General features: G+C 57.9%; 2 protein-coding genes across 2 annotated transcripts in view; both read left to right on the top strand.

The window, feature by feature from the left end:
* The first annotated feature begins 2951 nt into the window (after positions 1-2951).
* Positions 2952-40542, top strand: SLC6A3 (solute carrier family 6 member 3). The gene is made up of 15 exons (XM_077879650.1): positions 2952-3081; positions 4779-5108; positions 6442-6573; positions 11289-11514; positions 19498-19636; positions 20418-20552; positions 24444-24547; positions 25759-25883; positions 28596-28708; positions 29645-29773; positions 30494-30593; positions 33441-33541; positions 34518-34685; positions 35808-35879; positions 39225-40542. The coding sequence occupies exons 2-15, from the start codon at positions 4823-4825 to the stop codon at positions 39246-39248; spliced, it is 1854 nt and encodes a 617-aa protein (XP_077735776.1). The 5' UTR covers positions 2952-3081; positions 4779-4822; the 3' UTR covers positions 39249-40542.
* A 16553-nt stretch (positions 40543-57095) lies between these two features.
* The window catches only part of CLPTM1L (CLPTM1 like), a 14375-nt gene continuing 2281 nt past the window's right edge, over positions 57096-69189 (top strand). The window contains exons 1-13 of the mRNA XM_077879652.1: positions 57096-57302; positions 57542-57642; positions 58740-58929; positions 60261-60409; positions 61410-61488; positions 63610-63727; positions 63962-64056; positions 64837-64921; positions 66033-66136; positions 67046-67111; positions 67985-68035; positions 68595-68677; positions 69182-69189. The exon at positions 69182-69189 is cut by the window's right edge and continues 27 nt beyond it. Coding sequence (XP_077735778.1) covers positions 57141-57302; positions 57542-57642; positions 58740-58929; positions 60261-60409; positions 61410-61488; positions 63610-63727; positions 63962-64056; positions 64837-64921; positions 66033-66136; positions 67046-67111; positions 67985-68035; positions 68595-68677; positions 69182-69189 — 1291 coding nt within the window. The 5' untranslated portion in view covers positions 57096-57140. The remainder of the gene's footprint in view (positions 57303-57541; positions 57643-58739; positions 58930-60260; positions 60410-61409; positions 61489-63609; positions 63728-63961; positions 64057-64836; positions 64922-66032; positions 66137-67045; positions 67112-67984; positions 68036-68594; positions 68678-69181) is intronic.

Consider the following 69189-nt stretch of genomic DNA (forward strand, 5'->3'; position numbering starts at 1 on the left):
CACCTTAGACCTACTGAATCTGAATCTCTGAGGGTGAGACCCAGGGATCTGTGTTTAATGCACAATAAAGTTTATATTGGTGATTTAGATGCATGCTCAAGTTTGAGAATAATCCAGACTCTTTTACAAACTTTTCTTGCTCTGGGCTAAAATTGAACACATTATGGATAATTCGGTAAATGGTTCATAGAAGCATTCCCAATTAGAAGCCCCCAAACCCAAAGATGCTCGCCACATATGGTGATTCTTCCTTAGGAGTAAGACAGCCAGGGCACCTGGGTGGCTCAGTGGGTTAATCGTCTGCCTTCAGCTGGCTCAGGTCATGATCCCAAGGTCCTGGGATCAAGCCCTGCATCAGGCTCTCTGCTCAGCAGGGAGTCTGCTTCTCCCTCTCCCTGCCTTCCTGCTCATGCCCTCCCTCACTATCTCTCTCTCAGATGGATAAATAAAATCTTTAAAAAAAAAAAAAAAAAGTAGAACAGCCAGATGCAACAAGCTATCTTTCACTTTGGATTTGTATCTTGACCAGTCCCAAATCTCTACGAACCCATAGAAAGAAACTTCACCAAGATGGCAAGTTTTGGAATTTATATATATGTTATATATTTATGTATAGATTTATATGTATATTATATATTATTATACATTATATATTATATTTATGTGTAGATTTATATTTTTTTCCCAATCTCTAGCAAGCACATGTCTTACCAATGCATCTTGATATTTTTTATTTCTTGCTCACCAAGTTGATTCAGCATGAAGTCAGTGGTGTAGTATAGACAATGTCATATGCTGTGAAGTGGCAGACAATAAATATCTCTGGACTAGACATGACAGTGACCTGGAGAGTTGATTTAGCTCTGAGATAAGATGGTGGGGGGGCAGGGGGGTGGAGAGTAGGGGGGCGGTGTGCTGCTGCTGTCTCTGCCAGGTGAAAGGAATCTGGTCTTAATAGTCTTTCCCACTAATTGTTGAGGTGGGAGGCATTCGCTGCACCAATAGCTGCATAGACCAAGATTTGAGTTGAGTTACTCCAGTTAAGAGATCAACACCTGAGGTTGGAGCGGAGCCATGACCAGCAACTGCCTCAGGCAAAGCAGGTGGTTCTGAAAAGCTCTCCGGGAAGCTGCTAAGAATTTCTCACCTCCCATCAGAGCTGACAGGATGCCTGTGGGGAATAATGGCTTCTACTTCTCTTCCAACTACCTTATCAGGTATGATTGTCTCTTGTCGGCAAATTCTAACCTGGTACTATATGGGGCAGGGATTTTAGAAGATAGAATTCCTAGCTTGTCCTTCGTGGTGCGGAGGAGATCTGAGACGCTGGTGGTGGTGAGGGCAAGATGATAAAATACAATGCAGCACACATGCATCCTAGAAACCAGGATACGGTTCAGGAAAGCATTTGCAGGAGTTCCCAGAGTCACGGTCATGGGAAATGCCAGGACACAGGCTGGGCGGTGAGACTGGAGGGCCAGCTGTCCATAAGGGAGCAGAGGCAGAGGCTCTAAATCACCACTGCCTCCCCTGTTTTAACAAATCTAAAGGAGATCTGTACATTTGTTGGAGAGTTTGGAGTTGAATTAATGATAGGAACGTGGAAAATTAATGAGAAAAAAAACAGGCAATAATTAACTCAAGGGACAAACAACAACAACAACAAAATCCCAAGAAAGGAAATGAAATCCTAGAACTACAGCTCAATTTAAAGAACACAAACACCTCAGTCTGGAACTATTACATACACTGAATGTCTGAGCTCCTCTGAAATTCTGCGTGGAAACCTTGACCCCTGAGACATGCATTAGAAGGTGGGAGGCAATTAGGTTGAGAGGAAGTCTTGTGGGTGGGGCCCCAAGATGGGATTCGTGCCCTTAAAAGGAAAGCCCAGGCAGTGCGCTCTACCTCCCACCCCCGCCCCAGTGATCTCCTCCCCAGCAGCCCTGCCCCTTGGTGTGAGGACCAGCCGGGAGGGGAGCCGGGGCGCTCAGCAGACCCAGCCGGCTCCAGCACCAGATCTCAGACTTCCAGCCTCCGGAACTGAGGGAAATAAATGTGTGAAAGTGTATTTAATACACATGTCTGACCCCTCGGTTCTACCTTGCCTCCTTTATTTAGAAGAACATCTTTGGTGGCCCTCTGTTTCCTTGGCCCCGTGCTGGGGGCAGGTGTGGACCGCCGGCCACAGCACATGCAGTGGGAAAAGGAAAGGGTGCACCGGAGGGGGGAACCGCCCGAGACTGGGCCCCCCGGCGCGAGGCCCCGCGCCACTCACTCACCTCGAGGCCGCTGCACATCTCGGGCGGGGCCCTGGCCTCGCGTGGGGGCCGAGGACTCGGGACGTGGTCCTGCCTGTCCGGCCCGCCGCGGCTTCCCGGGCTGGTCCCGAAACCCTTTCCCCGCAGCGCCCCCGCGCCCCGGTTCAGCGGCGGCTGGCGCGGGGCGGGGCGGGGCGGGGCGGGCGGGCAGGGCGGCCGGGGTGGCCTCGCCGCCGAGACTCCACGCGCACGCGGGGGCTGCGCACGGGCCACAGGAGGCGCGGCGGCCCGCGGGCGGGGCAGGGGCAGCGGTCGCCGCAGCGCGGCCGCGCGAAGCCCCCGAGGGCGCCCCAAAGGGCTCGGGAGGGCGGTAGGCGGCGGGGGTCGGTGCCGCTGCGGGCGGGGAACCCGCGGCCCCGCGCGCCCCAGCGCTGTGCCCCGCGGCCCGGCCCGCTCCCCCGGCGATGCTCCGGGCGCCCCAAGGCCGAGGGCGGAGAGGAGGGCAGCCCCGGGGACGCCTGGACAGGTTCCCCCGGGACGCGCGGCTCCCCCCGGCCGGCGAAGACTCGCGGGGCGCCGGGCGGGGGCGGGGCGGGGCGGGGGCGGGGGCGCGGCCGGGGGCGTCCTCCGCCCACCCGGGGCGGGGCCGGGGCGGGGCCGGGGCGGGAGGGCGCCCCCGACGGCGGCAGGGGCGGGGCGGCCAGGCACCGCTTAAGAGCCCGGAGGCCGCGGCCGCCCGGCGCAGCGGGAAGAAGGCAGCCTGAGCCCTTGCGCACGCGGGGCGGCGGGACCCCAGCGCCAGGCGAGGCCGGGCGGGCAGGTAGGTCGGGGCACGGCGCGCCGCTCCTCCGCGGCCCGAGGCGGTGCCGGTGCCGGTGCCGGTGGCCACAGGTGTGTGCGCGAGGACAGGGTGCACGCCGGGCCCTGCTGAGCCAGATGCTGCAGGGTGTGGGACCCACGGGGGGTCAGGGCCAACGCTGCCTCTGGCAGGGGTCTGTCTGACTGCTGAGAAGCGGAGGGCTGGTGGAGATGCTGGTCTGCGCGCCCAGGGTGATTGCACGGACGACCAGAGTGCACAGGTGTCTCAGCCAGCTCTGTTTCTCCTTCTGGGCGCAGGACGAAGCTTTCTGACAGGCCCCGTTCTGCTTTCTGTACCCAAACCCGGCCTTTGAGGGTGTGGCTTCAGGAGTTGGGTTGGCTCCCCTAAAGGCTGAGTGCCGGCTCCCCTGGCAGGGGATTGGGATGCACCTGCAAGGGCCATTGTCAGAGCGACAGGCTTGCCACCCCTACAGCTGCAGCGGTCTCTGCTGGACCCCGTGGCAGGACAGTCCCCCCCCCCCCAACAGCCCCTTCGAGGCCAGGCCATCTTCCCTACATCTCAGGAATGTTGGGTTTGTCACTGCAAGTGAAGGGGCCACAGAGAAGCAGTGGGTAAAATAGCTTATATGGTGAGTTTTCAAATTTGGCTGCAGAGGAGCAGGAGCATAGCAGTTAGAGCTGCCACGCGGTTATTCTTTGTGTGTGTGTGTATGTGTGTATGCATGTGTCCAGTTAAAACAATACTGATGGAACCCAATACCAGAAGTCCTGTTTGAAGCCACCATCACCTGGGTAGGCCACCTTGCTCTTGGCTGTGTCCGTGTGTAACCTTGTTCTCCTTGGTTCTGTTACATGGGGTTTTGCTAAAGCATCTTGGAAGCAATTCCTTGGTAAAGTTACTAAGCACGGGAAGTCATCTGCTCCCAGGTAAATCCTGCGGTGCTCTGGTCCGCCGGACCCTTCCAGGTGGGGCACGTGAGTCCCAGGGCCACAGGCAGAGTGCACCGCAAAGGCATTCCTGGGAGAAGCTGTTGGAATCGCTGTCTTTAAACTTGCATTACTGTGGTTCATTTATGGTTATAAAAATTGCTCTCTGCTTTTACTGCTGTGTGTAAAGAATACATATGCACTGGTGTAAGGACTTACTCTTAAGGATTTTATTTATTTATTTGAGACACAGGGAGAGAATGAGTAGGGTGGAGGGGCAGAGGGAGAGGGAGAAGCAGACTCCGCTGAGCAGGAGCCCCACTCAGGGCTCGGGCCTGGGACCCTGGGTCATGACCTGAATGGAAGGCAGATGCTTCACCAACTGAGCCACCCAGGCATCCCAAAGGACTTACTTTTGGATGCTATTTGAAGATTGTGACATTAGTCCCTGGCAATGAGGTGAGGGCAGAGGTGACTTTTTGCATTATTATTCAAAGAAAAATTGGAGATTATACAGCATTGCACTTTGGCACAGAGAGGGGTGTCGGGGAAAGAGGGAGTGAGGCGGGGATCTGTCCTGAGGTGTCCAGGGCCCGTCTCTTGCTGCCCTCAACCTTGGCTGTGTCAGCCTAAATGCTTGGAATGTATTCGTCTGCCCCCAAAGACATGAACGTAAGTGCCCCGGTTCTGCTCTTGCCACCAGGTGGCTCCGCGGTTCAGGCTGCTAAAATCATTGCATTCCTGTGTGTTTATTTTTCATGCTGCCTGAAGACCCAGAGTGAAGAGGCACAGAAATCTGAGGCTCCAGTCTGCCCATGAGTAAAAGCAAATGCCCGGTGGCACTGATGTCTTCGGCTGTGGCGCCGGCTAAGGAGCCCAACGCCATGGGCCCAAAGGCAGTGGAACTCGTCCTGGTCAAGGAGCAAAATGGGGTGCAGCTCACAAATTCTACCCTCATCAACCCCACGCAGACCCCCCTGGAGACTCAAGAACGAGAGACCTGGAGCAAGAAAATCGACTTCCTCCTGTCGGTGATTGGCTTCGCGGTGGACCTGGCCAACGTCTGGCGATTTCCTTACCTGTGCTACAAAAACGGCGGCGGTGAGTCCCGGTCCCGCCTGCACGGCCCCACTGCGCGGGCGGCTGTGAGGGGTCGCCGGCTGCCCGGCTCCTCGCGTGGAGACGGAGCTCCTAACGCAGCCCTAGCAGGGCACACGTTCCCCGGGTGGGGGTCCCAGACCCTGGAAGCAGAGGTCAGGGCAGCCTCGTTGTGAATCCGCACCTCACAGCTGAGGACCTGAGGCCAGGACTTGGTGGTCCGAGGCACCTCGGCTCTACCTTCTGTTTCCAAAGACGCCTTTCACTTTGGAAAGAAAATTCTCAAACGCCCACAGGATGATGTCTTTGGCCAACTTAAAACCGTCTTTACAAAAGTGCGTGGAGGTCCTTGAATCTGGGGTGGCCAGAGGCCCTGGAAGTGTCCCCATCTCCCCTCGCCCTGCGCCCCAAACTCGGCCAGCCCTAGAACCACATGCACCTGTCTCTGGACTCGAGGCAGAAAACTAAAATAAGGGGCAGGGTCTCCCAAAAATTGAAGGTGAGCAGCCAGTTGGGCTGGTGCTCACCTAGGTGAGTCCGGGTGCCTGCTCTCCACGGCCTCCGTGGCTGTCAGTCCCTCAGGGCTGCACATGGGAAGGGCTTGGAAGAATGTCTGGGGGGACTTCCAGCGCCCCCGTCCTGCGGGGGGAGCATGAGGCCTAAGCAAGGTGCTGTGAGCGGCACAAAGACAGAACTGAGGGGTCTCCCTGCCGCCCCCTCCCTGTCCCAGGAAGAGAACTGTGGCGAAGGCCTCTCATCTGAGGCAGAGCCACGGGGCCCCAGATTTCAGACTCGGGACAAGGTGCAGCCCCAAGAGGACCAGGCCCGAAGCCCAGGCCGCCCCCAGTGGTGGCTGCCCCTGACCGAGGCGAGCTCTGCAGATGGGCAGCTGGGGAAGGGGGACAGAGCCCACGCAGGGTCGGAAGTGGACCTCAGATTCTAGAGGATTTACGACTGGGGGGGGGGCAGACGTTTCCAGAGATGAGCAAGAGGGGCGGGGGCCAAGGACTGCAGGGCAGGCGGGGGAGGGCAGCACCGGGAGCCGGGCCTCTATGTGGCAGGACTCTTGGGGTCCTGTCACAATGTGGCACCAGGGCTGGTTGGGGTTTTGGGAGGGATACGTCAGGGTGCTGAGGACAGTGGGGGGCCAGGCATGAACGTAGGTGGCTCCCAGCCCAGCCTGGGACTTCCTTTTGGAGGGAGGCCTGGGCAGGGAGCTTCAGGGAGAAGCAGATGGAGGCGAGTGAGGACAGTCCTGCCTGCGATGCGGCCGCGTTCGGGGCCCACAAGTGGCCCTATCGCACCCCCAGGCTGAGTGTGCTGTCCTGGCCCACAGGTGCCTTCCTGGTCCCCTACCTGCTCTTCATGATCATCGCTGGGATGCCCCTTTTCTACATGGAGCTGGCCCTCGGGCAGTTCAACAGGGAAGGGGCTGCTGGGGTCTGGAAGATCTGCCCCATTCTGAAAGGTAAGGCCCAGACGCACCCCCACACCCCATGTGGCCCAGACCCTGGTGGCTCCAGGGAGTGTCAGAGCGAGCTGCCGGCTTGTGTGCACTCGGTCCTGCCGTGGTAGGTGTCTGTGCCCTGCACATCTGCGCTCCTGCCTCTCTCTCTCCTGGTCTTGGTCTCTCTCTGTCTTTGTCCCTCTCTCTCTCCTTGTCTCTCCCTATCTCTCCATCTCCCTGTTTACCTGTCTCTGTCTCTCCCTGTCTCTCTGTCTCCATGTCTCTCCCTCTCTGTCTTTCCGTCTCTCTCTGTCTCTCCATCTCCCTGTCTCTGTCTTTCCCTGTCTCTGTCCCTCCCTATCTCCATCTCTCCCTGTCTCTCTATCACCCTCCTCTCTATCTCCCTGTCTCCTCCTTTTGTTCCCTGTCTCCCTGTGTCTCTCTCTCCCTGTCTGTCCCTATCTCTCTATCTCCCTGTCTCCCTCTGTCTCTCTGTCTCCCTATCTCTCCCTGTCTCCCTATCTTTGTCTCTCCCTGTCTATCTCCCTCTCTCCATGTTTCTGTCTCTCCCTGCCTCTCTGTCTCTCCCTGTCTCTCCATCTCTCCCTGTCTCTCCCTATCTCTCTGTCTCTCTGTCTATCCCTATCTCCCTGTCTATCTCCCTGTCTCTCCCTGTCTCTCTTTCTATCTCACTGTCTCCCTGTCTCTCCATCTCCCTGTCTCTGCCCCACCCCCCACCCCCGGACCTGCGCACACACACTGACCTGTTTCCCTCTCGGTGCTGCTGTGAAGTCCGTGCTGAGGCCTCAGGACCGTGTGCCCTATCAGGGGGCCGGGCTGCGCTCCTGAGCGGAGGTGTCAGTGTTAAGACACCTGTCGTCCCCCTTCACCTGTGCGCCCATCTGCCTGTCATCTGTCCATCCATCCGGGTTTGCTCCACCTGCCACACCCTGTGCCCCAGGCCCCGAGGCCTGATGAGGAGAGAAATCCATACTTGAGGTGCGGTGGCGAAGCTGACTCCTCCTGAGGGCTGTGACAGAGTCTGTGCCAGAACTTTCCTCCACGTGCATCCCTATACCTAGACGTCCGGGTTCTCCAAGGACATCAGTCACCTGGACGGGGGCATGTCCTGATGGCCTCACTTAACTAGACCACGTCTGTGAAGACCCCGACTCCAAACGAGGTCACACGCTGAGTAGGGCTAGAACATCCACAAGTGAATTTTGGAGGGACGCCATCGCCCCTTAATGCCATCTGTCACCTGATGGTTGTCTCTGTATCCATCCGACTACCTGTCAACCACCGACCGTCCACCGTCTGTTACCTGTCCACCTGCCATCGACCATCACACGTCTACCCATGGAGTTCAACCCTCTGCCATCTGCCTGACTGTCCACCTGTCCGTCCATCACCTGTCTATACCTCTCCAACTCACCTTTCTGTCATACAGATCTACTCTATGCTCCCGAGCTAGTGGCCAGCCATTGCTCCAGCTACCCTACTCCGCACGGGCCCTCCCACCTGTCGCTGCAGAGCCACAGTGCCATCATGTTGAGCTGAGGGGCCTGCCAGGGGGCCAGCCCCTCCATGTCACCTTGCTGCACACTCCATGGGTCCTCCTGGAGATTCAAGCACCCAGAACTAGAGGCCCTGAGGAATGCACCCCGGCCTCATCAGGGACACGGTGGCACTGGTTCTAGACCCACATCCTACCCCACATCCAGCCTCCAGCACACAGCTGACCCCCAGCCCACCTGCGTCTTAGGAGCCCGGGCTCAGGGAGGACTCATGGGGATCACCTGGGGGCGCCACCTGGTCACACCCTAGTTTCAGTAGGAAAGTGGTCCCTAGAAGGTCAGTCCACAGGGTTCTTTCAAGTCCTTGAGAAGTCAGCCTGTTTGGAGGATAGAATCCTCGTCGTCTCTGGGGACAAGCGAGGATGGGTCAGTGTTTGTGGTCAGAGGTGGCAGCTGATCCGGCTGAGGAGCAAGGACAGTCACAGCTGCTTCGGCTGGAGCTCTGGTGGGGGGAGGGCAGTGGCATCACAGTAGCAGGTGCTCTGGGGGGCAGAGGTGCCCCAGCAGCAGAAATGCTGAGACTGGCCAGGCGTGAGGCTGCTGCAGTGCCAGCGCCATGCGCTTTCCCCTCTAAACGGACTGCCTGCTGAATCCTAGGATGTCAGCAGCTCGTCCCAACGTCCGTGATTCATGCCCCCCCCCAAAATGGAACCACGGAGAGATGTCTCCCCCCCCCCGGCCAGATGCATCTTCGGAGTGAGGCCCGACTGTGTCCCCGTGCCAGGCCTGGGTGTCCCCTTCGCGGGGTCACTCAAAGAAGTCAAAGCTTAAGTGAGTTGTCTGACGCTCACCTCTTTCTCCACAACCCCCCGATGGAGGGATGCAGCGGGGAGCAGCTGGCCTCGGGCACCGAGACACGGGCTGCCTTGGCGGCGGCCCCACCACCACAGGGCTCCACGTGAAGCATGCTCTGCAGGCCCTGCCATCCCCAGGCCACCCCTGCCCTGAGCTTGCAGGGTGGCCAGTGCCTTCCCCACAGAGGCGAGACTGCGCCACACTTGGAGATGGAGTGTGGAGTCCCCAGGTGACCCCTGAGGGGAGCTTCCGTGCTGCTGGGAGTGAACTGGCTCTCGCAGGTGGGGGACCCTGCCTCCCTGGATGACCTGTTTCAGGGGTTCCAGCCACAGGCAAATGCAGACCGTGCTCACCTGTATGCGGAAATGCTGGTTTATTTTGTAGTCAACGATGATTTTAGTGTGATGTATCAAACTCCTCCTCTTCCTAAAACCAATTTAAAGGGGTTTAATAAGACAACATACAGTTTAATGTCAAGGTTAAAAGTTATAAAGTTAGTATGAAGAAATATTAAAGAAAACGGAAACATAAGGAAATGGACGTTCAGACGTGGGGCTGGCTGGAGCTGGCACGTGGCTGCAGGCTTCCCGGAGTCCGACAGGAGTGTGCCGAGTTCCCCGTGTTTTTTTGGGGGGCGGGGTGCAGGACAGGGCTAAGCCTGCAGCCCGCCACCCAGGGATCCACAGTCAGCCCACTGCTGGAGACAGCCTTCCACAATGCTCTCCCAGTCACACAGCTCCCCGGCCACACAGCTCCCCAGGCCAGGTCACTGCGAATCACAACCCAGCCCCCGTCCTGAGGAGCTCAGCGAGCAGAATTGCAGTATAACATTATTTCACGTTGACCAAGTCCACCCCGGGAAGGCCTTCCGAAGAAAACCGTCACGTTTTTGTCATCATAGACCCTGCCACGTTTTCCAAGACGGTTTGCACGCCAGGGCCTATTTTATTTTCAGGGCTCTCCTGCTACTGGTCTGTTCAGTAGACTTGCACAAATAAATTCTGGTGCCTCTCTGTGCTGTCAGGGCAGGAAGAGAGTTTTAGTGAGGTGCCCTGAGCATGAAAATTGCTTCTCCTCAGGGTTACGTCCATAAAGGACACCACAAGCCACTTCCTGGAAACATCACCTGAAGGCCTGCTCCACCTGCAGCCAGGCCCAGCTGCGAGCGGGCACACGAGATGCAGCACCAACCAGGTTTAACTGAGAGAATCAAAGCTTGAGTCCAAACAAATCCCATTTGCAAAGCTCAGAAGGAAAGTTGAAGTGAAGAGTTCTGTGTGGAGCCTGATGGAGGAGCCATGTGGCAGGAACGGGACACTTACCTGAAGGCCCCTTGGCCAACGGGAGGAGGCCGGATGCACCTGCCACCATCAGGATGGCACAGCTCCAAAGACTGCTCGCCACTCTGTCCTAGTTTGCTGAGAGCCCCTCAGTGACTGATCCCACATTTTGTGACCCTGGAAAGGTCACCACAAAAGGCCTTGGTTTGCTTTAGGAGACCCTGGACGGTCAGGGATGGCCCTGGCTGACCGTGGATGGTCAGGGATGGTCCCGGGTAACTCTGGACTGTCATGTGTGGCCCCAGGTGACCCTGGACAGTCAGAGATGGCCCCAGATGGCCCTGGACGGTCATGCATGGTTCTAGCTGACCTTGAATGCTCAGGGATGGTGGGGAACCCTGAACAGTCATGCACAGCCTTGACTGATGCTGAATGGTCCTACGTGGCCCTGAGTGACTTCAAGTGGCTCTAGGAAGCTGTGAATGACCCAGACGACTCTGTTTACCCTGGGTAGTCTTGAGGGGTACGAGCAGCGCTGAGTGGCCATAAATGGCTCTGAACGGCTCTGGGTAGCTGTGGGTGGCCATGGAGGACCCTAGCTTCTAAGCACCATTGGTGTCTCTGGATGTCCCTGAGTGACCCTAGATGACTGAGGGTGATGCTGCGTATCTCTGGGTATCCCTAGATGGCCCTGAGCTGTGACGGGTGCTAGTAGATGATTCTGATAGTTATGCCTAGTGGCACAATGGCCTGGTGGCCCTTGAGGTTGATGCTGAGTGGCCACCAGTGGTAGTGGATAGCCACAGATAGGCCTCGGTCACCCCGTATGTGTGTGGGTGACCTGGTTCTACCAGGGTGGCCCTAGGTGACCATGCATGTCTCTGAGGGCACACGGCCCTGGATGCTTGGGGGGTTGGGTGCAGCCGCCAGTGATCATGGCATGAATTTTGCCACCTGAGCCTTCACTAGTTGGCTCTGGGTGTGCAGCATCGTGGCCAGGTGTCCATGTCAGTGGTCAGCCAGTCGACGTAAGGGAAGGAGGGTGGGTGCCTTGCAGACGGCGCTCTGTGCTCTCCCGCCCTAGGCGTGGGCTTCACGGTCATCCTCATCTCGCTGTACGTCGGCTTCTTCTACAACGTCATCATCGCCTGGGCGCTGCACTACTTCTTCTCCTCCTTCACCGTGGAGCTGCCATGGGTCCACTGCAACAACACGTGGAACAGCCCCAACTGCTCAGACGCCCACTCCAGCAACTCCAGCTCCAGTCCCAACGACACCTTCAGGACCACACCCGCCACCGAGTACTTTGAGTAAGTGGGGGTGTGGTGGCACGTCACGGGCCGTGTCGGCCTCGGGGCGGGAAGGACACAGTGTCCAGTGCCCTGCGGCAGCCCCGGGGGTCGGCTACCCTGCCCATGCTACCCTGCGAGGGTGGGGTGAGGTCCCTTGTCTGGTGCCTGCGTGCCATTCCTCTGGGTTCCCCATAGGGTGCGTCTCCAAATCCCACGTCTAGTGGCTCAGCGACGCTCCTGTGGAGTGAGTCCTGGGTGGGAGGCAGAGCAGGCCCACGGCCGCGCTGTCCCACGGCGAGCACGACATGGCCAAGGGCAGCCTGCAGAAGGACGTGTGGGCCCTGGGCGGGGGCTGCAGGGCCACCCCCAGAGCGGACCTGGCTCTGCCTTCTCCGTAACCACCCCCCCCCACCCTTCCCTGCATGCAGAATCGACGCCCCTCCGGCCTCCTAAGCAGGCCAGGCGTGCCAGGTGCAGCCACTGTTGCTTCTCCTGAGATGTTCTCTTCCTCCTACAAACACAACGTTAGTTCTTGCCCAAGTCACTCCTGGGTCCCCACATCTAGGGGGCTGCCCAGTACCCTCCCCTCCCCTGCACCTGCACCACCTGGCATCCACCACATCCCCGAATCAATTCTTCTCTGGGTCTTCTGGGCCCAGCTCCTGCCCCCTTTGCCCTCGTCTACATGGCCTGACTCCACCTAGAAGAGCCACCCATTGAGTCATCAGACCTGTCCTCCTGGGAAGAGCCAGGACTCGGGCAGGTGGACAGAGATGCCCACTGCCTCCCCTAGGATTCCTCAAGAACTCAGGAAAGGAGGGATTTCCTGGGAGGAGGGGACTGTCCAAGTCCTGGGGCCCCAGAGACGCGTCCTGTGGCCGCGAGCTAGGTGCTGCTAGCAGGGTGGTAGGTGTGGGGCAGGTGTTCCTAGGGGCTGAGACCCATAGTCACACCATGTCTCAGACACCAAGAACCTGAAATGCTTTGGTCTGGGGTTCTGTGCCCCATGTGGGCACCATATCTCTATGGGGGGAAGCGGCATTGAGGGGCAGGTTTGGAATGTCTGGGGGCACAGCCAGGATGATGCGTGGTTTTCTTGAGTCATGGTCAGGAGGAGTGTGGCTGGGGCGCGAAACAGTCGTACACCATGGGACGTGCTTGTCTTTAGGAGGATGCTGTTGGTGTGGGACTAGAAGAGAGTAGCATGGTGAGGAGGACGGGGAAGGAAGGACAGGGCTCATGGTCCGCAGCTGGACACATGGGTGGGAGATGGAGATGCGGGGGGTGGGGGTCCAAGCATGTGGATGCAAATCCTAACGTGATGAGAGCAAGCGAGAATCGTCTAGATAAAGAGAAGTTGAGCTTGCTGTTCTCAGGGGTGATAATCACCCACACCACTTGCTGCTGAGCTGTTCCCCCACTGCATTTCCTGAATTTAAGTGTCGCAGTGACAGGTCGTGCCCAGGCTGCATGGACACTCATCCCTGTGGCCCCACGCCCAGCTTGGCCATGAGCAGAGGGAAGGGGTCTGTGGGGATGCTCTGCAGCAGGCAGTGGGGATGCAGATGTGCTGGGAGGGGATGCAGATGTGCTGGGGGATGAGCACCTGGGGGCCAAGGTCAGGGCCCTGCACGGAGGGGCGCTCAGGTGCTCAGTGCTGCCTTGGGTTGGGTCTGTCAGCACGCCAACCACATGAGTACTCAGGTTTCAAGCTGGGGTGGCTCTTACAGTTCCAAAGTGGATTTTCTGTACAATGTGGAAAGCCAGCAGAGAGGTTGGAAGGTGCCAGGTGACACCGGGGCGGGGGGGGGACCGCCTGTCTTGTGCGTGGGGCCGCAGAAGGATTCACGGTGGGAAGGACTCCACCAGGCGCATGGCTGCACCTGAGACAGCAGAGGGGAACATGATGTGGCTGTAACTTCCGTTAGGTCTTACCAGGGAGCGTGGAGGCTTGGGTGCTTGCCCTAGGAGCGCTGTCCTCGTCAACCCAGGCCCCCACCCAGACTCCCACGTTGGGTCCCTGGGGGGTGTGCAAGAGGAGACACTGCGGGCTCAGAGCAGGGACCAGAGGCTCGGGGCTGTCACTCCCAGGGCTGAGACGCGGTGCCAAGAACTCACTTCTGGACGTGGAGCTGAGCTGGGGCAGCGCCCGTGGGCTTGGAAACCCCCGCACAGGCTGTGTGTCACATGTCCCACGGCCCACAGACATCACCACCACCGTCACCTGCTTTCCACTATCAACTAGAAAGCTATGCATTTGCCTCTGAGAGGAAGCTTTAGCTGCTTCCATGCGGCTCCACACCTGTGTTTTCACTTTTGTTCAGTTCGATGTGCTCCCTGGTTGGCCTTGTGATTTCCTCTTTGGCTCATGGAAATTCGGGGTGGGGGAGGTTCCCATTTCGTTCTGAAATATTTGGAGGTCTGCTAGATAGGCTTCTACTGCTGATTTACTTCTGATTTAGTGACGTACTATACTTACAAAGCTTCATTATTTCAGAACATCCTGAGGCCCCTACATCCGGTATTCAGCTTGTCCTGGTGCGCACGGCGGGTGTGTTGTGCTCGCACCGGGAAAGGAGTTGCGTCCATGTCCGCGGGCTCTGGGAGCTCCAGTGCGCCTTGCTGTCCTTCACATCCTTACTGTCCACTGTCCTCCCAGCTGCGGAGAATCTCAGCCATGACTGTGCGTCTGCCTCTTTGTCATCATGACTCTGTCAGTGTTGGCCTCGCTTGCACATCTGGGGACCATGTTATAAAGCGTGTGTGCGTTTACAACTATTGGGTCTTTGAATGGACCGCTTCCCAGGACCAAATGTCCCTCTTGGTCGCATTCCCCATCCTGAAGTAGCTGCGTCCAGCAGCACGGTGACCAGCCTCACCTTGCGGTGGGCAGTCTTTGCGTTGGTACCTTTTCCATCCTGGTATCTATGACCCTTACGTGTCACATTGAGAGTGTGTTTCTTGTAGGCAGCATAGATCTGGTCCTCGCTTTTTTATTCAGTGTAACAATCTCCATCTTGTCATTGGGGTTTCCGTTCAATGATTATCCCTGTGGTTGGGCTTAAGTCTTTCTTCTTGATCTTTTCCATGGTCTTGTCTCTTTCTTGTTCCCTCTATTAATCCCATCTTTTGAGCTGACTGATCTTCAGGCTCCCATTTTAGCTATGCTGTTGGCTTATTGCTCTGTTTTCATTTTTGTGGATATTTATAGAGTTTCCATCATTAATTCCTCATCGTCTACCATCAGATGACATTGTAGACTTCGCACATGGCTTAGGAGCCTGTCAGCCACACACTCCCATCTCCCCTCCTGTCCCCTGTTGTCCTGGGTTTTGCTTCTCCCGTGTGTTAGAAACTCCACGGTATGTTGTTCCCATCCTTGCTTGAAACAGGCAATTACATTTTAAATAAATGTGAAATGGAAAACCTAACTTCTGTATTTACCTGCGTATTTGCTGTTTCTGGTGCCCTCCTATCCTTCTGTAGATCCAGATTTCCATTTTGGCTTCATTTCCTTCCATCTGGAGAATTTCCTTTAACATGTCTTACAGTGTAGACTTGCTGGCAATGAGTTTTCTCTGCTTTAGCTTTCCTGAAACATATTTTCCCTCCTTTTAGGGGGATTTCTTTAAATGGTGGTAAACTATACATAAAATACATCATTTCGACCATTTTTAAGTCTGTGTTCAGTGGCATTAAGCATATGTGCCGCGCTGTGCAGCCATCACCATCCTCCATCTCCAGGACTTTCCTATCCTCCCAAACTGAAACTCTGTCCCCATGAAACACTGACTCCCTCTCTGCCTCCCCCAGCCCCTGGTGCTCACTGTCCTACTCCCATCTCTGTGACTTTGACAACTCTGGGGATCGTATATAAGAGGAACCATCCAGCATGGCTCATCTCACTCTGCACGACATCCTCAAGGTCCAACTGCTCCGGAGAGGGGTCAGTCTCCTTCCTCGTAAGGCTGAACAATATCCCACCATATGCAGGGCCCATATTTGGTTCATCCATCAGTGGACACTTGGGTTGTTTTGGGTTTTTTTGTTTTTTGTTTTTTGGGTTTTTTTTTACTTGGGTTGTTTTGATGTCTTGGCTATTGTAAATAATGCTGTGATGAACATAGAGGTGCAGATGTATTTTTGCGTTAGTGTTTTCATTCTCTTCAAATAAATACCTAGAAGTGAGATTGGTGGGTCGTAGGGTAGCTCTATTTTTTAATTTTTTAAGGAGCTCCCACACTGTTTCCCATGGAGGCTGCACCAGCTTGCATTCCCCCCCAGCAATACATGAAGGCTCTTGTCTCTGCCTTGTTGCCAGCACCTGATATTTCTTGACTTATTTATAACAGCCGTCCTGACCACCGTTCATCATGGTTTCAATGGGTGATGGTGAACATCCTCCCGTGTCTGTTGGCATCTGTGTGTCTTCATTGGAGACATGTCTGTTCAGACCTACCTTTTTTTTTTTTTTTAACATATGGTTTGTGTTTTGCTCTTCAGTTGTATGTGTTCTGTATACATTTTGGGTATTAACCTCTTGTAAAATATATGATTTGCAAATATTTCGTCCCACCAGCAGGTTGACTTTTCAGTTTGTGGGTGGCTTCCTTCACCGTGAGAGACTCCTAGTTTGATCTACCTCCACTTTGACCGCCTTTAAATTGAGTTGTTTGGATTTTTTTTCTTGTGGGGTTTTAAATCTTTATATATTCTGGATAGTAATCTCGTACCTGACACATGATTTGCGAATGTTTTCTCTCATTCTGTGAGTTACCCGTTTACTCTGTTGTCGTGTCCTTTGATGCACGAAAGGTTTTTTATTTTGATGAAGTGAGTTTACCTGTGTGGCTTGTCATATTGGAAAACCCATTGCCAAACCCAGGGTCACAAGGCTCAACCCCTACTGTTTCTTCCGAGAATCTATAACTTTGGCTCTATGGTTAAGTCCTTGACCCACTTTGAGTTAATGTTTGTATGGCGTGGGAGGGAGCCATTGGCAGGATCTCTCCTGGTTGTACGCCACGGTTTCTTGTTGTTGTGTCTAGTAATTTTCTTATTACACACGAGGCTTCATGAGTTTCACATTCATGCGTATTAGATTTTGTTGTCTTCCTTTAAGGAATGTGACCTTTGTCCTGGTGGGGAGTTGAAGCGCGTTATTAAGCTGTGTTGATGTGATCCCGGGGGCTCTTTGCTTCAGGAATGGTTCACCCCTCTTCCAGACCCCCCGAGCTCCCCATGTGGCCTGCATGTCCCCTGCTCTGGCCAGCAGGAGCCCAGCGACCCCAGCCCCAGCTGAGCTCTGGGCACCTCTCAGCCACTAACCCCTAGGGGCTGCCCTGCACGTCAGTGGGCACCTGGGCAGGTCCTTCCCCATACCCCAGCTGGCCTGAGCACCCCCACCAGTACGTTCACTTGAGCCTGCCCTCAGGGGTGCCGCCGGGCAGGGTGCTGGGGCATTGATGGGCACATCTCACCCCTTCCCTTCTCTCAGGGGGGTCAGGCCCGCATCAGCTCCATCCTGTCTGGAAACAGCCATGTGGGGTCCTTTGTCCCCCTGGCTGTGACGTTGTTCCCTCTGGGCCAGCGCGCAGGCCCCTCAGCTCCTTTCTCTAGACACCAGCGCCCCAGACAGAGGATGGGTTGAGCGGGGCTGTCTGGGTCCCACGTCACGGGACCCGGTAAGGGGCTGCCGTGGGGGTGGGGGAGGCAGGGTTCGTGGCGCCTGCGCGTGCCTGGCACACCTCAGTGCTCTGCTGGTGTCCACATCCGTGACCTACCACAAACTCAACCTGAGGAAGGAATCCAGCTGAACGTGGACACGTTGTACCTTCCCCACAGCTGCTGGCTGCGCAGGCCTTCACGGCCTGGTCCTCCTGGCTGCTTCTGGCTCCAGACCTTTCTGCGTGTCAGCCCCACACGGCCTACCCAGGCGCCCTTCATCGCCCCCGCAGGCCGCGCACCCACCCCTGGGCCGTGTCCTTCCCGCCCTGACCCTGAGGCTGCCTGTGCTGCTGGCTCCTGGCCCCAGGCCCATGGCACCCTGCAGGTCTGGTCCCCTAATTGTCTGAGGGATTTCAAATGACTTCAGAACAAGAAGAGTTTTTAATCTCGGGGAAGGGAATTGAACCAGTACCGATGTGCTAATTCCACAAGCGATTTACAAGTGGAAACAGTGTGTGGTGTGGAGGAGCCATGTGCTCTCTTCTAAGCCGCCCCCTCCGTGTGGGAGGCTCCACAGGCCTGTGGGCCCCGGGGCTCCTTCCGGGCAAGGGAGTGAGTGGTTACAGGGCCATCAGCCAGCAGGCCGAGGTGTGCAGCCCTGCACATGTAGGAGGACTTGCAAGGAGGCAAAGGTGTGACTGGACCTCTGGCTGTGTGGTCGCACTCACGCGTCACCCCACATATCCTGTTAGTGCACAGAAGTTCTGGGTTTAAGACTTAGGGACTAGGACATGGGGGGGTGAGGGGCAGCCAACACAGAGCCAGGCTGGGAGGTGCTGGGAAATTGTACTTCCAGAGGAGGTGCAAGGGATGACAGGCCCCAGGGAGGACAGGCCCCAGGGTGGACAGGCCCGGGAGGACAGACCCAGTGAGAACATGCTATGGGGGGACAGGCCTGGGGGAGGACTGGCCCCATGGAGAACAGATCCAGTGAGAACACGCCATGGGAGGACAGGTCCAGGGGTGGACAAGCCCAGGGAGGGCAGGCAGGGCACAGCCACTTGAGCACTGTCCCAGCAGTGGCCTCCTCCTTTCCTGCCACAGGGGCTCCATCTCCCATACCTCACACTATGGGTGCAGCAGACCACGTGTGTGTGTTGAGTGTGGGGGGCTCCCATCACTTTAGGGGGTGGCCCGTGCTCCAGAAAGGAGAGAAGTTGATGTGAGTTTGGACGGTGCTGAGCGAGCTGGCAGTGCTGAGCTGGGCTCTGGTGGTGCCCATCACCACCTCCCCTGCCACGAGACTGTGATTCTGGGGTCTGACAACCTGAATCCCTCCAACATGGTCCTGTGATGCCTGGAGCTGGTGGGAAGCCCCAGAGTCTGCAGCTTTCTGCTGTGGGTGTCAGGATTATTTTCTTGGGACCTCAGCAGATCTGGGCAGTGATGGCTCCTTTCACAATGGGCCCCTCCACCTCGTGAAGCAGCAGCATAACATGGTGTCAGCTGTGATTCCAAATCCCAACCATGAAGGTGAGGTAGCAGGTGTACAGCAAACATGATGGTGCTGCCACCTTTCCTGTAGGAGGTCAGGGGATCTAGGGGGTACCATGCAGGGAGGCACCCGGGACCCCGCAGGAGGTCAGAGGATCTAGGTGGTAAGGTGCAGGGAGGTGCCCAAGACCCTGCAGGAGGTCAAGGGATCTAGGGGGTACCATGCAGGGAGGTGCCCGGGACTCCACAGGAGGTCAGGGGATCTAGGGAATGTGGTGCCCAGGGAGAGCTCCAGGGGCCATAAGTCCCGTCCTCTCTTCACGGCGTCGTGTTCCGCCCTTCTGACAGATTCCCTCCACAAGACTGGGTCTGGCAGGAGCGCAGAGCAGAGTCTTCCTGTGTCTGTTACCTGCGGATCCTCTTCGAGGCTCTGGAGCCGCGTGAGCAAATGCCATGGGCCTCTCCCCTCGGAGAACAGCGCAGCCGTCTGCCTGTCCTGTTCTAGTGCTCTGAGTCTGCTCAGCTTCACCCCTGCAGAGGGCCCCGGCCCACCCCTTGGGGGTACCATGTCACTAGTGCCTTCCTCCTGGTTTCCAAAGTGCCTGTTACTCTCCCCGGCTCCAGAAATCAGAGGTGCCAAGGGACAGAGGTCAGGGCCGGGCTGCCCTGCGTCTTAGCTAGGCTGCGGGGCCTGACCCTTCTCACCGGGGCTCTCTGGTCCCACCAGGCCAAGTGCTTTCGGCCAGGCCGAGGTGGGGGACGGAGGGTCTCTTTCTGGTTGCAGTTCTGGGGGGAGGGGGGCAGCACCGCTGAAGGACGTACCTCTCCCGCCCTCTCCAGGCGCGGCGTGCTGCACCTCCATGAGAGCCGCGGCATCGATGACTTGGGTCCCCCCCGGTGGCAGCTCACCTCCTGCCTGGTGCTGGTCATCATCCTGCTCTACTTTAGCTTGTGGAAGGGAGTGAAGACTTCTGGGAAGGTGAGGCTACAGCCACTGCCAGCTGGGGAGTGGACACATGGTCATGCTTGGGGAGCAGACGGGCACTGCGGTGGGTAGGGGTGCGGACGGAGGCCTGCGGTGGGTAGGGGAGTGGACGGGGGCTGCGGGGGGTGTCGGGGAGCAGACGGAGGCCTGCGGTGGGTAGGGGAGTGGATGGGGGCTGCAGGGGGTGTCGGGGAGCAGACGGGCTGCGGCATGTCGGGGAGCAGACGGGGGTGCTGTGGTTAGCAAATAGTGCCAAGGGGAGAACACTCATAGCAGGGTATTTCCAGCATGAACACAAGCACAACATAAATTGTTTTTTCCTTATGAAAATACTCAGTTATTATCTGGGCGCCCAAAGCAATTTGACCAAAACGTGCCTGTCACGTACTGTGTGTGTAGTGAAGTGCCACCACCCCAGAGCCTCTCAGGAAGGATAGGTTCCCGCCCCCCACCTCCCAGCCCAGAATCCACCTTTTACACACCCCCTAGGTGTGCCTCTGCACAACCAGTGCAAATTCACTGCATCTCATGCATCAGAAACTCAGCCACCCCTGCCCACTGCAGAACATCCCTTCTTTGCCAAGTTGTCTGTCCATTTTAATCCCTGGGAAAGTCACAGGGTAGATGGCGTTAACCGCCCACTGCAGGGAGCCTTGGCTGAGCTGGCATCCCATGAATGTTTGGGATTACGGGCTTCCCAGCCACAGCCACCAACCAGGGTGACCCCGCGGCCACCCCGCCAGTGGTGATACCTGGTGACGCCGTCCTCTCCCAGGTTGTATGGATCACAGCCACCATGCCGTACGTGGTCCTCTTTGCCCTGCTTCTGCGAGGAATCACTCTCCCTGGGGCCGTCGACGGCATCAGAGCGTACCTGAGCGTAGACTTCCATCGGCTCTGCGAGTCTTCTGTGAGTATGCCCTTCACTCGCAGCCCTGCCGCCCACCTGCACTGGCAGGCTGCGTGCTGTGGGCCTCCTGTGTTCTGGGGCTGGAGATCCCAAAGGCAGCAGCTGGGCTGGAATTTCTTACCTTACCCTCTAAACCCAGCAGGTATGGGTTGCTCTGCTGCATGCAGGGCTCCGCAAGGCCAGCGGCACACCTGACCACACCCAGCAGCATGCACCCCCTGATTGACCAGGGAGATATGTGCACACAGCGGGCAGCTGAGTGGACCAAATAAGAAAGTCAGGGGAGCAGACCACGGGCTCAACCTCTGCAGAAATAGAATAGAAGGCTGCTTCCAGTTGGCATCTTCCCCCCCGGCCCATTCCATTTCCTGAAGGAATGCTCTCAGGTTCCTCAGATAAGCACCAACGGGCTGCCCAGTCTGTGCCAGGAAGTGTGGCCACTCACTTGGAATGCAGCCCTGGGCTCTGGCTCCGTGTTCATCATGGTTGCGTGAACCAAGGCCCGCTCCTCAGGAAGCCGAACCTTGTTGGGAAAACACTCACAGTGCCCACGGCACAAGGGACAGATCTAATTCACATCACATTGAAACGAAGTCTGCAGCTGGGCTGCACATTTCTTCAACAAAGAGAGCAATCATTCTGAAGAGAGGGAGCCTGGCAAGGCCATGGGACAGACAGGCCTCCCAAGAGAGGGAAAGAGAAGGGGCAGCAGCATTTTAGGGAAATGAGCCCAGAAATGGGAGTGGCCATTGGCCAGATGAGCCCAGAAATGGGAGTGGCCATTGGCCTGGCTGGCCATTGGCCAGGTGGTGAGGATGAAGGAAAAGGGAGCATTCTCAGGAGATAATTGAGAATTCATGTGCACTAGATTTTGGCAGATGGTGGGGACCCCAGTGGCCACCCAGGGGACTCACTGTGGCAGAGCCAAGAGGCATACCGGGAGGGACAGCTGGGGTGTAGGAGCATGAAGAGGAGGACAGGGGGCTGTTTGGAGGATTGCTGCCCAATGCTGCTAGGTATTAGTAGTGAGAGTCAGGTGTGGTGCTCACCAGGGATGCAGAAAGGCACAGCCCTGAGGTGGGAATGGAAGGAACAGGTAGGAGGGGAGGCAGGTGTGGCTCCTAGCCCCCAGGAAGCCCCCAGGGAGTGGAGGAGCAGCAGAGCGAGGGTGTGAAGCTGCAGCAGCAGTGGGAGGCACCGGCCAGAGAGGGCAGGGAGCATGGCGCGGGGCAGGCTGCTGGGGAGCCCACACAAGCACAGGCAGTAAGGCCATGAGAGCAGCAGACGCATGCTCTGCACAAGTGAGGGAAGATGAAGAGTGTCCACATGGTGGAAAGCCAATAGGGAGCCACGGGTGTGCTTCCAGGAGCAGATGGTGTGGGTGTCTGAGGCCAGGAAGCCACGATGAAGAAATCGAAGAAAATAACATGAGGACAACGGAAGGAAGCTAGTGCGTTGGGCAGGAAAACCAGGTAGTGCACAGGAGGAAGCCAGACATGTGCTGGTATGTGTAGAAAGATGCTCATGTGTGAAGCAGAGAATAAATGACAGAAACGAGAGGCTGTCAGAAATTAGATGATAGAAGGTGGAAGATGATAGGTACATAGAGATAGATAGTAAGTGGATGGGTAGATGCTAGATGGATGGATAGATAGAAAATGGATGGATGATGGATGGATGCATAGATGGATGGGTGGGTGGGTGGGTGGGTGGATGGATAGATGATGGATAGATAGGTAGGTGATTGATGGACACATAGTCAATGGGTGACAGATAGATGGTGAATATCTTGGACAAATCAGTGTGTTCTGGCCTCTCCAACTACCCTGTCCACTCAGGACTAAGAGGGGACATAGACCAGGACAGAGTAGGCCTATAACCCCCGAGCTCTGGTGTACCTGAGGTCCTGAAGGGACAGGTCCATGTGGTCCCCAGTCCAGAGGGTGAAGCCATTCCTGGTTCTGCTGTGGGGTCCTGGCTGACCTTTGCATCAGCTCCTCCAGGCCTCCTCTGGATAGGGCAGGGACAGAGCCTCCCTGGCTTGGTGATCATCCTGGGATGTCCACCCAGGGCTCCTCCTGGCCCAAGTGCTGCCCATACTCCTGCCCCCCCCCCAAGCTCTTGGTGGCCACACTCAGAGATCAAATGACCCTGGGCCTCCTTCTCTGGGGCTTGGCAATCGGGGCTGGTCCCCCAGATCCCCCCAGGACCTGGCCCTGATCAAGTCACAGGCTCCCTAGCACTAGCCCAGGCTTGACCCTGACCCATCCCCTGGGGCTTAATCCAGAGCCACCTGGCAGGAGGCCTGGCCAGAATCCTCATGGGTCCAGGGCAGGTCAGGATCAGAGGTTCTACACAGGGGCCTGCTCAGCAAGCAGACCGAAAAAAGGGGATCATCCCTTCCTGTGTCCCTGATACTCTGAACCCAGCACGGCTCAGACACAAAGCCGGCCCTGCATCCTGGAGATCCATTTCCGGATCCCCCTCTGCACAAAGGGCTCCTCCTTAGGGATCAGCATCCTTAGATGGCATCCAGACCCTTGTTCTTTCATCTGCAGCTCTTGGGGTGGCTCAACGGGGTAGCCAGCTGCAGGCCGGGGCAGACAGAGTCCCATCCTGGGGGAGCCTGGATGAGGAGAGGAGAGGAGAGGAGAGGAGAGGAGAGGAGGAGAGGAGGAGAGAGGAGAGGTCAGGTGGTGAAGGAAAGGCAGGCAGTTCCACGTTAGCCCACCTGGGTCCCTGGCCCACCCCTGAGCCGCTGCCTCACCCTCCAGGATGGACTGAGCAGGAGGCAAGAACTCTCCCTGTGGCAAGGGCTCCTGCCTGCAGCGGCCTGGCCAAGCACACTAACTGATGACCAGCACTAGGGGACAGGAGACAGCAGAGTGGGGCCCCTTGGCCCACGGGCCTCTCAGCTACTCCAGGCCTCATGCCACGCCCTGGCAGCAGCCTGCACACACCACCGCTAACACCAGGGTGATCCCCAGGCTCTGGGCCTGTTGCCCCACCAACAGAGGCCCTGCAGGTCCTAGAGCGCGTCCTGGAGCAGGTCCTGGAGCGTGGGCGGGTGGCTGAGGCTCCAGCCTTCTCTGCTTATCCTGTCCAGCTCCCTTGGGGGCCACCCTGTGTTCCCAGCTGAGCTCTATATCACTGCCTGAGGGTCCTCACCCACAGGCCCACACTAGGGGCCGCCTGGACACTCAGGGACAGCCCCCATACCCCTCAGATAGCAGACAAGGGCCTCCTGGGTGACTCCCCCAGGGTGAGGTCAGCTGCCTTTCACCTGCCCGCACCCAAGGCCGTGGAGGGCAATGTGGTGCCCACATCCCCACATGTTCTCCACGCCGCCCTGACGTGAACAGTTGTGTTGGACTTTCAGATACCTTATTGGTCCAATTGCCAGCCACAGGCTTTCGCTTGGCCCTTGTGTGTGCCACCCAGCGCCACCTGTGCTGCGTCAGGTGAGCACACTCCACGTCCAGGCTCCACGGGCTTGTCCACCTGGGTGGGTGGCGGTGTGTGCACCCTGTGCCCCTGGCTTTAAATGCCACGGGCAAGACGTAAAGCAAACATCAGTGGGCATGTCTGACTGTGGTGTCCACGTCACAGCATCTTAATACATTACATGTCTGGCTGTGTGGAGAGCGGTACGGACATTCCAAGGGAAATTCCAAATAAAGCAGCTCTTCCGAGTGGCGAGCTCTCAGGCCGGTGACACGGTGGGTTTATCCCCCAAGACAGCCTTTGCCACTGATCACATTGTCGATGCCACTGGCTCGTTGATGACGATGTTGATGACTGGTTCCGTGGAGCCTCCGTGGCCCTGGGCCGCCAGCTCTCCTGGGCTCAGTGCACATCCCACAACCACCTCTCTTCTCTGGCTCCACGCAGGTGTGGATAGATGCTGCCACCCAGGTGTGCTTCTCGCTGGGCGTTGGGTTTGGGGTGCTAATTGCCTTCTCCAGCTACAATAAATTCACCAACAACTGCTACAGGTAAGTCCCGTGCGCCTGTCCCCATCACGGGGCTGCTCAATCACTGACTTCTGAAAATAACGTGTTCCCAGACACCGGGTAGGGGAATACGCTGTGCTCGCAGGGCCTCGGGGCCAGAGAAGCTACAGGCCATGTTGGTTCTTGCTTTAGGAAAAGTGCTGGAACACGTGAAGGTGTTTGGTACCCCCAGAGTCCCCTTGGAGACCTGGCCTCTGCCCCTCCTCCATCCCCTGCCAGGTTCCAACTGGCTCCTCACCCCCGTGCCCAGGGCCTGGCCTCCCCCACCTTCCCCCTACACCGAGGAAGCCGGAGGCCAGGACCTGGTGCAGAGCTGCTCAGGGGACCTGGCTCCAGCGCGGCAGCAAAGTGGCAGCACCGTGTGCCTACAGCCCTGAGGGGGGATGCGCTGCTGCCACCAGCCTGGAAAGGACCTCAGTGACCTGCAGCTCCATGCTAGACCCCAAATCTACCAAATTCACCTGGGATCTGCTTTCCCTTCTGGGTTTCTGTTTCCTTTCTTCACATCATGAAGACAGAAAATGCAGTAAAAATACAAGGACAGTGTGCACAGCAAAGTGGCCGTACCTGAGGGTGTACAGCCCCTGCCCCCTCTGCCCCTGCTGCCCCCGGGGCCCCAGCTCTGGGTGCTCTGCAAACGCCCTCCCACACTGGCACCCGGATGGGCTGACCTGACCCCTGCTCCCCCACTCCCCTTTCCCACGGCCCTCTGAATGCCTAGCTTCTGAGTGGGGTCCCCAGAGCAGGAGTTCTGACTTCCCCGTACTGGGAACAAACAGAAGCAGAGCATTGGGGCCCCAGCAGATCCGCCCCTCAGAACTACATTTCAGGCAGCTCCTCCAGAGGCATCTAGAGGCCCCGCCAACACAGGTGCGACCCCGCAGGCTTCCGTTTGCCCCCCACCCAGAGCCCCAACATTGCAGGCAGGGACTGTCCCACCTTCACACTGAGCCGTGAGGGCCAGAGGCCTCTCGGTTCCCAGACACGCACACGGTCAGTCACTGTGGACACTCCCAGAGCCACTCAGCTGAGGGACCTGCCACCCTGGGCACCAGCCCACTGGAGGGGCTGGCGGTGGCCTTCTGGGAACGCATCCTCCAAAACCCGCCTGCCCCCAGACACGGTGCCTTACAACAAAGGCAAGAAATTGCCACCGCTCCAGGCATCGCTGGGACTTGTGTCTTGTTCCCCAGAGACGCGGTCATCACCACCTCCGTCAACTCCCTGACAAGCTTCTCCTCCGGCTTTGTGGTCTTCTCCTTCCTGGGGTACATGGCACAGAAGCACAGTGTGCCCATTGGGGACGTGGCCAAGGACGGTGAGTCCCCCTAGGGCAGGCAGCATCCCCACAGCTCCGCCCGCTCCACAGCCCTGGCCGCCCACTCCTCTAGTGGTTTACCCCAAATGGTGGGAGGGAGATGCTCGGGCCCTGAGTCCAGGTCACCAAGGTTGCAGGTGTTCCAGGGCAGAGAACCCATGGAAGGACAGTCCTCGTGGCAGCAACACGCCCAGCACACTTAGCTCCTGCACCACTGGCCACCAGCAGAGGCCCCGGAGCTGCAGGACCTAGGTCTGGTCCCTGTCCCTGGGCATGCCTTGTCTTCGATCACACTGGGGTGGGGGCCATGCAGCCCAGGGGTAGGAGCCCTGAGCTGTTCTCAGTGACACGGACGTCAGGGCGGGAGAGCAAGGCTGAGGAGAAGCTCAGGGGTTTGGGACATGAGCAGTTCGTCAGTCCCAAAGCTTCTTCCTCCAAAACGTGGTGATCAGACATATCGAGGTGGGATTTGGGTACTAACCAGAGAAATCACAAAGTCTTGGGCACACAGGGACCATGGAGATCCTTGTTCCCAACCCACTTGCCCAGGCAGCAGTGAACACCGGGTGTCTGTGCACCAGGACGCAGGTGGTGGGAGCAGGCACCGGTGACCCAGGAGCAGGCTGGGCCCCAGCAGGTGCAGGGGTGAGGGCAGAAGGGGCCCTTTGGGTGGCTTCAGGCCCCTGGCCATTTGCAGGGGTGCTCCGTCCTAGTGACTGGGTGGGAAACCATGGCCTTGGGGTCTCCCCAGGACACCAGGATCTCCTGAGACCTCTGCAACCCCTCACCTACTGTCAGATTGTTCTGGGCTGAGTAAGGAGACCTCTTCCCCTACAGGCCAGACTCCCCATTCACTTCTCCTGGGGCTGCCCCTCAGGCCCAGGAAAGCCGGAGTGGGTGTCACTAACATACCTCCTCCTAAGTCTTTTGACTCTTGAGTGGGGCAGGGATAGGCATTCAGGGAGGGGAACAGAGGCCACCCCAACTGTGCCCGCAACCCTGGGCTGCCATCTCATCCGATTCTTGTGGCATTGAGCCCTGGGACCCCACCTTGACAGGAGGCAGAGGTCCAGCCCCCAGGACAGGGGGAAAGCAGGGGCTGGGCGGGTGTGCTTCCAAAGTCCAGGAAAAAATCCAATAAAGGCAGAACAGGAGCATAAAGCAAATAAATACAGAACAGTGAAATTTACTCACTGCTGCATTTATGCATTTCCCATGCTTTTGCCCTTTTTTTATGATAAATAGCAATAGCTTACAAAAACCTCTATTAACCCCTGGAAGTAGAGAGGGTGTGTTCTATGCATTTCCGTGACTAGCAAAGTAAATGTCATTTATAGCTCTAATTCTCAAGAAAACAGGGTGAAATGTTAACTCAGGTACGGAACTGAAAGGCAAAGGTACTGATGTCATGTCCAACCAAGCTGACCCACCTCCTCCTGGGCCCATGTCTCGTGTCATTTAGGCTTTGGAGCACCTCACATGGGCCGCCCCTCACTCCTGATGGGGGGCTGAACCCCTTGCATGGGGCAGGAATTGCAGAGAACCCAGAGCACGGGCCCCGAGAGGACCCTGGGGCACCCTGGCTATGGCCTCCCTGCCACAGCCCCCTGAGGACTGAGAGACTTGGGAAGCTGCGTCTGTGGAAGGCTCGGGAGGCTGTGCTAGGAGGTTCAGCAGGCCCAGCTTTTTTATAAGTGACCGTGAAAATAATTAGTTTCCTGTGGGAATACTTTGACTTTGGGATCATCAAGAGCAAACTGCAGCTCTTGGAGTCCTGCACCATTCCCACCGTGCCTCCCCGCCTGTCCGAGCCCGCAGCCCCCACGGTGGTGAGGGAGTAGGACTTTCCCCCAGCATGTGTGTCCCGCATACGGCAGCCCCACCCCTGGGATGTCCCAAAAGGGAATGATCCCTGGGGAACTCCTATGTGACAAACCTGCCCCTTTCAAGCATTGGCTGAGCTGTAGTATTTCCATGTTCCTTACGTGGTTTTCAAAGATCGTACACGGGGTAATTAATCGGCACGGGAAAATATTCACATGTTCCTCAATACACCACAGGATGAGAACGTGTGTGTGTGCATGAGCATGTGTGAACGTGTGTGAGCATGCATGTGCAAGTGTGAGTGTGCACAAGCATGTGTGCATGAGCATGTGAGTGTGCATGCCCTGTGATGAGTGTGATGTACTCAAGCATGCATGTGAGCATGTGTGCATGTGAGCATGAATGTGTGCGTGTGCATATGAGCCTGTGTGAGCGTGATGCACTGTGAGCATGATGCACTCGAGCATGCATATGTGGGTGTGTGAGTGTGTGTGTGTGTGTGTGTGTGTGTGAGCATGTGTGTGTGTGCGTGTGTCTGTGACGTGCACAGGAAAGCTGAGCAGGAGGCCTGACCGAGGTCGTTGGGGCCAGAGGACAGGCTGCAGGAGCCCCTCCCACCTTGCCTAGGTGGCTTCCACCCCCACGTCCCCTCGCAGCCCCCGCAGCCCGGGGGGACCTGGAAGAGTAAGGGGTGGGTCTCTGTGGATTTCAGAGTTCCCCTTCCTGGAGTCCTGGGCCAGGCGGCCACTGGGTTCCCAGGAGAGAGGCCTCTTTGGGGGTGACGGGGAAGAAGGCGATGGGGTCTTGTCACCTGCCCGCCGTGTCGGCCTGCATGGGCGGGGAGGCAGGAGGCTGCAAGTCTGTGGCGACAGGAGGGTCTGCTTCCAGGGCCCGGGCTGATCTTCATCATCTACCCAGAGGCGCTGGCCACGCTCCCACTGTCCTCGGCCTGGGCCGTGATTTTCTTCATCATGCTGCTCACCCTGGGGATCGACAGCGCCGTGAGTGACCTCAGTGCCCCGTGCACTGGGGGGGGGCCCTGCCCACCACAGGCAGGCTCCCTCACTGCCCTCCTAGGGCACGCAAGCCCCGAGGCCCCTGCAGGGTCCCCAGACTTCCCGTGCCTGCAGCGAGCCCCATGTGGTGGGAGGAGGGGTCCCATGGCTGCATGAGACCCTGCGTGGGTGGATTGTGGGGCCAAGTCACCCTTCTCTCACTTTGCCCTCTGCCCGAGTCGCCAGAGACCCTGGCGCACACAGGCCAGCAGCAGGAGGGCAGTGCAGGGAATGGGCCAAGGGCCACCCAGAGCCAGGGCCGGTCCCTTCCTTGACCCCGTCGCCCCCAGGAGGGATGGACACAGCTGCAGGCCAGGCCAGCAAAAGCTCCAGCTGCAGCCCACACCTGGCCTGCTGAATATCTTGTGTGTGGCACTGTGCGTGTGCATGTGGGCATGTGGGTGAGTGCACACGTGTGTGCTGGGGAGGCCGATGGGCCTGCTGACCTTCCCCGGGCTCCTGTGTCCCCGCTGTCTTCTCAGGACCAGCAGCTTAGACCTCAGGGCCCCCATGCATGGTGGCCACCCTGTCCCCTGGAGCTTCCTGGAAAGTGCAGAGAACCACGAATCCCTCATGCTGTGGCTGTGGGTCACACGCCATCACCTCTCAGCCAGTGTGGCCAGCGCCCTCCGGGTGACTGCGGCCCTGACCCACACATCCAGCGGGCATGAATCTCTTGAACAGCACGTCCTGGGGGAGGTGGTTTCGACAGAGCAGGGCAGGGAGGGTCTCCAAGGAGTCCCGGGTGTTTGGATGACACCCCATCATGACGACTGCACCCCAGATCTGGCGGCCCCCACTCGTGTCCACACCCCAGGGGTAGGCCGGTTGAAGTCACGTAAGAGGCGCCTGCCCCACAGCACCCCTGTCTGTTGGCTGCAGATGGGTGGGATGGAGTCGGTGATCACTGGGCTCATCGACGAGTTCCAGCTGCTGCACAGGCACCGGGAGCTCTTCACCCTCTTCATCGTCCTGGCCACCTTCCTCCTCTCGCTCTTCTGTGTCACCAACGTACGTACCCCTGCTCGCTTTGCCTGCGAGGTCTCGCTAGCGTTTGGTGTCGGGCAGCGTGCTTGGTGGCTGCGGGCCAGGCCCATAGCCACGAGCCTGAGAGCCACATGCCCACATGTAAGCATGACCGGCGGCGCTGCATGGGGAGGTGCAGGGGCCGCGGACAAGGGACCGTGTGCTCGCAAGGCCCAGTCGTGCTCGCAGGTGCTGCAGCCATGGTCACGCGGAAGCTGTGGTGCGTGCAAGCCGGTCTCAGGTTCCTGTGCTCCTGGACGGCCCCTCTGGAAGTGCTCAGGGCTCAGCTCCCGCCTGTCGGATCTGTGGGGCGGGGGCCCGGGTCACTTCCCCTCCCACGGGGCCACTCCCAGGTTTGGCATTTGCGAGCTTTCATGTCTGACTGCACCTGGGAGAATTGAGATGAGGAGAGAAGAGAGGCAAGGAGATTGAGGTGAGGTGAGGAGAGTAGAGTGAGATGAGGTGAGGAGAGGAGAGATGAGTGAGGCAGCTGTAAGGAGAGGAGGGGTGAGGCGAGGCTTCCCATTCCTGCCCAGAAGGCCTGTCCCTGAGAAGCCGTGTGGCTTGGATTTCAGTGACTCAGTGGGACTCCACAGGAGGAAGGTGGCCCCAGGCCCCGACTGTTTTGGGAAAGTGCCCTGCGGGCTTCTGTGGGCGTGGAGGCCACAGTGGGCACCCCACGCTCAGCGGGCTCTCCTCCTCCAGGGCGGCATCTACGTCTTCACGCTGCTGGACCACTTTGCGGCCGGCACATCCATCCTCTTTGGGGTGCTCATCGAGGCCATTGGGGTGGCCTGGTTCTACGGTAAGGATGGAGTGCTGTCCGCGGCCGGAGAGCCTCAGCAGGTGGAGGACCCGGCCGCGGTGCCCGCACGGTGAGCGGCCGGGCTGGTGGCCTCGCACTTTGTCCCCGGGCTGCATCCTTCCTGACAAAGCCACCATGGGAACAGGCACATTAGCCCCAGGATGCTTAAACCAACAGCACGAGGGAGGACAGGTGCTCGGCCCCCAGGTGCTCAGCCAGACCTGCCAGGAAGGTGGCCTGGATGGCCCCCCCAGCATCCTTGCTGGGGTCACAGGTGTTCTGTGTGGCCCCCTGACTGCCCCGGGTGGACATCCTAGTTGGTCACAGAGAGAAAGGCTTGCAGGGACTTGGGAGCGCTAACCCCGGGGTGGAGGTGAGGTCTCTGCCATCACCCGAGGGGAACCTGAGTCACAGGGACAACAGCCTGTCCCTGTCGGGGACCACGGGCAGACACACGCTGCCCTGAGGTGGGGGGGCCCGGTCAGCTGCTGGCTGCTGTTGGCTCTGTGAGCCCCTGAGGCCGGGAGTGCCGCCCCGGCTGTGGGCCGCTGGGCTGTGTCCCAGGGCGTCATGACCATGACGGACACCTGAGCAGGAGAGGCCCTGCCCTTTCCCAGCGCGCTGGCCTGGGCAAGCCACCCCTCGGCTGCTCTGTAAGGGGGGCTGTGGTGCTGGCGGCCCTACGGGGGGCTTCCCAGAGGCGGGAGCGAGCCAGAGGTCTGCCCGGGCCCAGTGTCACACAGGGGCATGGCCCCTGCCGCAGAGTGGGGGACAGCGTGGCCCGATGGAGCCCGTGGGCTGGGAGAGGCGGCACCCAAGAAGTGGTCCATGTTCCCGGAGCGGCTCTCTGTCATCATTTCTGTTCTACAGAGAAGGGGACCATCAACCTCCACGATTACGTTGGCGCTTAGAATCAACACTTTATCATTCAAAATGGAGCTCTGTCCTCCAGCCCCAAATGAGACCCTGCAGGGAAAGAGAGGAATGCCCCAAATGTGTCCCTTGGTCGCAGGCTCCATGCCGGCCACCACATGCTTCCCAGGGCCTCAGGAGACCATGTCCCCATCACTTCCCCAAATGCAATTCGCTTGCCCTCATCTAAGGGACACGCACCCTGCATTTCTCATAAGGCGCATCAGAGCGTGCCAGGCTCTCCATGCCCAGGGTCCCTGTCGGTCTGTGAGCCAAATAGCCTAGTGCCGGTGGGGGGACCATGGGTGCCCTGGCTGCTTGTGGGGCCGAGTCCAGAGGGGCCGTGGGGCCAGCCTCGGGCTCAGCCTTCTCCATCCCACTGTCCCTGCACCATCTCCGCGTCCGGGGTCCCGGTGACAGGGTTGGCGTGTGCAGAGGGGTCTTCCCGCCACGTCCCTAACCTGATGCCCCAAGATTCGCCCAAGGCTCAGCAGACCAGCTGAGTCGAACGAGCAGAGGCCAGGCCACACTCAGGGTGGAGAAGTCAATGTTGAGATCCCCTAGGGAAAGTGTCCGTTCTATCAGCTTCTAGAAATAGCTTTCCTTAAAAAAGATTGTAAATATATACTAGAATGTTGTCAGCCCTGAGAGGAAGGACGTGTGACACCTGCCGCAGCGCGGGTGAAACTTGCGGACATCATGCTGAGAGACAAAGGACAGATCCCATAAGATCCCCCTGTGTGAGGCCCCTGCTTGAGTCCATGGGGACAGAGAGTGACAGTGGCCAGGGGTTGGGGGCAGAGCCGCAGTCTGGGGAGATGGGAAGGTGTGGCCCCTGCCGTAGGTGGTGGTGGTGCTGCCCAGTGATGCGAACTCACGCTGTCGAACTCAACGCTTAAACAGGGTTAAAGTGGTGAAGTTTATGTTATGGGTATTTTACCACAATTTTTTTTAAGATTTTATGTATTTATTCATGAGAGAGAGAGGGAGGCAGAGACACAGGCAGAGGGAGAAGCAGGCTCCGTGCCGGGAGCCCGACATAGGACTCAATCCCGGGATTCCAGGATCGCCCTGGGCTGAGGGCGGCGCTAAACTGCTGAGCCACCCGGGCTGCCACCACCACAATTTTTTTAAAGGAAAATGTAGTTCTGGCCGAGGTGGGTGGGAGAGCCTAGGACAGGGAGGAAGCCCTGAGGGAGGAAGAGGCCAGGGGGAGGGCAAGGGGAACAGTGGGCGCCCAACACGTGACCCTCGCTGACCGTGATGGTTGAGGAGCAAACGTCACTTGTGGGCACCACAGTGAATGTGCACGGGGACCCAAGGCTGAGGCTGCTGGGAGGTTAGGAGTGGGGGCAACCCCACAAGAGGTGGGGGACCTGGGGCCAAGGCTGCCAGGAGACCAGGAGTGGGGACGCCCCTGCAGGACGTGGAGGACCCAGGGTCGAGGCTGCTGGGAGGTCAGGAGTAGGGGCAGCCCCACAGGATGTGGGGGACCCAGGGTTGAGGCTGCTGGGAGGTCAGGAGTGAGGGCGCCTCTGTAAGATGTGGGGGACCCGAGGCTGAGGCTGCCAGGTCAGGACTGAGGGCACCCCTGCAGGACGTGGGGGACCCGGAGCCGAGGCTACTGGGAGGTCAGGAGTGAGGACGCCTCTGCAGGACATGGAGGACCTGGGGCCAAGGCTGCTGGGAGGTCAGGAGTGGGGGCGCCTCTGCAAGATGTGGGGGACCCGAGGCTGAGGCTGCCAGGAAGTCAGGACTGAGGGCACCCCTGCAGGACATGGGGGACCCGGGGCCGAGGCTGCTGGGAGGTCAGGAGTGGGGGCGCCCCCGCAGGATGTGGGGGACCCGGGGCCGAGGCTGCTGGGAGGTCAGGAGTGGCGCAGGCCGAGGCTCGGGGTGCCGTCCCGACCGGCCGCTCCACTCCTTGCACCTCAGGCGTGAGGCAGTTCAGCGATGACATCAAGCAGATGACCGGGCAGCGGCCCAGCCTCTACTGGAGGGTGTGCTGGAAGTTCGTCAGCCCCTGCTTCCTCCTGGTATGGGCCCTGAGGCCGCCCACACTGCTAAGGCTGGGGAGGGGGCTCCTGCGATCCCTGAAAATCCTCTGTGGTCTCCTGAAGGCAGCCCCCACCCTCTGGACCCAGGCTCCAGGGCACGGTCATGTGGGGGGTGGCGGCTCCCGTGTCAGCATCTGCAGGGGAGGGAGGCCGGAGCCCTGGCACCTCGAGGAAGGTCCTAGAACCTGACTCCGGGAGGAGGGGACACAGGGACCAAACCCCAGGGCAGGAGTGACTCAGATTCCATAGCAGCCCTGCCCTTGGCCTCTCCCACCACCACACAATCTGGTGGCCCCGGCTTTTATCACCGGGGTGGGGTCGGGGCCCCCCTCATCAGGATGGCGCCCCAGTTCCCAAGCTCCGCGGCCAGTGTAGACCGAGGGCTCACAAGCCCCATGCAGCCTGGCTGGTCTGCTCGTGGCCCTGGGCCCCACAGGGGTGTCCAGGTCTGAGCGCACACCCTACGGGTGTCACCCCGGCCCTGGCGTGTCTGGACCTGCAGAGTTGAGGCGTACGCCATCCTGGGCCAACGCAAGGCTAGTGAGAGACAGAGACACAGAGGGAGACAGAGAGACAGAGGCAGAGGCAGGCACAGAGGGAGGAGCAGGGGCCTGGTTCTGACGTGATCAGCAGTTCCTGCCCGGGCTGAGCTGCACCCAGGGGAAGCTGCCGACCGCCCACCAGGCACTTGAGGCCTGCTTCCAGCATGTTCCCCGCTGTGCTCAGTGCTGAGGCAGTCAGGTGCGCTTGCTGGACAGCCAGCACCCTGCCCTCCTCCATATGTTGGGGCCCCCCAGACACGGTAATATGAGGCTTTCAAAGACCGGCTGTGAGGTCCTGCGCACCCCCCGTGTGGGGAGCCCGGGCCCCAGCGCCGTGTGGCTGCGGCTGGGAGACCCTCCGGGGGGAACCCCCAGCCTCACCCAGAGCCGCTCACCTCTGCCCTCCGTTTCAGTTTGTGGTTGTGGTGAGCATCGTGACCTTCAGGCCCCCTCACTACGGGGCCTACATCTTCCCAGAGTGGGCCAACGCGCTGGGCTGGGCCATCGCCACGTCATCCATGTCCATGGTGCCCATCTATGCAGCCTACAAGTTCTGCAGCCTGCCCGGCTCCCTGAGGGAGGTGCGTGCTCACACGGGCCCCTCACCCTGCCCTGGCCCAGCCGTGAGACTCCAGCAAGAGCCGGGGGTGGGTGTCCACCCCCAGGCCTGTCGCTGCCCCTTTGTTTCTGACCTCCAGAGAGGGCTGGCACAGTGGCGGCCACGCTGGAGCACTGGCCAGGGCAAATGTGGGGGGAGACGGCTGTGTGTCTGCCTGCGTGCGTGTCCTCACACATGCACGTGTGTTCATGCTTGACAGAGCAGGGTGACGGTGGGAAGGCAGCAGTGGGGGGCTGAGGTGTAAGCGGGCCCAGCAAGCCATTAGGCAGCTAAACGGGTGGTGGAGCCGTGTGCGGGACCTTTGTGTGGTGGGGCTTGCCCTGCGGCCCCTCCATCAGGCTCCTGCCACCTGTAAGGAACAGGGTGGGGGAACTGTTCATGGGGGGGCTCCCCTTCACCTCCTGGCACTGGGATTCCCAGAAGAAACAAAGGACCCAGGCCTGCCCAGAAGGAACGCTGCTCACGCTCGCTCAGAGCCGCCCCTGGGAGTTCTCCAACGCGCCGTGGGCCTGCATACCACAGCGATTCCTGGGAACAGTGGGCAGCCTGGTCCTGCTGCCACACCCGGCCTGGCCCAAGGAGCCCTCCTGGGGTCACTTGGCTCCCCCTAGCACACAGTGATCCTCAGCCGTGGGGTCAGGCCTGGGGCAGCCAGGGTCCCAGGGCCTCTTGGGAGGGAAGGACAGAGGCTGGCATCGCACATTGGGGACCCTCGCCCTCCCGCACACCCCTCACTGCCCGCAGGGCCCAGCTTAGGCCCCTCTGGGAGATGGGGGGAGACAGAGCCTGCAGCCCCAAGGGTCAGACTGAACAAAAACCACACAACACCTAAATAGCCGACACGGGTGGACTTTGGCCCTCATGGTAGGGTCTGCTGGCCTCAGGACTCAGGGGGCGCACGCTATCCACCTTTACTCAGAGCCCACACGCGCAGACACAGAAACGTGTTCTTTCACGTGGACTGGACTCTGCTCCAGGGCCTGGGAGGCCCAGCTGCCAGCCCCAGCATCTGATGGGATGTCAGGAGGGGCCCAAGCACCTCCCTGAATGTGTGCCGGCACCCACGGCTTCTCCTGTCTTCCAGAAACTGGCCTATGCCATCACACCTGAGCAGGAGCGCGAGCTCGTGGACAGCGGGGAGGTACGCCAGTTCAGGGTGAGTGCCGCTTCCCCGCCTCCCTCGGTGAGAACAGTGAGAATGCAGAAGCCCTATGCCTGGCCCCGGCCCTGGCCAGGCCACGGCCCTCTCGGCCCCCTCTGCGCTCTGCTCTGCAAGCCACAAGGCTGCCTTCATTGCCTGAGCAAACGCTGAGGCATGCCTGCATGCCCTCTGAGGACCCCTGTACCGACGGGGGGCGGGCAGTGGGCAGAATGAGAAACCTCTGGAGAAAGAGGAAGCAGAGGGTTACAGGGTGGGGTGGGGCCCTCGAGGTGGACTCTGAGCAGACCCTGCATGAGGGAGGGAGAGAAGAAGGCCTGAAGCAACTCAGAGCCTTGCCCTCACGGGTGGGGGGGTGCAGGAGGTGCTCTGATGGCCCCCGACCCGAGGGAGGCACAGCCTGCTGCAGACAGTTGGGGTGGAGGCTCCCGTGGCAGAGGCGGGGCCACATGAGGCCTGTGGCAGGATTGGGGCCATCCCTCCCTTGGATTTCTGGTTACATGTATGCCTACTTCTTAAATGAGACCTGAGGTCCCTCATTCTCCAGCTCCCTTCTTTCCTAACAGAACCCCTCCAGGCCGTGCACAGGGCATATCTGCCACACTTAGCACTGCCATTTTCTTGTCACTTGGCATGAAGGGAATTTGAATTTTCGTTGTGATCTCATCGGCCCATGAGTTGTTACAAGTTTGCTTTCAAATCCTCACGTCTATGGGGATGTCCCATTGGCATCTTTGTGATCGTGTCTGCATTGATGGCACCGCACCACCTGCTCTTGGGGGGGAGGGGGTGTGAAGACTTCCATGTGGCTGAGCCGCCGACCTGCCTTGGCAGACATGACATGCATCTTTGGGTGCGTGTGTGTCCTCTCATCCTGGCACGTACTTCTCCTTCCATCTGTCACATCACGCTGTGACCAGGCCATTCAGACTTTGTGCCATGTCACCGACTTCAGCTCTGCTTGAGCGGGGTAACTGGGAACGTTTGCAGACCATCCCACCCTGGCAGTGTGTTTGTCCACTTCCAGCCCACCGCCGTAGGTCCACCAGTTTTTTTCTTTATACATCCCGAGGCTGCTCTCTGCGGTGAATGCACGTTCAGAATTGCCACGTCTCCCACAGGACTTCACACGTCCTCCCTCCCTTGTGGTTGTGCTGCTCCCAAAGCACTCCAGGTCCAGGGCATAGGTTTCTCCTGAGTCTGCCAGAAATATCTTTTGCAATCTTTTAACTTTCAGTTTTGCGATGACCTCAAAGCATTGGTGTCTCTTGCAAACCTGGTATATACTTGGAGTCTTTTACTCTGATGGAGAGATTAATCCATTTACATTTGTTGTGATTATTGATAGTCGAGGCTTGATTCTATGATCTTTTTAACTGTTTGCCCCATTCTATTTTTTTATTCTATTTTTCTCTTTTATTGCCTTTTTTATGGATTGCTTTTTTGGGGATTTGCTTTTTTTCCCCCTTTTCTATTGTTTTCTCTCTGTTTGGAACTTACAGATTCATATCCTTTACTTATACACCCTATACTTTTTTCTTTAGTAGCTGTCTTTGAAATTGTAACGTACACATCTCACTTTAAATATGCAAATTGACACGATATCTCAACTGCCGTCCTGAATATTACAAGGACTTACAACTTCTCCTCCTGAGAATTATGTTCCTAGTGCCCGATACTCCATTTCTGCCTTTTTTTAGCCCACAGATCAGACATTACTCTAACTATTGCTATTTTGTATAGAAACACTGTCCTGGGTTAATGTGCATGTTGAGTATTTTCCCACCCTACTTTCTGGCATATGCATCTTTTGTTGGAGGATCATTTTCTTGCTTAAAAAAAGGAAAATCCTCAGCCTGTCTTTTAAGGAGGCCCCTTGACAAACTTCCCCACTCTTGTGTGTCCGTATATGTCTTCCTTTTTCCCTGCTTGATGAGCGGGTTTCTGTGTGCACGCAGTTCTTGATGGACAGCCGCCGTCTTCCGGCACCTTGAGGCCATGAGTTCTCGGCACTCCCTTTGCTGCCGCACTGAGACATCGTATGTGTCCAGGGTCTGCAGGTCCGTGGTTTTTGTCCATTCTGGGAACATTGCAGCCACACCCTCCACCGTAGCCTCTTCCCTGCTCCTCTTGGGGCTCTGGTGTGTGACACTTGCCCCGTCCTCTGGTTCTCACTCTGAGAAGCTCTATAAACTGTGTGACTCGGGCACAGTTGTACAGCACCTCTTAGCAGTCCACACAGCTACTTTGGGTTACCTGTCTAAATAACCAAACTCCATGAACTTCCACACAGGAATTTCACATTGATAGTAACTTACGTGCACCTGCAAGTGCCTCTTGGTACCCAACCCTGAAGCAAACACGATGCCGGTCTTGTTTGGATCTTTCACTGGTCCTCTGCACCATGTAGTTTCCTTGCCTCTTTAGATACTTCTGTATTCCTGAAAAGTAGATCGGTCTGAAGGGGGGCGTGCCTGTGGAGCTCAGGGCTCTGGCCCCCTAGCACCCTCCCACCATGCACCCTACACGGCTGTGCAGGGCTGGGGCTACCTGTCCTGCTCCGGCCCGAGGGAACCTGCCTGGCAGCCTGTGTCGTGGCCAGGGCTGACACAGGCTGAGACCTGGCAGGGAGCCCTGTCCCTCCAGTGGTCGATGCCGCATCTCCCCACCCCTGGTGTGGTTGTTTCACAAGCAAGCCCTGCATGCACTCATTTTGAAGCGTTTAAAGACATGGTTCCTGCCACTTAGCGTGATCGAATGGCTTGTGCTCAAAAACAGGCTGAAATAACAGCTGCATAATAACAGGCGGTGACATTTGCTGGAGAACTAAATACCCACTCTTGTCGATCTTGGCCTCCCCAAGTGGTGAGCGAGGCCTGCCCTGAGCTCCTTGGGGGTCATGCGAGGCAGGATGGGAGTGCAGGGTACAGCATTTCACTGGGATGGGACCCAGAGGCCCCAGGGCGGTGGCACAAGGGCCCCAGGGCATCGCCAGCCCACCTGGCCAGGGTCTGTCTGCCCAGCTACTGATGTGACACGTGCCCCAGTGGCCACTGGGGCTACTGATTCCCATAGCGGCCCTCACTGCAACTGCGCTCCCTGCACTTGGCCAGCAGGTTTATCCATATATATTTACATATGGCTTATCATATATTATTAATCGCAAAAGCTGTTTATTTCTAATATTCTGTATAAGCCTGTGTGCACGGGGCGTATTTGTGGAAGGCTAACACGGGCCCTGGTGCCCCAGAGTGGCCAGAACCTGGCGGGTTGGAGCCAAGAGCCGCCTGTAACCAAGTGGCCCCCCGCTTCACTTCTGAATAAACCCTGTTTCCTCTGTAGCTTCGTCACTGGCTCATGGTGTAGAGGGCGGAGGAGGCCCAGGATGGCCTCCCCACCGTGGGAGACACGCCGGCGGGCAAGGGAACCCAAGCTTCAAGGAAAAGGCAAGGGGCTCCGACGGCCTGACTCCTGCTCCCCCAGAACCACGCGGAAGCTCTGCCTCCTGGCCTCTCACGCCCCTCCTCCGCCAGTGGAGAGGACTGGCCGTCTGTGCTGTGTCACCGTGACCACTTCCCGTAGATCGGTGCCCGTTCCTGTCGGTAGAAACCGTCTGTCCGTGTTCCGTTTGTGCCGAGCCAGCTCCCTCCTGCCCCCGCCTCCCAGCCCCACTGTCATCCCTGGGTTGAGGACAAGAGCAGTAATTGTGGATGCTGAACCCAGTGCTCCTGGCTTCCCGGGTATTTTATTTTGCTCGAACTAAAAAAGCCAAGCATCGTATTTTGCTTAATCGTACAGAAGGTGCACTGGGGAAGCCACAAAAGGCAATAAAGTGGGGGCCACCACGCGTCCCCACGCCCCACACCCCGTGTGCTCAGAGCCTGCCCGGGTTCCTGGGCTGTGTGAGAGGACGCTCTGTACTTCCTCCTAGCTGACAGAAATACAACCTGGGGACACAGGTGGGCTGCTGCCCAAGGTGGTCAGGCATGGCCACCTCACCACGGACGCCCCGCTACGGGAGGAAGGGCCGCGTGCCCACCAGTGGGCCCTGGCGTGCAGAGCGCCCCAGCACGCAGCCCGGAGACCCGGGACCTGGGGAGGAAAACCCCGCCGGGACTGTAGTTCCCTCGGGCATGCGTCACGTCTGTAACAGTCCTGTTCATGTAGGAAAGGCTTTCAAAATCATACTAACCTGTGAATCAAAACTAATTCTCAGAACACAGGGTTGGCTTCTGAAGATCTGTTTGCTGATGTTTCCGTTTCTGTTTATGAGAATATTCGCAGGACCAAGTGAGGACTGAGGCCACGCTGCTCCCCCCATGCTGGCGCCACCCTGACGGGAAGGGGCTGCCAGCAGTCGGAAGGCACTCGGGCTCCGGGCCCCCGGCACTGAGCGGTCACAGCGTGAGCACTGCTGTGAGGCCGTCCCCTGCAAGGGCACCGTGGTTCGAGGGGCTGACGACCTTACCACTGGGGACACGAGTTTGTGGGCTGCAGGCTGTTGGCAGCTGTGGCCACAAGGCATCGGGTTTACCCTCTCCTTTCGAGGCGCCTTGAGTACTCTGCGTAGATAACGGTGTCGTCAACGTCTGTCTGTCTTGTCCGTAGTCGGCACCTCATGTGCGTCGTCACCAACAATAAATCCATGTGGGAAAAAGGACCGTAGTTGCGTGGCCACCTTCTTTTGCTCAGGCTGTGGCCCAGCCCACCCACTGCCCTGAGGACGGCAGCTCCCTCACTCCTAACCTAGCACCTCTCCCACCCAGGGGAGCACGACTGGGCTCCCGAGGGGGTACTGGGCCTAACCTCGACCCCAGAGCCCATGCCTGCAAGTTCCCCTTGTACCTGCCAGCCCTGCGCCACCTGTCTGGCCTCTCCTGAGCCCTCATCTGCCCATAGGCTCCCCTGCAGGCTCCTCATGCATCGAGACTCCACCCCTGCTGTCAGACCAGTGACACCACCCAACCCTGGTCCCTCTTCCAGGGACAGGACAACAGAGTCTGAGTGACTCCCTGCCCTTAGTCCCTGGAGGATCTCTTGTCTGCTCCGTGGACAACAGGGTCCTTCTAGATACCAATTAGCTCTGGCTGTGACCTACAGGAGACCTCTATGGTATATCGTTAAGCTTGAGGTAAACACCAATGCTCCTACAGTAATCCAAGCATTCGGGCAGCAGGTCCCTCTCAGAGGCCATGATCTGCCTCATAGGACACTGGTCACTCCCACCAGACCCCCCGGCCCTGCCCCCAGCCGGAGGATCCTGAAGGCACCCCACATCAGGGCCTCCAGGTCCCCACCCATGTAATCGTTCTTCCTCGGGATCCCCAAGGAACACCTTGCTTCCTTCGGGTGTCCCTTTATCAGGGGCCACAGGGCACACACAAAGTCCTCGTGTCAGCTCACATGCTGGTGAGCCACGCCTCAACCATCCAGAGCTTCCATGCTGCTTCCCTGGGGCCATGTCCTCCTGGTGTCTCCACCTCTGCCAGCCTCTGGATGTGACGGTGAAGATGAGCCATCACAACAGACCCTCAGGTGGGACAAAAAACCTGCCCCACAGGGATGAACCAAGTAGACACAGCATCGTTATGTCCCCCTGCTCCCCAGTCACCAAGGTGCCTCAGGATCAGGCATGGTCCACTGGGACTCACTGCTGGTAGCCTCCTGGAGTGCGGGCAGGATCCTGGCCTGTTCTGTTCCAGCTGTGCCATCACCCCGGGTGCAGTGTGGGCACCTACAGGTCCCTGGAATCTCAAAGCAAAGATTTGATTGTGGCCACAACTGCAACAGGGAGACCTCCAAGTGTCACATACCTGAGTGAAAAAGACACTCCAGAACTCCTGGGGGCCAGGTTGTCCTACCTCCATATCCCCAGACACACAGGGACATGCATGTGCACACAGCATGCATACTGCACATGCCACATATATGAACATGCAGATACATAGGCTGCACTCCTTACACGCCCCTCCCACACACACGGCTTGTGCACATGGACACATGCACACATACACATGTGCACATGGACATGCATCCACACATGGCATGTGCATGTGAACACACACATAGCACATGCACATGGACACACATGGCATGCACATATGGACACACCATGTGCACGTGGACATACACAGCCCACACATGGACACACATGCACACATACAGCATGTGTACGTGGACACGTGGCATATGCACATGGGCACACACACCTTGCGTACTGCACACATCACACATGAGCAGCCTGTGCACATGCACACACACTCTCACATTGGGTCTGCAGCATTCAGCAGAGGTCCTCATGGAAAGCCAAGCACAGCCTGCATGTCCAGCACCTCTCTGGACAGTCCCAGGGAGCTGTTTCCATGGAGCCAAGCCACCCCAGAACTGCTGAGGGTTCTTGTCTCCACAGCCCTTGGGTTACGACAGGAGTTTCATTGGTGTCCTGGCCCCAGGGGTCTGGGCTGGGGTCCTGCTAGGCAGTCCATAGACAGATGCCATATGTTGCCATGATGTGGAAGTGACAAAGGGCTTATATGTTGAATATATAAAGAGCACCTACAAATCAATAAAATCTGAGGGACGTTGTTGGTCCGTGGTCAATGTTGATCCTGAATCCAGTTCTGACATAAGAGTTTTCCCTACACCAAGCAATTCTATGCAGCCCCAGCTGGGCGTCCTGCAGTTTGACTCAATCCTGACACCATCTACCTGGACCTGGCATCAGACCCCACAGGCCGAGGGCTTGGTCCCATGCGACCACCCTGCTTGCACTTCAGATACCAGTCACGAGTCTGGGCCATCACCCACTCTTTGGGCCGAATGGCCATAAATCAGAGGTTCCCACAACCCCCTCCTTGGGTTCGATTACTTTGCTAGAGTGGCTCACAGAACTCAGGGAAACCAGTTAGCTCACTAGATTATAGGTTTATTACCAAGAATGTTAAAGGATACAAATCAACCACTGGAGGAACAGATACATAGGGCGAGGTCAGTAGCGAGAGAATTTCTGTCCTCCTGGAGTTGGGGGCCCAGCACACTGGCACATGGAAGCCATCTCTGGTTCACAAACCTGGACGCTCTCTGATCCCTGTCGTCTTCAGTTTTATGAGGTTTCACTACACAGGTGTGGTTGGTTGACTCATGGGCCACTGGTGATTGATTCCACCTCCCTCAGGAACCCCCTGGAAATCAGGGGGCAGGGCTGAATGTCCACCCTCATTCAGGGCCGGCTCCCTTGGCAACCAGCCCTTCTCCTTCCGCCATATATCAGAGTCACCTCATTCACTAAACACAGTCATGGTGTGAGGGGCTTATGAGTGAAAAGAGACACATCTGATCCTGGTGGCTGGAGGTGGTTTCAGGAACCCAGGACCAAAGACCAAATATAGTAACAAAAGATGCTCCCATGGCTCTTCTTTCAAGAAATTCCAAGAGTTTTGGAAGATGGGACACAAACAAACATACATGTACGATGAGTTGCAAAACCACAGCAACCCAGGGGGAAAGCGGGAAGGCATCTCGGGCAGGCCCACGGCAAAGGAGGTGAGTCCCGAGGGTTGGTGCACCCGTGAGAAGACAGTGCAACTGAGAATGCGATGCGCAAAGCAGACCAGATGTTGACGCCACCTGTCACCCACCATCGCAGCTGATCTGAGCAGTCCGACGCCCACATCAATGAGCAGATGGGTGCTGGGAACCCAGATATATTTCGGGTAGGAAAGTAAATCAACACAGCCACTTGGGAAAGTGCGTTATCTATGAAGTTGAACATACAGTAGCAGACCCAGTTCTGGGTGCCCCTGGCTGTACACACTGTTCTCCCACCACCAGCTGTAACTATTCTCCACCTGCTTGGGGTGCAGCTCTAACAGCTCGCCCCAGGAGCGCCCCAGGGGCTGCCTCACCTGGAGATGCCGGGGATTCAAGCCCAGCCCGGGCAGGGAAGGGGGGTGCTGCAGCCAGCTGCTGACTGACTCGAGCGTGCAGATGCTGGGCACCTCCGTGCTCTGGAGCTCCCTGTGGGTCAGGCTGGGCTCAGCTTCACCTGAAGCCAAATCTGCTCTCCAGCCGTCCTCCACCTCCTCCTCACTTTCTCCTGAAAGTGCCCCAGTGCTGGATCGGGGGCACCCCCACTTCAGGCTCTGCTGCTCAGGAGTTCCAGCCCGGGATGCAGTACATCCCCAAACGCCCCAATACCACCCACAGCTCTGTGCCCAATGGTGCATGCGCACAATCTGTCACACACACATGAGTGTTCACGAACCCCAGACGAGAACCGACAGAAATGCCGGCCGCATCAGAACAGCAAGAAGGACCTGCCGGCAGGTGGCACGGACACCTGGGGACAGCACCTTAGGTAAACTCACGTCCCCCCCAGGAGCTGTTGAAGTCCTTACCCACAGCACCTCAGAACGTGGCCTCACTTGGAGACGTATAATTGTTACCATGCCGGTGTCATGGTGGAAGATCTCTGAGATATGAGCACCTGTGTGCCCCCCAAACGCCCCAACACCAGCAGCTGTCACTGTGCGATGCTCGCCGCGCTGGCACGCGGGAAGTGGCGCTCCCACGCAGGAAATACATTTACCAGGATGTAACATGAGGCCGTTCGGAGGTAGGGGGGCTAATCCAGTGTGACTGGCAGGCGTATATGGGGAAGAGAGAGACGGACACACAGACACACGGGGAGCGAGAGTGCAGCAATGTGCCTGGAGGTACGGGCACCACCAGAAGCCAGGAGAGCAGCGTGGCGCACACTCTAGGGGGTGGGCGGGGGTGCTACGGAAGGAAGCAGCCCTCCCCACGCCTCCACATCAGGCTTGGACTCCAGACGGGCAGAGAATATGTTGCTGTTGTTTTAGGCCACCCGGTCTGGGGTGCATTGTCACAGCACAACAAACAGAGGTGGGTCCACCCAGCGGGGAATTCAGGTTCCCTGAGGCTACATACTGGTCCTGCCTGGTCAGACATGTCACCAGTCTCCTCTGCCTGTCCCCCTGTCTGGAACAATCTCCTGTCCACTGCCATCCCTTTCTTTACAACTGCTGACTCCTCACACCATCCTGCTTCTCTTGGACATCACCTCTGGAAGCTTGTTGTAACCCCCACTTCTGGGATCGGCCCTGTTCAGTGCTCCTTGAACCCCCACCCTCCCAGCCCTTCCCCTGTGGAAGTGGATACACCTTGTCCCTCTTTTCAGTAGGTTTGGAGCCCCCTCACAAGCAAGGACTGAGCTGTCATTCGTTCCTGCCAGTGTCTTGAATAGCCCTGCTACGTGCTTGACAGTGGCACTTGATATCTATTACAGATAAATGAGTTAATGGCTGGGCATTTACATGAACACCGGTGTGGGGTTGGTGAATGGGTAGATGGGTGGACAGATGGATAGGTGGAGGAAGAAAGGGAAGGAGGGGTACAAGAATGAACGGGAGAGTGTGTGGGTGGATGATGGATGATGATAGATGGTAGAGGGATGGATGGATAGATGAATGTGTGGATGGATGGTTGATGGGCAGGTGCTTGGGTTGATGGATAGTGGGTAAATGGATGGGTGGATGATGGATAAATGGATGGACGGGTGGGTGGATGGATGGATGGATGATGGATGGATGGGTGGAAAGGGATGGATGGATGAATATGTGGATGGATGGTTGATGGGCAGGTCCTTGGGTTGACGGATAGTGGATGGATGGATGATGGATGAGTGGGTGGGTGGAGGAGTACGTGGATGGATGAGTATAGATGGTGGATGGGTGCATGAATGAGTGGAAGGTCCTGTGTCACATCTAAAGTCTCTCATTCTGGTAAATCCACCCTGTAGGGCTTGACACATGAGTGCTACATTTATTCTCCAAGGAGATGGCAGGTTCTTTGATATAAGTGGAACTAATTTCAAAACACCTGGAGCCTTGTTTTCCCCCCCACACCAACCTGCTGCAGAAAGCAGCTCCCTGGGAGGGAGGAGCCTGCCTCTGCCTTTTTTCTGTCAGTGGCACATCTCAGGCTCCCTGTCCACACTGCACTTTACCATTGGATTTACACTCTTCGCCAAATGACCTTTAGACACCAAGTCTGGTTGTTAAAGCCCAGGAAAGCCGTGAGATTTTTCCTTTGAGACAAGCATTTTAATAAAGGCTCTGCATCGGGGAAATAGGTGATTTATAGGGTAAGTGGATTCTCCGTGTTTGGATATTCTTATTTTTCTTACACAATCCCCTTTAATCTCTGCAGACTCATCTGAGTAGCCAAAGTTCATGGCCTTTACCTGCCACCTGATTACTGATGGCAGAGAAAGGGATTGCCTCGTTTGAGATTCAGTTCAGGAGTGAAGTCCCATGCTCTGCTATCCCCCCCAGGAGATCAGAGTCCTCAAACCCTGTCCACCTGGCTGGCCAGGGAAGGATCCCCAGAGCTGAGAACAAAACAAAAACCAGCCACACGCAGCCCCCTCCGCCTGTCGGGCGGTCCTGGGGACCCCTTCTGCTGCTGCCCTCTTAGATGTTCTCTCACAGAATAGAAATGTCAGAAGACTTCCATTTAGGGAGGCTGGCTTCATTTTCTTTTTAATTTAACAAAATAGAAAATGTCCAAGTCAAGTGCACCTGAGAAGGACGAGATCCACCCTGAAGAACATGTGCTTCAGGGGTGTACACGTGGGAGTGAGCGAGATGGAGGTCTGGAGACAGAGAGCAAGGACGGGAGGAGAAGACCAGGAAGGAGGTTGGGGAGGCAGGGGCTGGAAGTCAGGCTGCACCAGGTCGTGGACACAGGGCCCAGCCCTTCGTAGGCTGCTCAGGTTGGCTGGTCAGCCCCGCCCCACAGCTGCCCGTCTGCCCGAGCTGGCAGGTGGGAGGAGGCAGGTCTGAGAAGGGGCCGTGTCCCGAGGGGGCACACAGCAGAAGGTCAACTGTGGCGGTGTCTCTAGGCAGGACACCTCACCACCTCTAGTGCTTCAACGTGTACCACACTACAGCCAAGGCCACAGGTCACAGACACCAGTGCACGCCAGCCAGCTGTGCACAGAACTGTTCAATCACTGGAAATGCAAGTCCAACGCTGGACAGGACACCTGCATTTCAGGGGAGGGAAAGCCAGAAATGCAGACTCATCCTCCAGTGCAGGCTGCTGAGCCAGTCAAGATTCCTGGTCACCTTCATCGAACTCAAGGGCCTGGGGTCGCTTGCAGGGGCCCCTGGGAACAGCAGGAGGCTGTGCAGGGATCACAGGGAGCTGGCCTGGAGGGAGACGTCCCCACCTCCTCCGCCTATTGCTGGAGCCGAGGCCCCAGGGGAGGCTGGCAGCCACAGTGCAAGTCCCAGGCACCCTACAGGAGGCCCTCATGGCCACCCACCCCAAGCTAGCTGCAGCGTAGCCCAGTCTCCAGCATGGTCCCATGTGGGGCCCTTTCTCGCACCTTCTCTTGGTCGCCTGCCCTGGACACGGTCGGTCGGTTACACAGGCAGGAGTTGGAGACCCAGGGGAGCTGAGACCCTGAGTGCCCCAGCTACAGACATCCACCCATGTCTCAGAGACCAAAGACACTCTTCTCTTTCCCTGCCTGCTCCCCCTCACTGTCCCAGGGGGCTTAGACAAACAGGGGACCCTCATGAACCCCCGGGGTAGCAACCCCCCTCCTGAGGAGGAAGTTTGCCGAGAGGAGGGTCCTCTGGGCACAGTGTGCAAATAGGCGGCACGGTTGGCTTGGAAATCTTGCTCCTCCAAACTGAATGCAAATACCTCTGGTTTCCGTAACTGAATTACTGAATTTTAAAAATCAAGCCTGTGTTGACTTATGCACCAAATGTATTTATCTGGAATGTAAATACTTTTACTTATTACAGGAGCTAAGCTCCTCTTCCTTAAAGTTATTTGCTGTGTGGATGAAGGGTCCTTCAGACTGGGTAGGAGCCGAGGGCTGCAGGAGCCGCCAGGGGAGCTCAGGCTCAGCCGCAGGAGCAGGAGCAGGAGCAGGAGCAGGAGCCAAGCCGCCTGCAAACCCCGCAGGCCTTGTCCCCGTCTGGACCTAAGGTTAATATTTGTAGTGGCTTCTCAGCAAACACACTCCTAGGAGGGTTATCACCCATCTGCTGTTAGACATTTGGATATCCGCTAAGCCTTTTTCATACAGAGAAACTGAATCTAAAATTCTAAAAAGTTCTGTTACACCACAAAATGATCATTTAAAAACCGAGAAGGTGCAGGGGACAGTCATCCTGTGAGGCAGCGAGCAGAACGTCCTCCCGTCATGAGCCATCTGGGGGTCTGGGGGCAAGTCTGCACAGCCGGCTCCTTGCGAGGGGGAGCCCCAGGTGGAGGCTGAGCTGGGCTTCCAGAGGCGCCTCCTCCCCTGCTTCACCCCCCAGACCCGGGTCAGGGCTTGCCCGAAGCGTCAGGGGAGCTGAAACCTGGCGAGGGTGCGGAGAGAACCCCACGAGCTGGTTCCACGAGCAGCCATCTGTCCGTCAGCAACGGAGCCCTTGCCGCCACCCTTACTGGTTACTGCTGGCACACAGAAAAGCTTTCAATCCGGTTAGCTTGTTGGGCTCTATGGGACTTTCTAACTAGGAATGCAAATTATCTGAAACACACGGACCCACACTGCTGACCACAGCCAGTGGGTGCTGCTCCCCCTTGTATCCCAGGGACGGCGGCCACAGTAGGTGAGGAGGGTCTGCAGGAAGCTGACCCTGGGGCTGGCGGCTGCCTCTGACAGGGCTGCTCCGCTGTGCAGTGCCAGGGGAGCCTGAGGTCACCCTGCTCCCACTGCCTTCCCTGTGGGTTCCTCCCCGGGACGATCTCCACCACCGCCTGTTTGGTGAGGTTGGTTTAGTTAAAACTGGATGACCTGAGCGAGCGGGTGCAGTGCAGGGCACACACGCTTGGCCTGGCCACGGCCTGAGGCCAGTTCCTCTGCGTGCAGCCTGGGGCAGCACCCCACCTCCCGGGCACTGGGGCCCCTCCCAACCCCCCGCCCCTCAGCCCCTCCCTACCCCAGCTGGTCACTCTGAGGCCAGCAGGGATGTCCACAGGGTAGGGGTGGAGGCTGCACAGCCCACGGGAGACAGAGGGATGCCTGACCCTCCACCCCCCGCCTGGCCTAGGTCTTTGGGGGTCAGTATTCTGACTGCATACTGCAAGACACGGAGAGCTGGGCATGGACGCTGTGCCCTAGTTAGGAAATCTGTTTTGCTCAGAGAGGAGTTTGCAAACCTGAAATTACCTTGTGTATATTCCAGAATTGAGTGAGCAGCAAACATGCTGCAGATAATCAGAACCTGCTGCGTAATTGGCAGGCCTAGCACAACACGAGAGTCCAGGGCCCTTCTCGAGACTCATTAACACTCAGGATGGCGGCTGTGGAGGTCCGCATGAGCCTCCCCCCGCCCCGCCCCGTGAGCACGAGGCCCCAGGGGCAGCTGGTGTCACCTCAAGGGAAGCGAGCAGCAGAGACAGGAAGGGGCTGCAGGGAACAGTGGGCCGGGCCCAAGGGGGCAGCGCGGAGGCCACAGGGGCCTGTGGGCCGTGACCCAGACACGTGCTGGCTGGAGGGCCGGTGTAGCCTGACACCGGTGCATGTGCGGCACAGGTCCTTCCTCTCCCCAGAGTGTGTGCATGGTGCGCCCCGGCGGCCGGTCCACTTCATGTGTCCACGCTGGTGTTTGCCTGCGTCTCTCTCTGGCGTGACCGTGTTATTGTGCTCATGCGCAGACCTGGACACCCTGAGGCCACGCAGCTGCGGATGTCTAGCCACCAGCCCCCCCGCCACCACGCCGACACCCGCTGGTTTGCCCCTGACCCCTTCGGCCCCGCGGCTCCGGAACAGGAGGATGCCGCGCACCGGCTCCTTTTCCATACCGCAGGACGTGGCCGCCCGGCCTCGGGTCCCAGTCATCCAGGGCTCCCTTGCACCGGGATCCAGCCACCTCGGATCTTCGCTACCACAAACAATGCCACCGCGAGTCCGCCAGCGCCTATATCTTGCATGCTCCTCAGTGTTGACAGACTGCCAGTGTGGCCGGCCTTGGGTTGGTGTGGACGCGGCCTCGTGGCTGCAGCTGAGATCCTGCCCAGGGTGGCAACACATCCGTGACCTGCTCCTTCACTAGGTGCCTGAGGGCGCGGTGCTCAAGTCCGGACCCTGTCCCCCCGGAGGTGGGCACCTCCTGCTAGAAGTGAGGCCCAGTGTCCAATGGCTGGGACACTGCCAGGATAGGGCCACATCCACGCGTCCACCCTGGGAGGCTTCCTGAGCCGTCCTGCTTGCAGTCGGAGACCCAGGAGCCTCCAAGTTCAGCCCAGCAGCCCAAGGGTGGAACTCGGTGCAGGCGTTACAATTGTTCACCCGGAGGGCGTCCAGCTTGAAAGGAAAACCCTGCAATGCGGGCAGCACATCAGTATAAAGTGCCCACTGCCCGTGGCCGTCAAGGCCAGCCCGAGACCGGTCAGTCCTCAGAGGGCTCAGTGGGGGCTTCGCATGGGACTCTGGCCGGCTGCGAGGGAAGCACCCCGCCCTCTCCCAGCCGTCCCCACCCAGCTGCACCCATCCGAGGGCGGCCCCTCCTACCTGTCCTCACCTCGGGGCTCGGACAGTGTCTGGGACTAGCGTTGTCTGATGTCCCACCAGAGAGGGCCACGGAGTTTCCACCCTGTCACAGCCGTGCTGTCACCTTGCAAGCAACCATGGTTTCATCCTCTCTGTGGGGCCCACCCTGTTGTGTGTGCCCGGCCTCCCATGGCTCCCCAAGGGCACAACTGGGACTCGCTTCTAGCTGACCAGACCCTAGGCCCAGATGCCTCTTGCCTCAGTTTCCTTATCTACAAATGGCTTCAATATGGGGTAGGTTGTGGGCACTGAACAGAATTGGTGAGTGTTCTGTTCTCAGGACACATTGATCGCCTGAGGTCACCCTGCTCCCACTGCCTTTGTCCTTTCGGATCTCCGGACAGGACTATCAGGTGCCGTGGGGCTGAACCTGTCAGAGCCGCACCTCCATGGGTCCCGCGCTTGCATGCACCTGGCGGGTGCGTGAGGAGCCTGCTGACTGAGCTCTGGGCCCAGGCGTGTCCGGGCTCCCAGAGGGCCTGGCACTCGGGCTCCCACTAGCAGGTGTGGAGCTATCGTGACCACACATGGTCAAGGGGGTGATTGCACCAACAGGCAGAGCCAGGGCTGGGCGCGCAGGGACGGGTCAGCATGGATGACAAGGAAGCTGGATCCGGCGAGCATTAGCCGTGGCCTCCCTGAGCTGACTTCTTCCTGCCACGAGAAGAGCGGTCTCCATTCGCTTGTTGGCTTTCAGAACTTGCTTGGCTGCCCCTGCGTTCTTCCAGAGAATAGAATCAATTATTTGTACAAAATAGCTCTCCTGAGGTAACTGCGAACCAACATCGACACTACGTCCTATGAAAAGCTCTGTGGGAAGGCCAGCCTGGTTTTTTGTAAGATAATAATAGTGCTCATGGGTTCTAAGGCTGAAACCTGTAATCTCATCGATTTTCCTCCTGGGAAACGGGGCTGTCGATGAGGGCATCATCCTGGAGGACCATCAGCACCTACCCGAGGGCCGTGGAATCCAAGGGCCCTGCTCCCAATGCCCGAAAAGGCCAAATGTCCCCATTCATGGGCACAGCCTCCTCGGCTCCTCCCGACATGACACAGCCCCGTCTGACACCAGCCCCCTCAGAAAAGGACGGCATGAGGTGCCTGCCTCCTCCCTCCACAGCAGGTGGGAGCGTCTCCAGGGACCTGGGTGGCAGCAGGTGTCAGGGACACAGAGGGGCTGGGTCTGCATCTCTCCCCTTCCCACGGCCTCATGCTCCCCTGGCATTCCCTTGGACCCTCAAAACAACAGGATCACAGGGACACGTTGGGAGGATTTGCGGTGGAAATGGGGGGCCATACTGGCATGAATCGTCTTTTGCAAATTCATCCGTTGATGTCCCGACCCCCACCACCTCAGTATGCGACAGGGTTTGGACACGAGGTCTTTACAGACATGAGGTCACTGAGCTGAGAAGGTTGTTCAGGCACGCTCTGACCCAATACCACTACTGTCCTCATCAGAAAAGGGGAGCAGGACACAGACACGCAGAGGGACGGCCACGGGAGGACACACAGAGAGGTCGGCGTCTACAGCCCACCAGAGAGGGGTCAGGAGAAGTCAGCCTGCCCAGGCCTGATCTCAGACTTCCAGCCCCCAGAGTGAGAAGACAGAAATGCAGGAGGGCTAAGCCCCCTGCCTGTGGGGCCCCGTTCTACAGCCACGAGGACCCGTATGGAGCCCAGCGTCCCGCCCTCCCTCACTCCTTGCCCCCCCCAGCCAGCTGACACCTCACACACAGCAGCCTTCTAGCTGCCACGACGACGAGGACAGAGGCTCATGCAAGGTGGCCACTCCTCTGTACCAAGTCGGGCTCCAAGTCCTGACTTCCTGAGCACGCTGCCCGTTGGTATGTTCCCAAGTTCACGAAGGGTAACGCTAGGGAGGGTATGGGCTTCATCTGGTGCCTTCTAGCTCCCGGGACACTTCACTTTCAGAGACAACATCTGGAAATGTGGAGTCAGCTTGCTCCCAGAGGAGATGCAGAGTTGGGTGCTCACCCCAACGACCTCTGGTAACTGTCTTATTTCTAATATTTGTACATAGATGGCAACTCAACTGCATTTTTGAGTTTCCCAAACCCATAAATTCACTTAATGGGATCTTATTTTTCCTGAACGAATCCTGCAGAGCCTGTCCCACATCAGCACTGAGAGGAATGGACCGTGCTGGCGGTTATTCGTTGAGCTCATAAAACACTCCAGCCCAGCACTGAATGGGACCCGGGAGGACCACAGCTCCTGCTCCACGCGAGAAGCCAGTTATTTTTCATCATCAGAGAAACAAAAACGACTCTAACTTAACAACATCTCACCGAGCAAACTGGCATAACCCCAGAGGTCTGACACTGCCCTCTGACGGCAGAGCTCAGGAGAAACAGACCTCCTCCTACTTCGGGGCTTCAATACAAGCAGGACACCACCTGGGGGTAGGCATCTGGCGATGGCTGGAAACATATACATACATTTATCATTTCAATCAACCCCACTGCTGAGGATCTGTCCCAAAGATACGATGGCAGGAGGGAAGGAAGGAAGGGAAGGATGATGAATGTTCAAGGTTTAGGCTTTAACAGCTAAAGGCTGGAAACAACTCACAGGTCTGCCTGGATGAAGGTAGCTGAACTCACTGAGGCAGCCACAATGTGGAGAAATGTGCACCTGTACAAACACCAACGGAATATCTCTATTTACCATATGATGTTTCCTCCAGGATGTACAAAAATTTCTAAAACTCAGTGGAACTTCTAGAAACAAAAAATATAACATCTGAAGTAAAAAGTCACAGGACGAGCTTAACAGCAGTTTGCAAACTACAGGGAAAAACAAGGAAACCAGTGCCCCTGGATACGTAACCTTAGAGAGCGTCTGAGCCTAAGCATGGAGGGGGGAAGCTGAAGAAATGCACAGACCCTCATGTACACCACAATAGCAGCAAGCCGTCTCAGGTATGTACAGCCAAGGCCACAGAAGAGGAGGCAAGCATGATATTAAAGACATCTTGGCTACAACATCTTCAAATTTGATGAAATTTTTTAAAAAGTAAAAGAAAAAAATTAAAAAATTGATGAAATTCACACGTTAAAACCAATGGCTTCTTAGAAAAAAAATCAAAAACAGATGGAGGAAATGGACACACTATATTCCGAGGAGCAGGAATCGGGATGTGCTTATTTCTCATCAGAAACAACCCAAGCTAAAAGACAAGAGAACAGTGTGCTTCAACATACTGAAGAAAACATGCCCATCCACCTGGGACTCTGTAATTAGTGAAAATATATTCAAAAAAAAAAAAAAAAAAGGAAAGCAAATTAAAAGCTTTTTCCTACAAATAATGGTTGACAGAACCGAATAGCAATGGGTCTGTATGAGAAGTGCTAATGGAAGCCAAGGAGGCCAAAGGAACAAACAGCAGCTAGACCCAGGGGATGCACAAAGGAGCCCAGACAGCATAAACACCTGTACATCTGCCCTCGTGTCTACTTTATTCAAAATTGGTTCTAGAGATTTCTCTGTAGTTAAGGGAAACAAAAGCAAAAATAAACTATTGGGACTTCATCAAGATAAAAAGCTTCTGCACAGTGAAGGAAACAGTCAACAAAACTAAAAGGCACCCTACAGCGTGGGAGAACGTATTTACAAATGACATATCCAATAAACGGTTAGTATCCAAAATATATAAAGAACTTAGCAAACTCAACACCCAATAAACAAATAACCCAATTAAAAAATGAGAAGACATGAACAGACACGTCTCCAAAGAAGATGTCCAGATGAGTAAGACACATGAGAAGATGCTCCACATCCCTCGGCATCAGGGAAACGCAGACCAGAACCTCGGTGATCACACCTGCCACGAGAGGTGAGACCAAGAACACAAGAAACAAGTGTTGGTGAAGATGTGAGAAAGGGGAGCCCTTGTCCACTGTGGGTGGGAATGCAAACTGGTGCATTTTGTGAAACAGTGTGGAGGGTCCTCAAAAAGTTAAAAATAGAGCTACCCTAGCACCCAGCAATTGCACTACTGGGTATTTACCTGAAGGGCACAAACATACAAACTCCACTGGGCACATGCACCCAGTGTGTACAGCAGCATTATCTACAGCAGCCAAGACATGGAAGCAGCCCAGAAGCCAGGTCAGTTCCAAGTCCCTGCACAGCATGGAGTTTGTATCTGACCTTCCAGAAAGCCTCGCAAGATCTTTTTATAGCTTTGAGATAGCGAAACTGAAGGACTCCATGCAAATCTGTTTTTTGCTCCTCTTCTGGCTTCTTTTCTTGCTAGGACCTGCCCTGGCACTTTACACAAGCCCCAGGCTGCAAACAGGGCACATCCTCCCTGTAAGGGATAAGCAGTTAGTGATACCTCTAGAACATATAACATGTAAGGAAGCAGCAGGAGACAACGACCAGATGAAAACATCATACGTGTACTCCAGACCCCCAGCACCAGACATCTCCATGCCAAGACCCCCAGCTCCAGGGACTCATTGACTTGGGAAGGACATCTGGATGCCTGTGAGGACGCACACAGCACACCACCATCCTCAATAAAAATCCTGGACCTTAGACAAAGATGAGACTCCCTCCTTTCCTCTCCAAGAGTCCCAGACTCTGCAAACCTGCACTCTCTCTATTCCTTCAATAAACTCTGCATTCACCTCCTGCTGGCTCGCATTCCACTTCTGGCCCAAATGCTGGCCCATAGGCTTGCCCATATGGGGCCAGGGATGGTCTTGGTTGCTCCTTCAGGAAGCCCGGGGGAACCCTGGACCTGACCTGCCTGCATCAGCTTCTACATGCAGGAGCAGCAGGACGCCCAGTTTTGTGGTATCGCGTCATCCCTGCTTGCAATGAGTGTGCACCTGGGATAGAGTTCAAGGTGAGGCAGAAGGAAGGGGACAGGAACCTCAGGGCTCTGGGGCTCTGCAGCTCCTTCCTAAGGCCTGGCTGCGTCCTGGCCCCCTGGATTCCAGGAGAACCCCCATCCCGTGGAGCCAGTGGAGCCAGCCATCCCCTCGTGTGTGTGGGGTTGGAATCCACCTGTGTTCCCTGAAGATGAGGAGGCCTGGGGCCTGCCTTCCTGCCCTGCACCGACCAGAGCCGTGACAGCAGCGGGGCAGGCGGAGAGGCAGCCTGGCTCTGCCGGGCCCGCAGGGGCGACACGCAGGCGACTGGCCTGGCCACCGGGCAGAGGGCTGGTAAGGAGGGTGGATCTCACAGGGGCTTGCTACGCAGAGAGCAGGAGGGAGAGGGAAGGGCGGGGGGTGGGGCGGGCCGAGCCACCAGGCCCAGATGGGCTCCACGGGAGAGTAACTAGGCGTGGGGACGTCAGCCCCCTGCACCCAGCCGAGCCCCTGGCTCCCGGGACGCCTGCCCCGCCCCACCTGAAGCAACGCGCCCCTCCCCCGAGAACACGAACAGCACCCCCGTTCCCATCACAGCCCAACGGGTTCTAGATCGCAGTCAACACAGAAAAGAACAGCGTTGGCAGCGCGGCCACGGTACGGGGGGGGGGGGGGGGGGGGTGCGCTGAGCTCAGGGTTCGAGGTCCCCGAGCCTGGAGGGCCGCAGGCGGAGCACCGGCGTGTGCCGGCCAACCCGGCTGCTCTCCGCTGGGGGACGGGGCGGGGCACGACGGGGGTCCGCCGGGCAGAGGGCACCGCCCCCCGCACCCGCTGCTCTGCACCGAGACCCTGGGGTTCCAGGAGCTTCGTGGTTCCTTCGGATGCCCCCGCGGTGCATATGCAAACGGCACGAAATGGGGCCTTCGAGCTTCGCGGGTCTACGGACTCTCCAACTTTTTATTTTGCCGCAACTCCCAAAAAAAGGAAGGGCCTCAAGAGCAGCGCGTCACCCCGCCCCGCCGCCCCCCGCCCCCGCGTGCTAACACCCCGCCCCCCGCGGGGTCCGGCCGGGCCGGCGAGCGCGCTCACCCCGCGCGGACCCTCCAGCCCCCAGCCCGGATGCGGGAACCGCCTACCGGGCCCCGCCGCCGCCCCGGCCCCGCCCCGCCCCCGGCCCCGCCCCCTCCGCGACCCCCTCGCAGCCCCGCCCCGCTCGCCGCCCCGCTCCGACCCCCGCCCGCTCCGTCCCCGGCGCACCCCCCCGCTCCGCCCCGCCCCCTCCTCGTAGCCCCGCCTCGCGCCCCCGTCCCGGCCCGTCGCGTCCCGTCCCCCTTAGGGCTCCCCCGGTCCTCGACAAGCCCAGGGCCCAGCGCCCGCACCCCGCGAGGCCCGCCAGGAGGCGTCCAGGAGGACGGCGCGGGCAGGAGACGTCACCAGCGTGCGACGCGCCCCGGACGCGAGCGTGCGTGCGTGCGTGCGTGTGCGACGTTTGTAGGACTGCGTTTCCCAGGGGGCCGCGCGGCCCGCCCACTTCCGGCGGGCGGCACGGGACCCGGAAGCGGCCGGCGGCCGGCGAATCCCGCGGCGACAGGTCTGCCGGAGGGCGGCAGGAGCATGCAGGGCGGCCGGCGGCCCGCGGCGCGCGGCGCGTTCGTTCCCCCGCGGCGGTGGCGGCGGCGCGCGGCGGCTGTCGCGTGAGCGGAGGCCGGAGCGGCCGGCAGCGCGCCGGGCGGGCGGCGGGGCCCGCGGCTGCGAGGCGGGCCGGGCGGGGCCGGGGAGGGCGCCGCGCTCGGCCCGGGGGGCGGCGGCGCCATGTGGAGCGGCCGCAGCTCCTTCACCAGCCTGGTGGTGGGCGTGTTCGTGGTGTACGTGGTGCACACCTGCTGGGTGATGTACGGCATCGTCTACACCCGGCCGTGCGCCCGCGACGGCAACTGCATCCAGCCCTACCTGGCGCGGAGGCCGAAGCTGCAGGTGAGCGCGGGGCGCGGCGGCGGCACGGCCCGGGGCGGGGGCGGGGGCGGGGGCCCCTGCGCGGTGTCGCTGGGCCACGCAGCTCTGGGAGCCCAGTCGGGGCTTTCTGCCGCCTGGCGCGGAGGTGGGACCTTTCCCTGTGGAGCGGGCAGCCAGGTCAGCCAGGTGGCCCTCCTTTCGGTGGGGAGCCCCTGGGCGCTGTTCCCTACCCGCTGACCCTGCCCCCGTGGCCCTTCCAGCTCAGTGTCTACACCACCACACGGTCCAACCTCGGTGCTGAGAACAACGTGGATCTGGTCCTGAACGTGGAAGACTTTGACGTGGAGTCAAAATTTGAGAAGTAAGAGGGTGGGCCTGGGGCCAGCCACCGGGTGAGCGGAGGGAAGGGTGGCGCCGCGTACACGGGGGTGCCGCGGAGAAGGGCCGTCAGTACTGGGCTGCCAGTGGTGGGACGCCTTCCCCGCGGCCCAGGGGGAACCGCCAGCCGCCGAGGAGGACTCTCCCACTCAGGAGGTAGCTCCACCAGGCGCTGGCCACGGGATGCACAGTTTCCAGCGATGAGCCAGGGGTGACCGTGGCCGCAGAAGGGTTGGCAGTTTCCCACAGCAGACAGCTAGCTGACGTAGCTCTTAGGTCTCCATACCGAGAAGAAATAGGGCAGAGGAGAAGGTTTTGTAGAAGACCATAGTTAAGGGAAATGTAAGTGTAGAGGCATAAATGCTAGAATACGCAGAGTGACTTTTAGAAGTTGTATTTGTTATATGGTCCCAGTTACAAGACTTTGCACGGATATGATTTAAAAAGCAACTTGCGGGGCACCTGGGTGGCTCAGCAGTTGAGCATCTGCCTTTGACTCCAGGCATGATCCAGCCCCGCATCAGGGTCCTTGCGGGGAGCCTGCTTCTCCCTCTGCCTGTGTGTCTGCCTCTCCCTGCCTCCCTCCCTCTCTTTCTCTCTCCCTCTCTCTCTCTTTCTGTTTCTCATAAATAAATAAAATCTTAAAAAGAAGAAAAAACAATTTGCTTGTCAACAAGGAGTCTGTATTTCCTCTAAGTGGCCAGGGAGGTGTCAGGAGTGACGGGATTGTAGAAGGCAGGTCCTCTGGCCAGCCCGCCCCGTGCAAGAGCTGCGGGAGACAGTGCAGTGCAGTGCTCAGGGACGCGGTGAGCTCAGGTCGGCTTCTGCCTGCCTGGCCACCGCAGCCCCGACATCGCTGAGCACCAAGAAACAGAGGCAGCAGTGCAGATATATGCGGTGCTCGGGTGTATGAAAGCTGGTGCCAAGGATTTCATAAGTCCTGGCAGAGGGGTTTCAGTGGTAGTCTTTCTAATCTAAATTAGTTAGTTTGAAACCACATAACTTACGAAGATGTTTGGATAGTCTGCCTTGTGTGTACAGGTGCTCGCAGTTAGAAAATGGTCATTTCTTTTGTTTTAGGACAGTTAATGTTTCTGTACCAAAGAAAACTAGAAACAACGGGACGTTGTATGCCTACATCTTCCTCCATCATGCTGGCATTCTCCCGTGGCATGACGGGAAGCAGGTGCACCTGGTGAGCCCACTGACGACCTACATGGTTCCCAAGCCAGAAGAGGTCAATCTGCTCACTGGGGAATCTGCTACGCAGGTGAGTGCATGAGGTCACTGACCGGATGAAGCCTGCGCTCTCCCCCCGTGGAATTCACACACACGTGTTTCTCCATGTGCAGTGTGTCTGGAACTGGACCAACCCCTAGGAAGTGAAGCAGTTTGACGTAACAGGCGTGCATCCCTATTCTTCATCTAAATCACTTCCCCTGGGTTTGCAGATAAGTTTTGTGCCAAGTTAGTCACATACAGTTTAATCCAGTGATAGATTACTTCTCAGGCTCTGGGCCCCCTCCACCTGCAGGGAGCACGTGTGCGCCCCAGTGGGGTATGGGGCGTCCCTTCTGCCAGGCTCAGCCGCCGACCTTGGGTGGAGCCAGGAGACTCCCCGCACCATGCAAACAGCAGGCGGACTTTCCAGTGCTCACATTGTCCTTCACGATCATGAAAGAGGGACTTGAGTGGGACACATTTTGTATCTCCATAGAACACTCCGTGTACAGGGAAACTAGAGTTGTCTTGGGTGATTATTAACAAAGCTGTGCATAAAGCAGAGGAATTCTGGTGCTCAGGTCTGTGTGCAACAGAAGGTGAGGTCCTTTAGAAATGAGGAATGTGGCAGCTCCCCAGGGAGTGTCCGTGAGGCGCTCCATGCCGTGGCTACTTGCAAAGAGTCCCTCAGCTCCTTTTCATCAGGACAGTATGGCCCTGCCTCTCAGTGCCTTCCTGGGGCCTCAGGGTGGTGGACGTTAGGGGTGTGAAGGGCTCTCTGGAACATACAAACACCAAGTAAACATTTGCTATTAGTGTTACTTGGAAAACCGTTTCTAATGTAAGCTACTTTAGCTGAACCGCGGGTGTCTTTTTAGGTGGGACACACAGTAAATGACCCGATAGCACACGATGTGTCCATTAGATCTGGACGATGGCCCTGGCCTGCCTTGCTGACTAGCTCTGTGGAGGACGGAGGCCCAGCCCTGACCCCTGTCCTCCAGACGGCTTGCCAGACTTGGTCTGGGTGTGATCTCCTGAGTCTCGTTGCCAGCCACAGGGCTTAGTCCCAACTCCCCATGCCTCCTTCAAATGTCCCAGGACGCCCCCTACCTACTCAGGATTCCTGAGACGCAGGTCAGCCCAAAGACCTGAAGCGGGGTCAGCGTTGCGACGTAGCAGTCCTGTGGCTTGTGTTGAGGGAAGTGAGGGGTGTCCCTCTAGGGGAGCTGGCAGCTGCGGGTCCCTCCACACTGTGCAAGGCACTGCTTCCTGGTTGTGCCGTGTCAGTATGCGGTGGTGGCTCTCCAGACCGGGCCCAGGGACAGTGCCCCTCCTCCCAGCACCAGGCTCTTCTGCTGAGTCACTCCTTCCATTCAGCATCAGATAGAAGCAGAGAAGAAGCCACCGAGTGCCCTGGATGAGCCTGTTTCTCACTGGAGACCAAGACTAACACTGAATGTGATGGTGGACGACTTCGTCTTTGACGGGGCCTCCCTACCTGCTGACGTCCATCGGTACATGAAGATGTAAGTGCTGCTGGTCCCATCGGAGAGGCAGGGGTGGTGTTGACCTGCCCAGCCTCGAGCGTTGCTCCTTCATTCCTTGAGCTGGCAGCAAAGAGGTGATCCCAGTGTTGCGGAGGGTGGAGGAAGCCTGTGGGAGCCCAGCCTACCAGAATCCAGAAGCATGGGCCATGCCTGCATCTCCGAGCCTCCCTGGGATAAGAGGCCCACAGGGACTGCAGTGCTGCCTGGGGCACCCCCGAACCTTGTCCCTTTTCTTGAAGTAGTGCTGCACCCATTTGAGATTTGTGTTTTCTGCATACTGATTACTTCTGTCAGGATTCTGCATTTTGCTTTAACTTGTTTTGCTTACATTAACTTAAAAATCAGCATTGAGATCATTTTATGATGTTGGCACTATTTAAACATGAGTGTTAAGGTTGCATGACCAATTTAGACGGTCCTGCATCTCCATTCTTTGGGGAGCCTGCTATTACATTTACATGTGGTAGTGGTTGTGCAGCTCCTAGAAATGGCTGTGGAGACTTGTTTTCCTTCTTCATATGTCAGGGGTGACTGTGGGATTGTCACAAGAGTTTTTTCCTTTTTAAATTTTAAATGTCATTCTTGAATGTGCAACATAGTTTCACGATTAGATGCCTGAAAGGTACAAAAGGGTTAGGAGAAGTCCTCCACTCTTATTCTCTGGCCCTGGACTCCTCCCAAGTACAGAAGGCAGGTGGGTTTTTATTTCCATTGTCCCTCTGCATCCCTGGACCATCCGTGTCCCAGCCTAGGTGGGCTCGTCCCTCATGGACACCCTGAATGGTATTCTCTGACCACTGGGGTTTCACTCCCATGGCTGTGACTTCAGGGAGGAGCGGCTGCTTAGAGCCCTCTGCTTCCCTGGGGAAGGTGTGTCCTGAGACTCTGACCTGAGGCACATCCAGCATCTTGGCTACATCTGGTTTCTCTAATGGCGAAAGCATCCGTGGTGACCTTGAGAACTGCTTTGCTCCTCCAGGATCCAGCTAGGGAAGACCGTGCACTACCTCCCCATCCTGTTCATTGACCAGCTCAGCAATCGGGTGAAGGACCTCATGGTAAGCGTTGCTCCCTCTTGCCTGCCATGGCCCTGAGCTTGTGGCCACCCCCTTGGCCCTGCAAGGCCTCATCCGCGGCAGCGTTTCTGACTTGGCAGGGGTGCACTCTGGGTTAGCCTCTGACTCCCTCCCTTTCAGCCCTGGTGCCCACTCTGCTGAAAGGATCTGGAAAGGTTCTGTATGTGGTGTATGGATGGCGGGTACGAAGAGCTCACGGGAGAGCCAAGTGTTGAAAACAGCTCACGAACATTGTTCCGTTGAACCCTGGTTGGGCTTGGAAGTGCAGAGCAGCTCAGAGAGGGCCCTGGGCAAACTGCCCCGTTTAGGGGTGGCCCCACATGGTATCGCCATCCACCTTGGATCCCTTGGGCCTTCCCCCCGCCCCCCGGGGGTGGCCCTGGCCAGGGCTGAGCGCAGGAGTAGAAGGGAGCTCGTACCCTGCCCCCAAGGGCGGATCGGAGGGTCAACGAAATAGCTGACTTCCAGGCAGTAACAAGGTGACTGTTCACACAGAAAGTGGCTTCTGCACCAGGCCCTGTGCCACACATTTCACAGACGGTCCGGCGCCCTGTCCCCGGGCCTTGTGGCAGGGTCACTGTTGTCTGTGTCCTGAGTCATTAAGGTTCACAGCTGAGCTCTCTGGCCTCATTGGGCAGAGCTGGACTGGGTGCCCTGCTCTGTTTCTCCTGGTCACTTCAGAGTCGTTTGTGGACATTTGCCAGGATGGGAGCCGTGCGCTCAGCCAGTCTGGAGTAGATGAGACGCTCGAGCCACCCAGCGGTGAGCAGGAAAGGGGGCACCTGACCTGGGCTCGGCTCTTGGGCCCCCGCCCCAGCTCTGCTGCCTCCTGCTGGCTGAGGAGCTCAGAAATAACCGTCACTCTGCACCTTTGCTGATGGGCCTGTGCAGTCCCTAACTTGCGGGCTCCTGCACTGCCCTGGCCGGCTCCTGTACCTACAGGGCCCGTAGGCCAGAGCGGGCATTCACTGTTCCCTGCTGTTTTCTGGGGTGTTCTCTGGTGCTCTGTGCAGACCTGGGGCCACGCTGGTTCTGCCGAAGTGCCGGTCAGTGCTCTCTGGTCCTTGCTGCTGAGGCCCTGGTGCTGTCCTTCCAGGGGTGCAGGCTGTAAGGACAGGCTGGAGGCTGCGGGTGGACTCAGTGGTCTCCTGTGACATGGCGCTGCCACTCAGACACGAAAACAAGCACACAGGCAGCCAGTGGTCCTGCGTTGTCTTTTGGTGACATTAACACTTTGCGTCAGTGGGAGCTGTTTTCTGGAATGAACACCAGCTCTGGGGGACAGCTAGCTCTGGGGCTTAGGCAGGGGCATCCCTGGGATTGGGCCTGGGGTGCGCTGCCCTGGGTGGGGTGGCTCTGCACTTGGGCCCGGTGTCTGGTCTGTCCTGCTCCTGCATGCTCGGGTTGCTGGGCTGGTAACATCTGTGTTCACTGCCAGGGGTCTGCTGAGCAAGCAACAGGCAGTAGAATCAGCACTGGGTTATGTGGTGTTTGGGACGTGGTGCTCCTTGGGGGAGGGGGTCAGTGTGCCGGGGTGCCTCCCCCCGCAGCATCTGGGACCCGGCCGCCGCAGCCCACATGTGCCCCCAGAGCCTGTGATTTCCCTGAGGTGGCCCCCACCCACTCCCAGCAGCTCCTTGTGTCCACACGCACTAGGTCAAGGGTCCCATCTTCCTGAGGCTCTCTGTTGGCCCCATCCCCGGATGGGCTTGCCCAGCCCCACACCCTGCACTCGAGAGTCTCTGGAAGCCCTCGGCCCACGCTGGGTTTCCCCTTGTCTCTGGAGAGGTGTGGAGGCTCTAGTAGGCCCGTGCCTGGCTCATCTGCAAGAGCAGGTTCCTGGTGCGTCCTGGTGCCTCTCACGTCAAGGAGACAGGGACAGAGGGACGCACAGGCTTGGGGTGACTCAGAGAAGCTTTGAGCGCTTCATGAGGAGGAGCCCAGGCAGGGTGGAGGGTGAAGGGGAGGCAGGAACCACAGGTCAGGGAGCAGACGGTCGCTGCGAGGGGCCCGGGTGTGAAGTGTGAGGTTCTGTTGGGAAGGGACGGGTGGGCGGCCCCAGCCCTGGAGAGGGTGCCGTGTCACTGCTATCCTTCCCTCCAGGTCATAAACCGCTCTACCACGGAGCTGCCGCTCACCGTGTCCTATGACAAGATCTCGCTGGGGAGGCTGCGCTTCTGGATACACATGCAGGATGCCGTGTACTCCTTGCAGCAGTTCGGTGAGGCCGCTGGTCAACCGGGCCCTGGGGAGGGGTGTGACCTTGAGTTCCAAGGGCGGGAAGATTGAGCCTGTGCACTTCCTGCTGTGCTGGTTTAACCTAGGTCTCTTCAGAGTGTGAGCTCCAGCCTTCCCTGCTGAGTGTGGAGCTGTCAGCTGCGCGTGAGTGTGTGGTGTCTGTGGCGACAGGTGTCGCTGACCTTGCTTCTCTGGTGTGTTTCTCTTCCCTTCTCAGGATTTTCAGAGAAAGACGCTGATGAAGTCAAAGGCATTTTTGTCGACACCAACTTGTATTTCTTAGCATTGACCTTCTTTGTCGCAGCATTTCACGTGAGTGGTCATTGGGCTGGTGGCTCCATGGGCGCCTGCGGTCGTCAGCCAGGGGTCTGCGTGGTACGGCCCGGCCGCCCCACTTGGGGCCTCTCTCCCAGGTCAGAAGAGGGTGTCTGCACCTGGGGCCCTGACCGCCTGAACGACTTGGGGTTTTGTCTACTGGTCTTGGTGGCCATTTTGGAAAGAAATCTAAATTTCATGAGGTTGTTGAAGGACTTTGTGTTGTAGGCATTTTATTACATAATCTTACGTGATAATTTTAATATTAGAAATCTAGTCTTTCCTTGGAATTTTTCTTGTAACTGGTGAAAGAAAGCTGCCTGCCCCCCCCCCCCCCCGCCGCCTGTCATAGCAGTGGTGCTGGATTTGGGGTCAGGCTGGGAAAGGGTGGGCGAGGTGGGCCACAGGGCAGGCGTGGAAGCCCTACTGGAGCCCTCCCCAGTGCCTGCTGGGAAATGGTGGTGTTTATTAGAAGGCCAGTGTCTGTGACTGAGGCCGTGTATTTCTAAGGCAGATGCTCCAGGTAATAGCCAACCAACCGCACCTGGCAAGGGAAGTATCTGGACGTCCCTGTGGGTGTATGGCCGCAACTGCACTCAGAAGCTTTGCAGTTCCTGCATGGTAGACGGGGCATGAAGCCACGGGTTTCTGGGGCACCCGGTGTCCATCTGGAGTGTCCTTGGGATCCGAGTCCAGTGCACACCTGCAGTGTCACTTGGTGAAAAACACCCGTAGGAGCGACATAAGATGCAAATTGCTGTGCGCTTTTTTTTCCAGCTTCTGTTTGATTTCTTGGCCTTTAAAAATGACATCAGTTTCTGGAAAAAGAAGAAGAGCATGATTGGAATGTCCACCAAAGCAGGTAGATACTTTCTGGAGTTTTGGCCATTCTCAGGGCATATCTGCTATAGATAAAGACCATTTAAGGTTTCTTCTGAAACATGAAGATTATGGTTATCCTGAAAGCTGCCAGCCAGGGGTCCTGCTCTTGTGGGAGGGGCGCCCATGTGTCTTGCACGCTTATAAGCTGGGGAGGGACTGTCTAGGTCACAGAGAACATCATGTAGGCCCATGACCGCAGACAGAGGATGGGGTGATGGAGGCCGGATGCCATGCCCTCCCTGGCGATGGCACAGATGCTGGACCTTGATGCCCATGTGTGTGTGGCTGCCAAGTATGTCTCTCAACAAAAGAGGCAGTTGTCTTTCTCCCATGGCAACAACGCGTACTGGGGTGGTGTAGGCTGCTTGGGTAGCCCTTTGTCATCTGTGTCTCAGATTCTGATGTCCTCAGAGTGGACGAGGGCCCCCACTGAGTTCTCCTGGCCCTTCTAGGGAGCAGGGGTAGGGGGATGCAGCAGATGGCTCTGGCTGTGTGTGGGCTGTAGGTCCCCGAAAATGTGCCATGGATGGCTGCTGGCATCCCCGCCCTCCGTAGGCACCCTGGTAGGCTTGGCTCTCTGCTTCTGTGAGAATCCCTGAGGAAGCGGTAGGGCAGGTCAGTGAGCCATAGCATCTCGTAAACTGTGGTCTTAGAAGGAGGTAATTAATTTATCGCAGAATTGGTGTGAAAGCAGGAAGAGGTGACATAAGAGTGCTGCGAAGCCAGTCCTAATTCCTGCCAGAACACGTACTATCCAAGTGCTTTCCACGTGCTTGTGTTTGCGAGTGCAGCACATACACATTTCTGTAGCTGAGGGAACTTTGTGTTCAGTGTCGCAGGACATTTGCACAACCACGCCTGCTCCACTCCAGTTTAGTGGACGGAGGGACTGAATTACCTGAGGCCTTGTGTATGTGGTTGTGGGGGGTATGCGTGAGGGGTGGTGTGGGGCATACCTGTGATGGCGGGACATGAGTGTGCTGGGGGTGGTAGGTGGGGTTGGGGGGTGCAGGCAGGGGGTGCATGGGGGTTCCGGAATGTGAATGGGGCACAGCCAGCCCTGCAGCACACACCCTGCTCCCTGTCCCCAGTGCTCTGGCGCTGCTTCAGCACAGTGGTCATCTTCCTGTTCCTGCTGGACGAGCAGACGAGCCTTCTGGTGCTTGTCCCTGCGGGTATCGGCGCCGCCATCGAGGTAAGCTGTTCGGCGTCCCCGGGCCTGCGCTTGGCACTGCGCCCAGCCCTGACACACGGGAGTGATACAGCCCCTGCATGCGCAGGGGCGGGGGCGGAGTGGCTCTTTGGTTTCTTGGGCGCCAGAGCCTGGCAGCTGGTAGTGCTGCCGCTGCTGTTAGAAAAACTCTCCGCCCCCACAGCCATCTGCGGCATATACCGTAATGTGTTCGATGCAGAGCCGCCAGCTGGCGCTGTGCTGGCTGCTGTAGGAAGTGTGGACATGGTGCCCAGGAGTGTGTCGCCGTGTGACAGCCTGGCTGTGTGGGGCTCAGAAGAGGGGTCCTGTGGGGCAGGCAGCTTGGGGCCAGGCCTGAGGACGGTAGAGGGGGCGGTGGGTCAGGATGTGCTCCTCTGGGCTCTGGCACTGCCCTGTTCCAGCCTGGGCCACAGCTGTGGTCCTGCGACCCTGCCTGTGGGTGCTGGCACACGTGGCGGTCGGGTCAGAGATGGCGCTTGGTCTGCCCGTCGAGCACTGATGGGGACCTTCCATACCCACTTGTCACGGTGCAGAAAGCCAGCTGAGAGGTGGCTGTGCTGTTAGTCCCACCTTGGTGAGGTGATGAGAAGGGGTGGGTCCTCTGGACGTGGGAGACGGCAGGACTTGGGGTGAGGCATGGGCCTCGCAGTGCCCACCAGGAAGAAGATTCTGGTGAACAGGAGGGAGGCAGGTGGGCTGGGAAGGGGGCCTAAGCCTGGGGAGGACAGCTGGGCTGAGTGCCGGCTTCCGTGGTACAGAGAGGAGGCGGGTGGAGGCTGAGAAGAGTGCTGGAGCTGGGCCAGTGGGGCTGTGGCCTGGCTCCTCCTGGTGGTGGGTTCTGGGCACTTCTGGTCTGAGGCTGAACATCTGTTTCTCGTTCTTTGTCATCAGCTCTGGAAGGTGAAAAAGGCCTTGAAGATGACCATTGTCTGGAGGGGCCTGAGACCTGAGTTCCAGGTGGGGGTTTCTGCTGTTGGGACTCTGTCCCCCCTCACAGCCCACCTCCTCCCGCCGCCTAATAGCCGGTGTGCTCATCCCAGAGCATCTGCTTGCATCTCCCTGCCGTGCTACAGTTAGATGCCACACTCAGGACTGGTGACCCTTGGCCACCTGGCTGACCTCTGGCTCATAGCAGCTCCCCAGCAGATGAATTGGTGGGAGCTCGCAGGTGGAGGCCCCTGGCAGGGCCTGTGTCCACTAGTGCTGCAGCCTGTATAGGCTCCCCCATCAGGCTGGGATGCGGGGGTGCCGGCTCCAGGTGCTCCACCCCCCACACTCAGGCCATGTTGATGCTGCCAAGTACACTGTCCAAGCCGTGGTCCCGACCGACAGCCACTGCCTTGGGCTGACACTTGTACCCCGTGACAAGCCTTTGCTGTGCCTTCTGGGTAGACAAGGGCTGGGGTTGGCGTGAATTTGAGGCCTGTTCGTGTGCTGTGCTTTCGGCTGTGGGGGACCCTATCCAGGAGAAGTTCAGGGATCATGGCACCCCAGTTTTCCAGGTTCTAAACCATCAAGGACAGGACGTTGGTCCTGTGTAAAGTAGTTTGGTGACTGTACACTGATGTGAAAACAACACGGTATGCAGAGGAAGCGCGTTTGCTATGGAAGCTAAGGGAATAGAGGTGGAGGGGGACAGCCTGGGGAGGGGACATGCGGAGGGACGTGCTTCTGCCCCACACAGCACACGCTGTGGCCCGTGGGTGGTTCTGATGGCATGGGGAAGGATATGACTGAGGGTTGCCACCTGGGGTGAGCTTCACGCAGTTGGGCGGGGTGCGCCTGCCTGGAGTCCGGTCACTAACAGGATTGTGTTGAATTTTGTGACAGTTTGGCACTTACAGCGAATCCGAGAGGAAGACGGAGGAGTATGACACTCAGGTAGGCGGCAGGGGTGGATTGGGGCGGGTTGGTGGCTGAGGGTGACGCACTCTCGGCAGAGGTTCCCAACATGGGAAAGGCTCCAGGGCGTCTCCACATCACAGTTGCTGTGATCTCACATTGTGTCCCTGGGACTCTGGTGACCTCTGCTCACCTGAGGCTTCCCCCACCCCCACTGCTGTGGGCATGGCTGCAGCTACCCATTTGCTGGGGTACGCTTCCTGCCTGTATGCATTGGGGCTCTACTGGATCCCCGTGGAGCTCCAGAGAAGCGGGTCCCCAAAGGTGCTGGCACACGGCCCAGGAGGGCTGTGCACCTTCGTCCTCCTTGGCCCCTTTGCTGGTCTGCCGTAGGCTGCGGGGCTTTCCCCAGCCAGAGGGATGCTGTTGAGAACGTCCACATGCATCTGGCCGCCCCGCTGGCCCTGTGTGTTCTCTGGGCGTGCGCTGGCCCAGCACCACGCACATCCACTTCCCTGGAGTTGGGCCCGGGTGCCCTTTAGGCTTGTTTTCCCCATTGCAAGTCGGTTCCTCATGGAGGTTACCTGTTCCCCGGCAGGCCATGAAGTACTTGTCTTACCTGCTCTACCCCCTGTGCATTGGGGGCGCCGTCTACTCCCTGCTGAACATCAAGTATAAGAGGTAGGATGTTGCCGAGCCTGACGCCATGGCACCTGTACCCAGGACGCCCCTCGGCCTCCGTCCTGGGCCTGCCCACCTCTGCCTCCTGTTACTTGCTGTGTGGACCATGGCAGGGCCTCCCCTGGGGGGACCTTAAGACCAAGAACACAGCCTGCAGTGAGGGCACTGAGCCCCGGGTGGGCCCCTGGTGTCCTGGACAAAGGCAGATGCATCAAACAAGGGGGAGCTGGCTGAGGCCACATGGCCGCTGCATTCAGGGCTTAGGGACCCGGTGCAGATGCGACCCCAAGGGCTGGACCCCAGGTCTTTGAGTTGTCAGAGTTCTGATGGAAACCGCCTGGCAGCGCAGGTCTCTGGCCGCCACCTGGTGCTTGTGCTCCAGGGGACGGGCTGTCCTTGCAGGTGCTCGGGTGCTTCCACGACCGTGCAGCTGGCCAGGGGGACAGGCACCGAAGGACAGGGGCTGTGGGACCTGGCGCACTGACCGTGGTCTTTCTCTTGCAGCTGGTACT

Source organism: Canis aureus, chromosome 31 (genome assembly GCF_053574225.1).
Source record: "Canis aureus isolate CA01 chromosome 31, VMU_Caureus_v.1.0, whole genome shotgun sequence".
Taxonomy (NCBI): Eukaryota; Metazoa; Chordata; class Mammalia; order Carnivora; family Canidae; genus Canis; species Canis aureus.

Excerpts from the sequence above, each read along its gene's own strand:
- SLC6A3 (XM_077879650.1), top strand. The coding sequence starts at position 4,823 with ATGAGTAAAAGCAAATGCCCGGTGGCACTGATGTCTTCGGCTGTGGCG. Across the intron at positions 19,637-20,417 it reads GAGTGAAGACTTCTGGGAAG|GTTGTATGGATCACAGCCAC; the intron begins GTGAGGCTACAG and ends GTCCTCTCCCAG. Across the intron at positions 34,686-35,807 it reads TGCCCGGCTCCCTGAGGGAG|AAACTGGCCTATGCCATCAC; the intron begins GTGCGTGCTCAC and ends CCTGTCTTCCAG.